At 40.9% G+C, this 72,089-nt stretch overlaps 3 protein-coding genes across 3 annotated transcripts; all 3 read left to right on the top strand.

The window, feature by feature from the left end:
- The first annotated feature begins 17,703 nt into the window (after positions 1–17,703).
- LOC138357291 (ubiquitin conjugation factor E4 A-like) lies at positions 17,704–18,243 on the top strand. The gene has a single exon (XM_069313973.1). It carries the CDS (start codon positions 17,704–17,706, stop codon positions 18,241–18,243), a length of 540 nt encoding a protein of 179 aa, XP_069170074.1.
- A 4,444-nt stretch (positions 18,244–22,687) lies between these two features.
- Positions 22,688–23,227, top strand: LOC138357290 (ubiquitin conjugation factor E4 A-like). Its single transcript, XM_069313972.1, has one exon. It carries the CDS (start codon positions 22,688–22,690, stop codon positions 23,225–23,227), a length of 540 nt encoding a protein of 179 aa, XP_069170073.1.
- Positions 23,228–46,644: 23,417 nt separating this feature from the next.
- On the top strand, positions 46,645–47,184 carry LOC138357289 (ubiquitin conjugation factor E4 A-like). Its single transcript, XM_069313971.1, has one exon. The coding sequence runs from the start codon at positions 46,645–46,647 to the stop codon at positions 47,182–47,184; it is 540 nt and encodes a 179-aa protein (XP_069170072.1).
- Positions 47,185–72,089: the final 24,905 nt, after the last annotated feature.

The raw sequence follows: 72,089 nt of genomic DNA, 5'->3' as shown, positions 1-72,089 counted from the left end.
ACCATTATCAATAGCAGATACTAATATGTCAATATCAATTGCTTATACTGGAGAGCTGTAGATGGATGGGATCTTCATGGTCGCTTGCAATTTATGGCCCGCAGGATGCAGTTTTGTGCAAAGCAACGCTTTATATCTGAACAGAGGAATCTCGGTTGCTCTGTTCATTATTTCATGGGGTGGCCGTGGACATATAAAACAAATACCTTTGCTTTGCAGATATTTGTTGAAATTGAATATTTATTGATGCAGTTTGAACTGCAGAAAGCCTATTGCCCAATACGAGGCACCTCCTATTTATAACCACCCAATCCCACTCATATACATTTCCAATCCATGTTTGAAACAATCGAGGGACCCCACCTCAACCAAGTTAAGCTGTAATTTTAGATGAAGAGTCCCAAAAACGTGACAAATATTTTGACCTACATATCACACACAAGAAATCGTCGTCCCTTCACTTTCTAGTGTGTGGTCTGGTGGTCGTGTTGGTCGATTGGTTAAGGGATCCTGTACTCAAGCAGAGTGCTCTTAGCAGTAAGGGTTCGAGTCACTTCTGGGGTGAGTTTTCAGTTGCATATAGTCCTGGGACCATTCAAATTAAAGTCACCCATGACATAAATACTGTTAGATCTAGATGCTCTAGATATTTCATCTCATAGATGCTTTGCTTCCATTCTGTCTAAATTTGGTGGCCTATGTATAACTCCTAATATACTAATATTTGCTTTTTCGTTTAATTCTATCCAAATAGTTTCTGTGTTTGGCTCAGAATTGATTCCCTCTTTGAGACTACATTTCAAATTGTCCCTAACGTATATCGCTACTCCTCCTCCTCGTCTAATATATCTATCTGTGTGAAATAGTTTAAATCCATTTATTTGATATTCAGCTAATTGTTCTCAATTTTCTACATTCATCCACGTTTCGGTAAGCGCGATAATATCTATTTTTTTCCGTGCCGAAAAGAGCATTTAATTTCTTTATTTTATTTCTTAGACTTCTACAGTTAGTGTAATATACCCTAAGTGAGTTAAAAAAATAGAAGCTCATGGTATTTGTGGAACCAATTACCACGTAACTTGGTGCAGGTGGGGTCCCTTGATTGTTTCAAGCATGGGTTGGACATGTATATGAGTGGGATTGGGTGGTTATAAAGAGGAGCTGCCACGTATGGGCCAATGGTCCTTCTGCAGTTGCCTTTGTTCTTATGTTCTTATGTATTGGGGGTGCTATATTAAGTTGGAATAGGGCATAGCTATTCCAAAGGAAACAGAGAGTTAGTATAAATGGGGTTAAGTCAGATTGGGATAATGTCGTTAGTTGAGTACCTCAGGGCTCTGTCCTGGGACCTCTGTTGTTTATATTATATATAAATGATTTAGATTCAGGTTTGAGTAGCAACATCTGCAAATTTGCAGATGATACCAAAATCGGTAGGGAAATCAACACCAAAGAAGACTCACTATCACTTCAAGTTGCTCTAGATAGGGTTTTGAAATGGACAAAGGATTGGCAGATGCAGTTTAATGCTGATAAATGTAAAGTTCTGAGGTAAGGTAATGATGATAGGGTTACAAGATACGAGCTAGATGGTGTTGAGATTGCGAAGTCGAATTGTGAAAGGGATCTGGGAGTTATGATTAGTAAGAATTTAAAACAAAAGGATCAATGAATAAATGTTCGTAATAAGGAAAATCGGACACTTGGATTTATTAATCGCAGCGTTAGTAACAAGACACCTGGTGTGGTTCTCAAGCTATATCTTGCTCTAGTTAGGCCCCATTTAGATTATGCAGTTCAGTTTTGGTCGCCATATTATAGAATGGATATAAATTCACTTGAACGTGTCCAGCGTAGTATGACTAAGTTAATTCCCCAAATTAGAAATCTTTCATATGAAGAAAGATTAACAAAGCTTAAGTTGCATTCACTGGAAAGGCAAAGAGTTAGGGGTGATATGATAGAGGTTTACAAGTGGGTGAGTGGACATAACAAAGGGGATATTAATAGGGTATTAAAAGTATCAACACAAGACAGAACACGAAACAATGGGTATAAATTGGATAAGTTTAGATTTAGAAATACTGGTTCAGTAACAGGGTTGTTGATTTTTGGAACAAATTACCGCGTAACGTGCTGTAGGTGGGGTCCCTCGATTGTTTCAAGCGCGGGTTGGACAAGTATATGAGTGGGATTGGGTGGTTATAAATAGGAGCTGCCTCGTATGGGCCAATAGGCCTTCTGCAGTTGCCTTTGTTCTTATGTTCTTAAGTTCGCACCCCTATACGCAGGTGTCTTTAGTAGCAAAGCTAACTACACACAGTGACACCACATAAATATTTAACTGTCACTCTAAAAGATTAAATTGCTTTAATCGAAATTGAACCATCGTCAAGCTGGTGTCCGTGCACCTCACTCAGGCCCTCACCTCTCCACTACCCTCTACAACTATATATTACCTCATAGTTGTCTTGATCAGTACGGGAGACATCTCCCGTCACGCAGTGTGCAGTCGCACCTCCACAGATCTCTAGTATCATCTATTGATACTGAAAATGGCTCAAAAGGGCCACCACTTATGGGCTATTCATGCCCAAGCCACCTTTTTGGTGGCCTAATCTTCTCTCTCTCTCTCTCTCTCTCTCTCTCTTGATCAGTTATTCACCCTTGTGGTTGGGCATTAGAACATTTCTTTATTACTTGTCGGTTCTGAGACAATGGATACTATCAAATATTCTCCCATGGATCGCGATATTTCTTTTCCAAAACTCCCAAAATTTCTCATATCTATGGTTTGGAACTTCCCTTCATTAAATGATCCATACGAAATTCTAAGAACATAAGAGCAGTAAAATTGTCAGGGGAAAATCTTCATAATTTTATTACGAATGAGAGAGGTTTAGTGAGTTTATTTGAGAGTAAAATCCAGCTTGGAGTTTTATGGATCTTAACTCTCTCCACGCATACGACGATGTTGGTTAGGATAACAGGACAATGGGAGGACGTTATCTGGGAAATTATTAATCTAGCAAATACCTGGGCGACAAACAACAACTTAAATTTTGCCTCACTCGAGTCTACTGCCTTGAAATCCTGGGTACTCGCCATGTTCTGCGACGATGAAGCCTGCCCCAACCCACACCTGTGGCTGGAACTGCTGCATTTGATCGGGATGTGGCCAGAGACGTACCTTCAGGATGCCGCCTCGGGTATGCAGGCAGCTGCAGGGTTGGTCAACACTATTCACTACATAACTCTGGACCATCTGATGTCCGGTTACTTACATGCGAGTCTCTTTAATCCTCTCAAGAGTGTGTTAGATAGCCTTAATAAATGGGGACACCTAGATGGTGTCGCTGCTGCAGCTGTGGATTAGGTAAGGAAACTTATGATTGGAACAGAGGCATACTTTTTCAACCATCTGGTCCACCTTTTAAAGCAAATGGTGGAGGCTACTCTAGCGGAATATCGAGCTGGAATAAACAAAATGTGCTCCTGTATTGAAGGGAATTTATGCACGTTCAACGAAATTTTGCATATCTATAAGATGTTGGTTGACACAACTCCCACAGCCTATGGGGTTCCCGGACATGCTCAAGTCGCTGCAGAGTTCCTGGTTACTCTCACAGACTCTGCAGTTACAGTGTGCTCTGCATTACAGCTCAAGGATAGTAAACGTTCCAAGTATTCCAAAGAACTCGTCGCTGATTTAGGTGATATTTACCAAAAAATATCTGTAGATATTTATAGGAATAGGATAGATATGTAGGAAAGATTTATATATGTTTTCCAGATTCTAAAACGTGACCATGCACAGCAGTTCTCTCACCTTAGTAAACAGACAACAGATTTCTGCTTTTTCCATTATTTGTCAGTATCGCGTCAGGAATCCTTGGAAGCAGTCCCTGAGGAGTTTGTAGACAGCGTGACGCAGGTGGTGATGGAGGCGCCGGTGTTGCTGCTGTCGTCCAAGATGGTGATAGACGAGTCGATGCTGGTCCGCTTACTGCTGGAGTCAGCCTCCGACCCCTTCACGTGCCACCCTCTTGTCCACGGCTCCTTCAGTCGTCTTCCCCACCTCCAGGCTGACATTCTGGCCTGGAAAAACACTCGCAGGGCTCTGCCACAATGAGTGTACATTTACGTCAACCACAATATGATAATTTATGGCAACAATGACACTTGCAATTTCGGCAACAGAGATAGCTGCAGGAAATTTGATTAAGACCAAACCACACGGATGGAGAAGCGCCTCCAACTTTGCCGCTTCTGCATCGTGTGAGTTAAGGTTTCGTCATCATTATTTTTTTTTTTTGAGATATATACAAGAGTTGTTACATTCTTGTACAGCCACTAGTACGCGTAGCGTTTCGGGCAAGTCCTCAATCCTATGGTCCCTGGAATACGATCCCCTGCCGCGAAGAATCGTTTTTTCATCCAAGTACACATTTTACTGTTGCGTTAAACAGAGGTTACAGTTAAGAATTTACGCCCAGTAAATCCTCCCCGGCCAGGATACGAACCCATGACATAGCGCTCGCGGAACGCCAGGCGAGTGTCTTACCACTACACCACGGAGACTGCAAATGATTATATGTTATATACTCACGCATTTTTTATGCTGTAAATGTAATGACTTTAATCAATAAAACATGAAATGGACAACCCACAGATTACCTTATTTAACCTATTTAACACAAACTTATGAATATTCAAGTGAAGAAATGTGACAAAGTATGTGTGAGAAGTATGATTTGATTTATGAAACTTGTGTCGTTGAATTGCTTCAAATGCAGGATAGACATAATTTCTTCTTAAAAAGATGTAATTCGGAATTCCTACTTTATTGTCCTAAACCAAAGCATTGTTCTGCATGTTGTTACAAAACTGTTAGAACTCAGGTCCCTGATTGATTGGTAGAGATTAACCCACACAAAAGGTGGCAAGGGAATTAATAACCCGTTTGGGTAGGTACGCCCTCTGAAGCCACTACCATTATCAATAGCAGATACTAATATGTCAATATCAATTGCTTATACTGGAGAGCTGTAGATGGATGGGATCTTCATGGTCGCTTGCAATTTATGGCCCGCAGGATGCAGTTTTGTGCAAAGCAACGCTTTATATCTGAACAGAGGAATCTCGGTTGCTCTGTTCATTATTTCATGGGGTGGCCGTGGACATATAAAACAAATACCTTTGCTTTGCAGATATTTGTTGAAATTGAATATTTATTGATGCAGTTTGAACTGCAGAAAGCCTATTGCCCAATACGAGGCACCTCCTATTTATAACCACCCAATCCCACTCATATACATTTCCAATCCATGTTTGAAACAATCGAGGGACCCCACCTCAACCAAGTTAAGCTGTAATTTTAGATGAAGAGTCCCAAAAACGTGACCAAAAACAAAATATTTTGACCTACATATCACACACAAGAAATCGTCGTCCCTTCACTTTCTAGTGTGTGGTCTGGTGGTCGTGTTGGTCGATTGGTTAAGGGATCCTGTACTCAAGCAGAGTGCTCTTAGCAGTAAGGGTTCGAGTCACTTTTGGGGTGTGAGTTTTCAGTTGCATATAGTCCTGGGACCATTCAAATTAAAGTCACCCATGACATAAATACTGTTAGATCTAGATGCTCTAGATATTTCATCTCATAGATGCTTTGCTTCCATTCTGTCTAAATTTGGTGGCCTATGTATAACTCCTAATATACTAATATTTGCTTTTTCGTTTAATTCTATCCAAATAGTTTCTGTGTTTGGCTCAGAATTGATTACCTCTTTGAGACTACATTTCAAATTGTCCCTAACGTATATCGCTACTCCCCCTCCTCGTCTAATACATCTATCTGTGTGAAATTGTTTAAATCCATTTATTTGATATTCAGATAATTGTTCTCAATTTTCTACATTCATCCACGTTTCGGTAAGCGCGATAATATCTATTTTTTTCTGTGCCGAAAAGAGCATTTTATTTCTTTATTTTATTTCTTAGACTTCTACAGTTAGTGTAATATACCCTAAGTGAGTTAAAAAAATAGAAGCTCATGGTATTTGTGGAACCAATTACCACGTAACTTGGTGGAGGTGGGGTCCCTTGATTGTTTCAAGCATGGGTTGGACATGTATATGGGTGGGATTGGGTGGTTATAAAGAGGAGCTGCCACGTATGGGCCAATGGTCCTTCTGCAGTTGCCTTTGTTCTTATGTTCTTATGTATTGGGGGTGCTATATTAAGTTGGATTAGGGCATGGCTATTCCAAAGGAAACAGAGAGTTAGTATAAATGGGGTTAAGTCAGATTGGGATAATGTCGTTAGTTGAGTACCTCAGGGCTCTGTCCTGGGACCTCTGTTGTTTATATTATATATAAATGATTTAGATTCAGGTTTGAGTAGCAACATCTGCAAATTTGCAGATGATACCAAAATCGGTAGGGAAATCAACACCAAAGAAGACTCACTATCACTTCAAGTTGCTCTAGATAGGGTTTTGAAATGGACAAAGGATTGGCAGATGCAGTTTAATGCTGATAAATGTAAAGTTCTGAGGTAAGGTAATGATGATAGGGTTACAAGATACGAGCTAGATGGTGTTGAGATTGCGAAGTCGAATTGTGAAAGGGATCTGGGAGTTATGATTAGTAAGAATTTAAAACAAAAGGATCAATGAATAAATGTTCGTAATAAGGAAAATCGGACACTTGGATTTATTAATCGCAGCGTTAGTAACAAGACACCTGGTGTGGTTCTCAAGCTATATCTTGCTCTAGTAAGGCCCCATTTAGATTATGCAGTTCAGTTTTGGTCGCCATATTATAGAATGGATATAAATTCACTTGAACGTGTCCAGCGTAGTATGACTAAGTTAATTCCCCAAATTAGAAATCTTTCATATGAAGAAAGATTAACAAAGCTTAAGTTGCATTCACTGGAAAGGCGAAGAGTTAGGGGTGACATGATAGAGGTTTACAAGTGGGTGAATGGACATAACAAAGGGGATATTAATAGGGTATTAAAAGTATCAACACAAGACAGAACACGAAACAATGGGTATAAATTGGATAAGTTTAGATTTTGGAAAGACTTGGGTAAATACTGGTTCAGTAACAGGGTTGTTGATTTTTGGAACCAATTACCGCGTAACGTGCTGTAGGTGGTCAGGTGAAGTCACAGTGAGAGGTTGTGTTAACCGGAGCTCCTGAGTGTTGTTATATTATCATAGCAATATGGAAGTTGTAGTGAAGGACCTGGTGACTCTAGTGGGAGCCCTGAGGACAGAGTTGGACTCTCTGCGGGAGGAGGTGCGTCAGCTTAAAAAACAACGAGAAGTAACGAAGGAGGAGACCAGCAGTAAAGGGACCTCGTCTTGGAGAGTTGCGAAAGACAGGGGCCTTAAGAAGACTTTGATAAAGCCGCCTTCAAACGCCATAGCAACTTCAAATTTTGGTCGCCATATTATAGAATGGATATAAATTCACTTGAACGTGTCCAGCGTAGTATGACTAAGTTAATTCCCCAAATTAGAAATCTTTCATATGAAGAAAGATTAACAAAGCTTAAGTTGCATTCACTGGAAAGGCGAAGAGTTAGGGGTGACATGATAGAGGTTTACAAGTGGGTGAATGGACATAACAAAGGGGATATTAATAGGGTATTAAAAGTATCAACACAAGACAGAACACGAAACAATGGGTATAAATTGGATAAGTTTAGATTTTGGAAAGACTTGGGTAAATACTGGTTCAGTAACAGGGTTGTTGATTTTTGGAACCAATTACCGCGTAACGTGCTGTAGGTGGTCAGGTGAAGTCACAGTGAGAGGTTGTGTTAACCGGAGCTCCTGAGTGTTGTTATATTATCATAGCAATATGGAAGTTGTAGTGAAGGACCTGGTGACTCTAGTGGGAGCCCTGAGGACAGAGTTGGACTCTCTGCGGGAGGAGGTGCGTCAGCTTAAAAAACAACGAGAAGTAACGAAGGAGGAGACCAGCAGTAAAGGGACCTCGTCTTGGAGAGTTGCGAAAGACAGGGGCCTTAAGAAGACTTTGATAAAGCCGCCTTCAAACGCCATAGCAACTTCAAATTCATTTGACGTTTTGGAGGACGAGTGCTGTGGAGAGACTGTGGATCGCGCAAAAGGGAAAGCAACGAAGAGAAAGGAAGCGCAGGCCCCTCAGAAAGTAAAGGAAGTACCTAAGCAAACATTAGTTGTGGGAGATTCCCAGATAAGGTATTTGGATAGAACGTTTTGTGCTAGAGATAGGGGGAACAGGTTAAGGGTTTGCTATCCCGGAGCTGGCATTGGTGATATTATAAACAACATGAATGATATTATGGCTGGTAATGGGAACAATCCCATTATTTGCATTAGCGTGGGAGGAAATGATGTTGGTCGAGTCAGGAGTGAGGAACTGATTCAGAGGTATAAAACAGCCATAGAGTTAGTTAGGAGCAAGGGAGGAATCCCGATCATATGTGGCATTCTTCCAAGAAAGGGAGTGGGAAATGAATGGATATCGAGGGCACTTGGTGTCAATTGCCGACTGGAAAGATATTGCAAATCAAATGCAATATCTTTCATAGACAACTGGGAACACTTCTATGGAAGAAATGAAATGTATGCTCGTGATGGGGTGCATCTATCGAGAGCTGGGGTTGTTGCTGTTGCGAACTCGCTAGAAGAAGTGGTTAGAGGTGTTTGCTTGGGTTTAAACTGTTAGTAGATAGAGGTATGGGAATTGATTTGGAGGAAGGAGGTAATAAAAGTATGTGTTTGTGGGAGAAAGGAATTGGCAAAACGATCAGGGAAAGAGAAGGTCCGCAAAATAACAATTCACTTAGGGTATATTACACTAACAGTAGAAGTCTAAGAAATAAAATTAACGAATTAAATGCTCTTGTCTGCACAGAAAAAATAGATATTATTGCACTTACCGAAACGTGGATGAATGTAGAAAATAGAGAACTATTAGCTGAATATCAAATATATGGATTTAAACTATTTCACACAGATAGATATATTAGACGAGGAGGTGGAGTAGCCATATATGTTAGGGACAATTTGAAATGTAGTCTCAAAGAGGGAATCAAAACAGAGCCACACACAGAAACTATTTGGATTGAATTAAACGAAAAAGCTAATAATATTATAATAGGAGTAATATATAGGCCACCAAATTTAGACAGAATGGAAGCAAAGCATCTATGGGATGAAATATCTAGAGCATCTAGATCTAACAGTATTTATGTCATGGGTGACTTTAATTTTAGCGGAATAAACTGGTTGAACAAAACAGGGAATAGTGAAGCAGAAGATTTTCTAGAATTAATTGACGATTGCTTTCTTACGCAACACATTAAGGAACCAACATGGGAAAATAATATTTTAGATTTAGTGTTAACTAACAGGGAAACGCAAATTAATGACATCGAAATAGGGAGTGAGCTAGGGAGCAGTGATCACAAAGAAATCAGATTTAGCATAGAATGGAATAGACCAGGAGAAAATTCTGTTAAAGTGCCAGATTTTCGAAAAGCTGATTTTAATAGCCTAAGAAATTTTTTGGGTCAAATTGATTGGAAAGGCTTGGGTATGGGGTGTGGGCCGGTCTTGGAGCGAGACATGAACCCAGCGATAGGTGACTTAAATGGGGATTTCGATGTGGATTCAATATATAACTTATTTAAGAATATTCTAAACAAAGCACAGGAACGTAGTATACCATACAAATTGAATAGATCGTATACTAATGACCCAAAGTGGATAACAAAGAATTTGAAGAACCTTATAGGTAAAAAGAGAGCTTGGTACAAAAGGATTAAAAATGGGGAGGTCACTTTAGAACAGGAATTCGTACAACTGGTTAGAAATGTTAAAAAAGAGATAAGGAAAGCAAAAAGAAACTATGAAGTTCGCATAGCAGGGCAAGCAAAGACAAATCCTAAAGGGTTTTTTCAGTTATATCGTACTAAGACTAGGGAAAGGATAGGTCCATTAAAAACTGAGACAGGTCAAATAACAGATAGTGATGAAGAGATGAGTAGTATTTTTAATAAATATTTTGTATCTGTATTTACTAAAGAGGAACTTAACAATATGCCTTCAGCCGAACAAGTCTATGTGGGTGGGGACGAGGACAGGTTGACGAGTTTAGCAGTTACCAGGGAGGATGTTCTTAAACAAATAGTAAAACTCAAACCAAACAAATCCCCAGGGCCGGATGAAGTGTTTGCTAGGGTGCTTAAAGAATGCAAAGAGGAGCTTTGTGACCCACTGTCAACCATATTTAATAAATCAATAGAGTCAGGCAGAGTGCCAGAGTTTTGGAAAGTTGCTAATGTGATACCAGTTTTTAAGAAAGGAGATAGATCACTTGCGTCTAACTATCGACCAATTAGCCTAACGTCTATTGTGGGAAAGTTACTCGAATCTATAATAGCAAATAAAATTCGTCTTCATCTTGAAAAACATAAATTAATAATTGAGTCGCAACATGGTTTTATAAATGGCCGTTCATGTTTAACAAATTTGTTATCTTTTTATTCTAGCATTGTTGAGGCAGTTGATAGTGGTAAGGATTGCGATGTTGTATACCTTGACTTTAGCAAAGCTTTTGATACAGTGCCACATGAAAGACTGATTAAAAAAAATAGAGTCTCATGGTATTGGGGGTGCTATATTAAGCTGGATTAGGGCATGGGTATACCAAAGGAAACAGAGAGTTAGTATAAATGGAATCAAGTCAGAGTGGGAAAATGTTGTAAGTGGAGTGCCTCAAGGCTCTGTCCTGGGACCTCTGTTGTTTATAATATATATAAATGATTTAGATTCAGGTTTGAGTAGCAACATTTGCAAATTTGCCGATGATACGAAAATCGGTAGGGAAATTAATTCGGAGGAGGACTCACTATCACTTCAAGTTGATCTAGATAGGGTTTTGAAATGGTCAAAGGATTGGCAGATGCAGTTTAATGCTGATAAATGTTAAGTTCTGAGGTTAGGTAATGATGATAGAGTTACAAGATACGAGCTAGATGGTGTTGTGATTGCGAAGTCGGATTGCGAAAGGGATCTGGGAGTTTTGATTAGTAAGAATTTAAAACAAAAGGATCAATGCATAAATGTTCGTAATAAGGCAAATCGGACACTTGGATTTATTAATCGCAGCGTTAGTAACAAGACACCTGGTGTGGTTCTCAAGCTATATCTTGCTCTAGTTAGGCCCCATTTAGATTATGCAGTTCAGTTTTGGTCGCCATATTATAGAATGGATATAAATTCACTTGAACGTGTCCAGCGTAGGATGACTAAGTTAATTCCCCAAATTAGAAATCTTTCATATGAAGAAAGATTAACAAAGCTTAAGTTGCATTCACTGGAAAGGCGAAGAGTTAGGGGTGACATGATAGAGGTTTACAAGTGGATGAATGGACATAACCGGGGGGATATTAATAGGGTATTAAAAGTATCAACACAGGACAGAACACGAAACAATGGATATAAATTGGATAAGTTTAGATTTAGGAAAGACTTGGGTAAATACTGGTTCAGTAACAGGGTTGTTGATTTGTGGAACCAATTGCCGCGTAACATTGTGGAGGTGGGGTCCCTCGATTGTTTCAAGCACGGGTTGGACAAGTATATGAGTGGGATTGGGTGGTTATAGAATAGGAGCTGCCTCGTATGGGCCAATAGGCCTTCTGCAGTTACTTTTGTTCTTATGTTCTTATGTTCTTATGTTTTGTGACCCACTGTCAACCATATTTAATAAATCAATAGAGTCAGGCAGAGTGCCAGAATTTTGGAAAGTTGCTAATGTGATACCAGTTTTTAAGAAAGGAGATAGATCACTTGCGTCTAACTATCGACCAATTAGCCTAACGTCTATTGTGGGAAAGTTACTCGAATCTATAATAGCAAATAAAATTCGTCTTCATCTTGAAAAACATAAATTAATAATTGAGTCGCAACATGGTTTTATAAATGGCCGTTCATGTTTAACAAATTTGTTATCTTTTTATTCTAGCATTGTTGAGGCAGTTGATAGTGGTAAGGATTGCGATGTTGTATACCTTGACTTTAGCAAAGCTTTTGATACAGTGCCACATGAAAGACTGAAAAAAAAAAATAGAGTCTCATGGTATTGGGGGTGCTATATTAAGCTGGATTAGGGCATGGCTATACCAAAGGAAACAGAGAGTTAGTATAAATGGAATCAAGTCAGAGTGGGAAAATGTTGTAAGTGGAGTGCCTCAAGGCTCTGTCCTGGGACCTCTGTTGTTTATAATATATATAAATGATTTAGATTCAGGTTTGAGTAGCAACATTTGCAAATTTGCCGATGATACGAAAATCGGTAGGGAAATTAATTCGGAGGAGGACTCACTATCACTTCAAGTTGATCTAGATAGGGTTTTGAAATGGTCAAAGGATTGGCAGATGCAGTTTAATGCTGATAAATGTTAAGTTCTGAGGTTAGGTAATGATGATAGAGTTACAAGATACGAGCTAGATGGTGTTGTGATTGCGAAGTCGGATTGCGAAAGGGATCTGGGAGTTATGATTAGTCAGAATTTAAAACAAAAGGATCAATGCATAAATGTTCGTAATAAGGCAAATCGGACACTTGGATTTATTAATCGCAGCGTTAGTAACAAGACACCTGGTGTGGTTCTCAAGCTATATCTTGCTCTAGTTAGGCCCCATTTAGATTATGCAGTTCAGTTTTGGTCGCCATATTATAGAATGGATATAAATTCACTTGAACGTGTCCAGCGTAGGATGACTAAGTTAATTCCCCAAATTAGAAATCTTTCATATGAAGAAAGATTAACAAAGCTTAAGTTGCATTCACTGGAAAGGCGAAGAGTTAGGGGTGACATGATAGAGGTTTACAAGTGGATGAATGGACATAACCGGGGAGATATTAATAGGGTATTAAAAGTATCAACACAGGACAGAACACGAAACAATGGATATAAATTGGATAAGTTTAGATTTAGGAAAGACTTGGGTAAATACTGGTTCAGTAACAGGGTTGTTGATTTGTGGAACCAATTGCCGCGTAACATTGTGGAGGTGGGGTCCCTCGATTGTTTCAAGCACGGGTTGGACAAGTATATGAGTGGGATTGGGTGGTTATAGAATAGGAGCTGCCTCGTATGGGCCAATATTATAATAGGAGTAATATATAGGCCACCAAATTTAGACAGAATGGAAGCAAAGCATCTATGGGATGAAATATCTAGAGCATCTAGATCTAACAGTATTTATGTCATGGGTGACTTTAATTTTAGCGGAATAAACTGGTTGAACAAAACAGGGAATAGTGAAGCAGAAGATTTTCTAGAATTAATTGACGATTGCTTTCTTACGCAACACATTAAGGAACCAACACGGGAAAATAATATTTTAGATTTAGTGTTAACTAACAGGGAAACGCAAATTAATGACATCGAAATAGGGAGTGAGCTAGGGAGCAGTGATCACAAAGAAATCAGATTTAGCATAGAATGGAATAGACCAGTAGGAGAAAATTCTGTTAAAGTGCCAGATTTTCGAAAAGCTGATTTTAATAGCCTAAGAAATTTTTTGGGTCAAATTGATTGGAAAGGCTTGGGTATGGGGTGTGGGCCGGTCTTGGAGCGAGACATGAACCCAGCGATAGGTGACTTAAATGGGGATTTCGATGTGGATTCAATATATAACTTATTTAAGAATATTCTAAACAAAGCACAGGAACGTAGTATACCATACAAATTGAATAGATCGTATACTAATGACCCAAAGTGGATAACAAAGAATTTGAAGAACCTTATAGGTAAAAAGAGAGCTTGGTACAAAAGGATTAAAAATGGGGAGGTCACTTTAGAACAGGAATTCGTACAACTGGTTAGAAATGTTAAAAAAGAGATAAGGAAAGCAAAAAGAAACTATGAAGTTCGCATAGCAGGGCAAGCAAAGACAAATCCTAAAGGGTTTTTTCAGTTATATCGTACTAAGACTAGGGAAAGGATAGGTCCATTAAAAACTGAGACAGGTCAAATAACAGATAGTGATGAAGAGATGAGTAGTATTTTTAATAAATATTTTGTATCTGTATTTACTAAAGAGGAACTTAACAATATGCCTTCAGCCGAACAAGTCTATGTGGGTGGGGACGAGGACAGGTTGACGAGTTTAGCAGTTACCAGGGAGGATGTTCTTAAACAAATAGTAAAACTCAAACCAAACAAATCCCCAGGGCCGGATGAAGTGTTTGCTAGGGTGCTTAAAGAATGCAAAGAGGAGCTTTGTGACCCACTGTCAACCATATTTAATAAATCAATAGAGTCAGGCAGAGTGCCAGAGTTTTGGAAAGTTGCTAATGTGATACCAGTTTTTAAGAAAGGAGATAGATCACTTGCGTCTAACTATCGACCAATTAGCCTAACGTCTATTGTGGGAAAGTTACTCGAATCTATAATAGCAAATAAAATTCGTCTTCATCTTGAAAAACATAAATTAATAATTGAGTCGCAACATGGTTTTATAAATGGCCGTTCATGTTTAACAAATTTGTTATCTTTTTATTCTAGCATTGTTGAGGCAGTTGATAGTGGTAAGGATTGCGATGTTGTATACCTTGACTTTAGCAAAGCTTTTGATACAGTGCCACATGAAAGACTGATTAAAAAAATAGAGTCTCATGGTATTGGGGGTGCTATATTAAGCTGGATTAGGGCATGGCTATACCAAAGGAAACAGAGAGTTAGTATAAATGGAATCAAGTCAGAGTGGGAAAATGTTGTAAGTGGAGTGCCTCAAGGCTCTGTCCTGGGACCTCTGTTGTTTATAATATATATAAATGATTTAGATTCAGGTTTGAGTAGCAACATTTGCAAATTTGCCGATGATACGAAAATCGGTAGGGAAATTAATTCGGAGGAGGACTCACTATCACTTCAAGTTGATCTAGATAGGGTTTTGAAATGGTCAAAGGATTGGCAGATGCACTTTAATGCTGATAAATGTAAAGTTCTGAGGTTAGGTAATGATGATAGAGTTACAAGATACGAGCTAGATGGTGTTGTGATTGCGAAGTCGGATTGCGAAAGGGATCTGGGAGTTATGATTAGTAAGAATTTAAAACAAAAGGATCAATGCATAAATGTTCGTAATAAGGCAAATCGGACACTTGGATTTATTAATCGCAGCGTTAGTAACAAGACACCTGGTGTGGTTCTCAAGCTATATCTTGCTCTAGTTAGGCCCCATTTAGATTATGCAGTTCAGTTTTGGTCGCCATATTATAGAATGGATATAAATTCACTTGAACGTGTCCAGCGTAGGATGACTAAGTTAATTCCCCAAATTAGAAATCTTTCATATGAAGAAAGATTAACAAAGCTTAAGTTGCATTCACTGGAAAGGCGAAGAGTTAGGGGTGACATGATAGAGGTTTACAAGTGGATGAATGGACATAACCGGGGGGATATTAATAGGGTATTAAAAGTATCAACACAGGACAGAACACGAAACAATGGATATAAATTGGATAAGTTTAGATTTAGGAAAGACTTGGGTAAATACTGGTTCAGTAACAGGGTTGTTGATTTGTGGAACCAATTGCCGCGTAACATTGTGGAGGTGGGGTCCCTCGATTGTTTCAAGCACGGGTTGGACAAGTATATGAGTGGGATTGGGTGGTTATAGAATAGGAGCTGCCTCGTATGGGCCAATAGGCCTTCTGCAGTTACCTTTGTTCTTATGTTCTTATGTTCTTATGTAAAACAAAAGGATCAATGAATAAATGTTCGTAATAAGGAAAATCGGACACTTGGATTTATTAATCGCAGCGTTAGTAACAAGACACCTGGTGTGGTTCTCAAGCTATATCTTGCTCTAGTTAGGCCCCATTTAGATTATGCAGTTCAGTTTTGGTCGCCATATTATAGAATGGATATAAATTCACTTGAACGTGTCCAGCGTAGTATGACTAAGTTAATTCCCCAAATTAGAAATCTTTCATATGAAGAAAGATTAACAAAGCTTAAGTTGCATTCACTGGAAAGGCGAAGAGTTAGGGGTGACATGATAGAGGTTTACAAGTGGGTGAATGGACATAACAAAAGGGATATTAATAGGGTATTAAAAGTATCAACACAAGACAGAACACGAAACAATGGGTATAAATTGGATAAGTTTAGATTTAGGAAAGACTTGGGTAAATACTGGTTCAGTAACAGGGTTGTTGATTTTTGGAACCAATTACCGCGTAACGTGCTGTAGGTGGGGTCCCTCGATTGTTTCAAGCGCGGGTTGGACAAGTATATGAGTGGGATTGGGTGGTTATAAATAGGAGCTGCCTCGTATGGGCCAATAGGCCTTCTGCAGTTGCCTTTGTTCTTATGTTCTTAAGTTCGCACCCCTATACGCAGGTGTCTTTAGTAGCAAAGCTAACTACACACAGTGACACCACATGAATATTTAACTGTCACTCAACTGTCAACTTAACTGTCTTTAAAAGATTAAATTGCTTTAACCGAAATTGAACCATCGTCAAGCTGGTGTCCGTGCACCTCACTCAGGCCCTCACCTCTCCTCTACCCTCTACAACTATATATTACCTCATAGTTGTCTTGATCAGTACGGGAGACATCTCCCGTCACGCAGTGTGCAGTCGCACCTCCACAGATCTCCAGTATCATCTATTGATACTGAAAATGGCTCAAAAGGGCCACCACTTATGGGCTATTCATGCCCAAGCCACCTTTTTGGTGGCTTAATCTTCTCTCTCTCTCTCTCTCTCTCTCTCTTGATCAGTTATTCACCCTTGTGGTTGGGCATTAGAACATTTCTTTATTACTTGTCGGTTCTGAGACAATGGATACTATCAAATATTCTCCCATGGATCGCGATATTTCTTTTCCAAAACTCCCACAATTTCTCATATCTATGGTTTGGAACTTCCCTTCATTAAATGATCCATACGAAATTCTAAGAACATAAGAGCAGTAAAATTGTCAGGGGAAAATCTTCATAATTTTATTACGAATGAGAGAGGTTTAGTGAGTTTATTTGAGAGTAAAATCCAGCTTTGAGTTTTATGGATCTTAACTCTCTCCACGCATACGACGATGTTGATTAGGATAACAGGACAATGGGAGGACGTTATCTGGGAAATTATTAATCTAGCAAATACCTGGGCGACAAACAACAACTTAAATTTTGCCTCACTCGAGTCTACTGCCTTGAAATCCTGGGTACTCGCCATGTTCTGCGACGATGAAGCCTGCCCCAACCCGCACCTGTGGCTGGAACTGCTGCATTTGATCGGGATGTGGCCAGAGACGTACCTTCAGGATGCCGCCTCGGGTATGCAGGCAGCTGCAGGGTTGGTCAACACTATTCACTACATAACTCTGGACCATCTGATGTCCGGTTACTTACATGCGAGTCTCTTTAATCCTCTCAAGAGTGTGTTAGATAGCCTTAATAAATGGGGACACCTAGATGGTGTCGCTGCTGCAGCTGTGGATTAGGTAAGGAAACTTAAGATTGGAACAGAGGCATACTTTTTCAACCATCTGGTCCACCTTTTAAAGCAAATGGTGGAGACTACTCTAGCGGAATATCGAGCTGGAATAAACAAAATGTGCTCCTGTATTGAAGGGAATTTATGCACGTTCAACGAAATTTTGCATATCTATAAGATGTTGGTTGACACAACTCCCACAGCCTATGGGGTTCCCGGACATTCTCAAGTCGCTGCAGAGTTCCTGGTTACTCTCACAGACTCTGCATTACAGCTCAAGGATAGTAAACGTTCCAAGTATTCCAAAGAACTCGTCGCTGATTTAGGTGATATTTACCAAAAAATATCTGTAGAGGAAAGATTTATATATGTTTTCCAGATTCTAAAACGTGACCATGCACAGCAGTTCTCTCACCTTAGTAAACAGACAACAGATTTCTGCTTTTTCCATTATTTGTCAGTATCGCGTCAGGAATCCTTGGAAGCAGTCCCTGAGGAGTTTGTAGACAGCGTGACGCAGGTGGTGATGGAGGCGCCGGTGTTGCTGCTGTCGTCCAAGATGGTGATAGACGAGTCGATGCTGGTCCGCTTACTGCTGGAGTCAGCCTCCGACCCCTTCACGTGCCACCCTCTTGTCCACGGCTCCTTCAGTCGTCTGCCCCACCTCCAGGCTGACATTCTGGCCTGGAAAAACACTCGCAGGGCTCTGCCACAATGAGTGTACATTTACGTCAACCACAATATGATAATTTATGGCAACAATGACACGCAATTTCGGCAACAGAGATAGCTGCAGGAAATTTGATTAAGACCAAACCACACGGATGGAGAAGCGCCTCCAACTTTGCCGCTTCTGCATCGTGTGAGTTAAGGTTTCGTCATCATTATTTTTTTTTTTGAGATATATACAAGAGTTGTTACATTCTTGTACAGCCACTAGTACGCGTAGCGTTTCGGGCAAGTCCTTAATCCTATGGTCCCTGGAATACGATCCCCTGCCGCGAAGAATCGTTTTTTCATCCAAGTACACATTTTACTGTTGCGTTAAACAGAGGCTACAGTTAAGAATTTGCGCCCAGTAAATCCTCCCCGGCCAGGATACGAACCCATGACATAGCGCTCGCGGAACGCCAGGCGAGTGTCTTACCACTACACCACGGAGACTGCAAATGATTATATGTTATATACTCACGCATTTTTTATACTGTAAATGTAATGACTTTAATCAATAAAACATGAAATGGACAACCCACAGATTACCTTATTTAACATATTTAACACAAACTTATGAATATTCAAGTGAAGAAATGTGAAAAAGTATGTGTGAGAAGTATGATTTGATTTATGAAACTTGTGTCGTTGAATTGCTTCAAATGCAGGATAGACATAATTTCTTCTTAAAAAGATGTAATTCGGAATTCCTACTTTATTGTCCTAAACCAAAGCATTGTTCTGCATGTTGTTACAAAACTGTTAGAACTCAGATTCCTGATTGATTGGTAGAGATTAACCCACACAAAAGGTGGCAAGGGAATTAATAACCCGTTTGGGTAGGTACGCTCTCTGAAGCCATTACCATTATCAATAGCAGATACTAATATGTCAATATCAATTGCTTATACTGGAGAGCTGTAGATGGATGGGATCTTCATGGTCGCTTGCAATTTATGGCCCGCAGGATGCAGTTTTGTGCAAAGCAACGCTTTATATCTGAACAGAGGAATCTCGGTTGCTCTGTTCATTATTTCATGGGGTGGCCGTGGACATATAAAACAAATACCTTTTCTTTGCAGATATTTGTTGAAATTGAATATTTATTGATGCAGTTTGAACTGCAGAAAGCCTATTGCCCAATACGAGGCACCTCCTATTTATAACCACCCAATCCCACTCATATACATTTCCAATCCATGTTTGAAACAATCGAGGGACCCCACCTCAACCAAGTTAAGCTGTAATTTTGGATGAAGAGTCCCAAAAACGTGACCAAAAACAAAATATTTTGACCTACATATCACACACAAGAAATCGTCGTCCCTTCACTTTCTAGTGTGTGGTCTGGTGGTCGTGTTGGTCGATTGGTTAAGGGATCCTGTACTCAAGCAGAGTGCTCTTAGCAGTAAGGGTTCGAGTCACTTTTGGGGTGTGAGTTTTCAGTTGCATATAGTCCTGGGACCATTCAAATTAAAGTCACCCATGACATAAATACTGTTAGATCTAGATGCTCTAGATATTTCATCTCATAGATGCTTTGCTTCCATTCTGTCTAAATTTGGTGGCCTATGTATAACTCCTAATATACTAATATTTGCTTTTTCGTTTAATTCTATCCAAATAGTTTCTGTGTTTGGCTCAGAATTGATTCCCTCTTTGAGACTACATTTCAAATTGTCCCTAACGTATATCGCTACTCCCCCTCCTCGTCTAATACATCTATCTGTGTGAAATAGTTTAAATCCATTTATTTGATATTCAGCTAATTGTTCTCAATTTTCTACATTCATCCACGTTTCGGTAAGCGCGATAATATCTATTTTTTTCTGTGCCGAAAAGAGCATTTTATTTCTTTATTTTATTTCTTAGACTTCTACAGTTAGTGTAATATACCCTAAGTGAGTTAAAAAAATAGAAGCTCATGGTATTTGTGGAACCAATTACCACGTAACTTGGTGGAGGTGGGGTCCCTTGATTGTTTCAAGCATGGGTTGGACATGTATATGGGTGGGATTGGGTGGTTATAAAGAGGAGCTGCCACGTATGGGCCAATGGTCCTTCTGCAGTTGCCTTTGTTCTTATGTATTGGGGGTGCTATATTAAGTTGGATTAGGGCATGGCTATTCCAAAGGAAACAGAGAGTTAGTATAAATGGGGTTAAGTCAGATTGGGATAATGTCGTTAGTTGAGTACCTCAGGGCTCTGTCCTGGGACCTCTGTTGTTTATATTATATATAAATGATTTAGATTCAGGTTTGAGTAGCAACATTTGCAAATTTGCAGATGATACCAAAATCGGTAGGGAAATCAACACCAAAGAAGACTCACTATCACTTCAAGTTGCTCTAGATAGGGTTTTGAAATGGACAAAGGATTGGCAGATGCAGTTTAATGCTGATAAATGTAAAGTTCTGAGGTAAGGTAATGATGATAGGGTTACAAGATACGAGCTAGATGGTGTTGAGATTGCGAAGTCGAATTGTGAAAGGGATCTGGGAGTTATGATTAGTAAGAATTTAAAACAAAAGGATCAATGAATAAATGTTCGTAATAAGGAAAATCGGACACTTGGATTTATTAATCGCAGCGTTAGTAACAAGACACCTGGTGTGGTTCTCAAGCTATATCTTGCTCTAGTTAGGCCCCATTTAGATTATGCAGTTCAGTTTTGGTCGCCATATTATAGAATGGATATAAATTCACTTGAACGTGTCCAGCGTAGTATGACTAAGTTAATTCCCCAAATTAGAAATCTTTCATATGAAGAAAGATTAACAAAGCTTAAGTTGCATTCACTGGAAAGGCGAAGAGTTAGGGGTGACATGATAGAGGTTTACAAGTGGGTGAATGGACATAACAAAAGGGATATTAATAGGGTATTAAAAGTATCAACACAAGACAGAACACGAAACAATGGGTATAAATTGGATAAGTTTAGATTTAGGAAAGACTTGGGTAAATACTGGTTCAGTAACAGGGTTGTTGATTTTTGGAACCAATTACCGCGTAACGTGCTGTAGGTGGGGTCCCTCGATTGTTTCAAGCGCGGGTTGGACAAGTATATGAGTGGGATTGGGTGGTTATAAATAGGAGCTGCCTCGTATGGGCCAATAGGCCTTCTGCAGTTGCCTTTGTTCTTATGTTCTTAAGTTCGCACCCCTATACGCAGGTGTCTTTAGTAGCAAAGCTAACTACACACAGTGACACCACATGAATATTTAACTGTCACTCAACTGTCAACTTAACTGTCTTTAAAAGATTAAATTGCTTTAACCGAAATTGAACCATCGTCAAGCTGGTGTCCGTGCACCTCACTCAGGCCCTCACCTCTCCTCTACCCTCTACAACTATATATTACCTCATAGTTGTCTTGATCAGTACGGGAGACATCTCCCGTCACGCAGTGTGCAGTCGCACCTCCACAGATCTCCAGTATCATCTATTGATACTGAAAATGGCTCAAAAGGGCCACCACTTATGGGCTATTCATGCCCAAGCCACCTTTTTGGTGGCTTAATCTTCTCTCTCTCTCTCTCTCTCTCTCTCTCTCTTGATCAGTTATTCACCCTTGTGGTTGGGCATTAGAACATTTCTTTATTACTTGTCGGTTCTGAGACAATGGATACTATCAAATATTCTCCCATGGATCGCGATATTTCTTTTCCAAAACTCCCACAATTTCTCATATCTATGGTTTGAAACTTCCCTTCATTAAATGATCCATACGAAATTCTAAGAACATAAGAGCAGTAAAATTATCAGGGGAAAATCTTCATAATTTTATTACGAATGAGAGAGGTTTAGTGAGTTTATTTGAGAGTAAAATCCAGCTTTGAGTTTTATGGATCTTAACTCTCTCCACGCATACGACGATGTTGGTTAGGATAACAGGACAATGGGAGGACGTTATCTGGGAAATTATTAATCTAGCAAATACCTGGGCGACAAACAACAACTTAAATTTTGCCTCACTCGAGTCTACTGCCTTGAAATCCTGGGTACTCGCCATGTTCTGCGACGATGAAGCCTGCCCCAACCCGCACCTGTGGCTGGAACTGCTGCATTTGATCGGGATGTGGCCAGAGACGTACCTTCAGGATGCCGCCTCGGGTATGCAGGCAGCTGCAGGGTTGGTCAACACTATTCACTACATAACTCTGGACCATCTGATGTCCGGTTACTTACATGCGAGTCTCTTTAATCCTCTCAAGAGTGTGTTAGATAGCCTTAATAAATGGGGACACCTAGATGGTGTCGCTGCTGCAGCTGTGGATTAGGTAAGGAAACTTAAGATTGGAACAGAGGCATACTTTTTCAACCATCTGGTCCACCTTTTAAAGCAAATGGTGGAGACTACTCTAGCGGAATATCGAGCTGGAATAAACAAAATGTGCTCCTGTATTGAAGGGAATTTATGCACGTTCAACGAAATTTTGCATATCTATAAGATGTTGGTTGACACAACTCCCACAGCCTATGGGGTTCCCGGACATTCTCAAGTCGCTGCAGAGTTCCTGGTTACTCTCACAGACTCTGCATTACAGCTCAAGGATAGTAAACGTTCCAAGTATTCCAAAGAACTCGTCGCTGATTTAGGTGATATTTACCAAAAAATATCTGTAGAGGAAAGATTTATATATGTTTTCCAGATTCTAAAACGTGACCATGCACAGCAGTTCTCTCACCTTAGTAAACAGACAACAGATTTCTGCTTTTTCCATTATTTGTCAGTATCGCGTCAGGAATCCTTGGAAGCAGTCCCTGAGGAGTTTGTAGACAGCGTGACGCAGGTGGTGATGGAGGCGCCGGTGTTGCTGCTGTCGTCCAAGATGGTGATAGACGAGTCGATGCTGGTCCGCTTACTGCTGGAGTCAGCCTCCGACCCCTTCACGTGCCACCCTCTTGTCCACGGCTCCTTCAGTCGTCTGCCCCACCTCCAGGCTGACATTCTGGCCTGGAAAAACACTCGCAGGGCTCTGCCACAATGAGTGTACATTTACGTAAACCACAATATGATAATTTATGGCAACAATGACACGCAATTTCGGCAACAGAGATAGCTGCAGGAAATTTGATTAAGACCAAACCACACGGATGGAGAAGCGCCTCCAACTTTGCCGCTTCTGCATCGTGTGAGTTAAGGTTTCGTCATCATTATTTTTTTTTTTTTGAGATATATACAAGAGTTGTTACATTCTTGTACAGCCACTAGTACGCGTAGCGTTTCGGGCAAGTCCTTAATCCTATGGTCCCTGGAATACGATCCCCTGCCGCGAAGAATCGTTTTTTCATCCAAGTACACATTTTACTGTTGCGTTAAACAGAGGCTACAGTTAAGAATTTGCGCCCAGTAAATCCTCCCCGGCCAGGATACGAACCCATGACATAGCGCTCGCGGAACGCCAGGCGAGTGTCTTACCACTACACCACGGAGACTGCAAATGATTATATGTTATATACTCACGCATTTTTTATACTGTAAATGTAATGACTTTAATCAATAAAACATGAAATGGACAACCCACAGATTACCTTATTTAACATATTTAACACAAACTTATGAATATTCAAGTGAAGAAATGTGAAAAAGTATGTGTGAGAAGTATGATTTGATTTATGAAACTTGTGTCGTTGAATTGCTTCAAATGCAGGATAGACATAATTTCTTCTTAAAAAGATGTAATTCGGAATTCCTACTTTATTGTCCTAAACCAAAGCATTGTTCTGCATGTTGTTACAAAACTGTTAGAACTCAGATTCCTGATTGATTGGTAGAGATTAACCCACACAAAAGGTGGCAAGGGAATTAATAACCCGTTTGGGTAGGTACGCTCTCTGAAGCCATTACCATTATCAATAGCAGATACTAATATGTCAATATCAATTGCTTATACTGGAGAGCTGTAGATGGATGGGATCTTCATGGTCGCTTGCAATTTATGGCCCGCAGGATGCAGTTTTGTGCAAAGCAACGCTTTATATCTGAACAGAGGAATCTCGGTTGCTCTGTTCATTATTTCATGGGGTGGCCGTGGACATATAAAACAAATACCTTTTCTTTGCAGATATTTGTTGAAATTGAATATTTATTGATGCAGTTTGAACTGCAGAAAGCCTATTGCCCAATACGAGGCACCTCCTATTTATAACCACCCAATCCCACTCATATACATTTCCAATCCATGTTTGAAACAATCGAGGGACCCCACCTCAACCAAGTTAAGCTGTAATTTTGGATGAAGAGTCCCAAAAACGTGACCAAAAACAAAATATTTTGACCTACATATCACACACAAGAAATCGTCGTCCCTTCACTTTCTAGTGTGTGGTCTGGTGGTCGTGTTGGTCGATTGGTTAAGGGATCCTGTACTCAAGCAGAGTGCTCTTAGCAGTAAGGGTTCGAGTCACTTTTGGGGTGTGAGTTTTCAGTTGCATATAGTCCTGGGACCATTCAAATTAAAGTCACCCATGACATAAATACTGTTAGATCTAGATGCTCTAGATATTTCATCTCATAGATGCTTTGCTTCCATTCTGTCTAAATTTGGTGGCCTATGTATAACTCCTAATATACTAATATTTGCTTTTTCGTTTAATTCTATCCAAATAGTTTCTGTGTTTGGCTCAGAATTGATTCCCTCTTTGAGACTACATTTCAAATTGTCCCTAACGTATATCGCTACTCCCCCTCCTCGTCTAATACATCTATCTGTGTGAAATAGTTTAAATCCATTTATTTGATATTCAGCTAATTGTTCTCAATTTTCTACATTCATCCACGTTTCGGTAAGCGCGATAATATCTATTTTTTTCTGTGCCGAAAAGAGCATTTTATTTCTTTATTTTATTTCTTAGACTTCTACAGTTAGTGTAATATACCCTAAGTGAGTTAAAAAAATAGAAGCTCATGGTATTTGTGGAACCAATTACCACGTAACTTGGTGGAGGTGGGGTCCCTTGATTGTTTCAAGCATGGGTTGGACATGTATATGGGTGGGATTGGGTGGTTATAAAGAGGAGCTGCCACGTATGGGCCAATGGTCCTTCTGCAGTTGCCTTTGTTCTTATGTTCTTATGTATTGGGGGTGCTATATTAAGTTGGATTAGGGCATGGCTATTCCAAAGGAAACAGAGAGTTAGTATAAATGGGGTTAAGTCAGATTGGGATAATGTCGTTAGTTGAGTACCTCAGGGCTCTGTCCTGGGACCTCTGTTGTTTATATTATATATAAATGATTTAGATTCAGGTTTGAGTAGCAACATTTGCAAATTTGCAGATGATACCAAAATCGGTAGGGAAATCAACACCAAAGAAGACTCACTATCACTTCAAGTTGCTCTAGATAGGGTTTTGAAATGGACAAAGGATTGGCAGATGCAGTTTAATGCTGATAAATGTAAAGTTCTGAGGTAAGGTAATGATGATAGGGTTACAAGATACGAGCTAGATGGTGTTGAGATTGCGAAGTCGAATTGTGAAAGGGATCTGGGAGTTATGATTAGTAAGAATTTAAAACAAAAGGATCAATGAATAAATGTTCGTAATAAGGAAAATCGGACACTTGGATTTATTAATCGCAGCGTTAGTAACAAGACACCTGGTGTGGTTCTCAAGCTATATCTTGCTCTAGTTAGGCCCCATTTAGATTATGCAGTTCAGTTTTGGTCGCCATATTATAGAATGGATATAAATTCACTTGAACGTGTCCAGCGTAGTATGACTAAGTTAATTCCCCAAATTAGAAATCTTTCATATGAAGAAAGATTAACAAAGCTTAAGTTGCATTCACTGGAAAGGCGAAGAGTTAGGGGTGACATGATAGAGGTTTACAAGTGGGTGAATGGACATAACAAAAGGGATATTAATAGGGTATTAAAAGTATCAACACAAGACAGAACACGAAACAATGGGTATAAATTGGATAAGTTTAGATTTAGGAAAGACTTGGGTAAATACTGGTTCAGTAACAGGGTTGTTGATTTTTGGAACCAATTACCGCGTAACGTGCTGTAGGTGGGGTCCCTCGATTGTTTCAAGCGCGGGTTGGACAAGTATATGAGTGGGATTGGGTGGTTATAAATAGGAGCTGCCTCGTATGGGCCAATAGGCCTTCTGCAGTTGCCTTTGTTCTAATGTTCTTAAGTTCGCACCCCTATACGCAGGTGTCTTTAGTAGCAAAGCTAACTACACACAGTGACACCACATGAATATTTAACTGTCACTCAACTGTCAACTTAACTGTCTTTAAAAGATTAAATTGCTTTAACCGAAATTGAACCATCGTCAAGCTGGTGTCCGTGCACCTCACTCAGGCCCTCACCTCTCCTCTACCCTCTACAACTATATATTACCTCATAGTTGTCTTGATCAGTACGGGAGACATCTCCCGTCACGCAGTGTGCAGTCGCACCTCCACAGATCTCCAGTATCATCTATTGATACTGAAAATGGCTCAAAAGGGCCACCACTTATGGGCTATTCATGCCCAAGCCACCTTTTTGGTGGCTTAATCTTCTCTCTCTCTCTCTCTCTCTCTTGATCAGTTATTCACCCTTGTGGTTGGGCATTAGAACATTTCTTTATTACTTGTCGGTTCTGAGACAATGGATACTATCAAATATTCTCCCATGGATCGCGATATTTCTTTTCCAAAACTCCCACAATTTCTCATATCTATGGTTTGGAACTTCCCTTCATTAAATGATCCATACGAAATTCTAAGAACATAAGAGCAGTAAAATTGTCAGGGGAAAATCTTCATAATTTTATTACGAATGAGAGAGGTTTAGTGAGTTTATTTGAGAGTAAAATCCAGCTTTGAGTTTTATGGATCTTAACTCTCTCCACGCATACGACGATGTTGGTTAGGATAACAGGACAATGGGAGGACGTTATCTGGGAAATTATTAATCTAGCAAATACCTGGGCGACAAACAACAACTTAAATTTTGCCTCACTCGAGTCTACTGCCTTGAAATCCTGGGTACTCGCCATGTTCTGCGACGATGAAGCCTGCCCCAACCCGCACCTGTGGCTGGAACTGCTGCATTTGATCGGGATGTGGCCAGAGACGTACCTTCAGGATGCCGCCTCGGGTATGCAGGCAGCTGCAGGGTTGGTCAACACTATTCACTACATAACTCTGGACCATCTGATGTCCGGTTACTTACATGCGAGTCTCTTTAATCCTCTCAAGAGTGTGTTAGATAGCCTTAATAAATGGGGACACCTAGATGGTGTCGCTGCTGCAGCTGTGGATTAGGTAAGGAAACTTAAGATTGGAACAGAGGCATACTTTTTCAACCATCTGGTCCACCTTTTAAAGCAAATGGTGGAGACTACTCTAGCGGAATATCGAGCTGGAATAAACAAAATGTGCTCCTGTATTGAAGGGAATTTATGCACGTTCAACGAAATTTTGCATATCTATAAGATGTTGGTTGACACAACTCCCACAGCCTATGGGGTTCCCGGACATTCTCAAGTCGCTGCAGAGTTCCTGGTTACTCTCACAGACTCTGCATTACAGCTCAAGGATAGTAAACGTTCCAAGTATTCCAAAGAACTCGTCGCTGATTTAGGTGATATTTACCAAAAAATATCTGTAGAGGAAAGATTTATATATGTTTTCCAGATTCTAAAACGTGACCATGCACAGCAGTTCTCTCACCTTAGTAAACAGACAACAGATTTCTGCTTTTTCCATTATTTGTCAGTATCGCGTCAGGAATCCTTGGAAGCAGTCCCTTGTAACAAACTAGGCTGTTGTAAGAATTATCCAGAGTGGTTTATCGACAAAAGAGAATGGGAAGCTGAGCCGCATGGTGACCTGACCCCCAGGGGAATTCGCGGTGGAAATAACCAACGCTTTGTTCATAGCTGCGTAAAATGAATCATCCTATAGTATTCAGTAATTTAGAGAAAATTAGCCTTTATTCATTTTGCATTAAAATTGTATTGTATAATAGTACTGGATACAATATCAAGAGTATTCTAATTATTGAGTTTAAGTCACCATCAGTGACGTCACGAATCAGATCTAACTTTTGAGGCGGAGTGACCGGCGGTCATAGGTCATCAGGGGTTGACAGGTCTACTATTTCTCAAAGTTTTAATAACCATTTTTGTGATCGGGAACAGCTCTGCCGTTAGATGTTTGTAATTTAATTCAGTAAAATAATTCAACCAGTCTGGATCAATTAAGTACAACAGAGTTTAATTGTTATAACTTAAACCTTGCTAGTAACTGGGTAGAACTTTGACTAGGCGGAAGGATACAATGTTCTGTCTGGGGGAGACCAGACAAGGAAAAGATCAGTGTGGTCACGGAAGCAGCTGGGATAAGAGGTCAACATCTTACCTCTCCCCAAGAACAGCCCCAACACCTAGAGCTGTGGTCGCCCAAGGTATAGTTGCTATTGTTAAGTATAGAAATAGTCTCATTTGCCACTCAGGTCAAGTAGGGAGTGTTAAAGTGATAGGGAGTGAACATATTTAGATTTTGTTTTAGTTTTCTTTTAATAAATTAAATTTGTTATTAATTTGCATTTTATTGTTTCCATGTGTTTTATGTGTATACTTGTCCTGGTCACGTGGTCCACACGAGGCAGAGTTGCATTGGGCGCCGATTCTAACATCGAATCGGAATTATCATTACCGTGTAATTTATTCCACACTCAAGGTCATCGTTTATAGTGGGGATCAAGCCCCTAGGTTGATTAATTAGCGTGATCGATCCAGACCTCGATCATTGCTCTTGTATTACTGGTCTGGTGGTGGCAGCAGAGGTGACTCTAGGGTTTTGTTCAGAGCTTAGGTCACGTCATACTGGGTGTAGAATCCTAAGTCGGTCAATCGTCTTAGGACCACGTGGCGTGGAGTTGGCTTTGGTAAAAGTTTTGGAGTCCCTGGGTTTAGAAATAAAAGTAAGAATACGGGTAGAGGGAGTAGAAAGAAGGAAGTAAAGAGAGAGGAACCCGAACCCGTGTTACAATGGTGGCAGCGGTGGGACAATGGTGCACAGCGGTGGTTTCAACAATTTTGTTTGAAATTGTTGAAAGGCTCACGCGTCTAGCCGTTCGAACACGTGCGCGGATGCTAAGGAGACAGCCGTGGGCCAGGATTAGCAGTGCGCCCCACAAGTGCGTTTGAGTGGGGATTGGCGAATCTTGGGTCATGCGGGCTGATATGATTAAGGTTAGTTAGTAAGATTAGACTGTTAAAATAGATTTATTGAAAAGGAGACCGCTCCGAGTTGATTGGACTGGGTACCATACTCGACCCATTGCAATTAATTCAGAGGTGTTGGGAGCCACCATACTCTCAACAGCAGTTCCTTGAGGGCTGTCGGGGGCGGATATATCTGTGGGACGCCAGTAGATAGTCCGAGGGCGTTATTAGACGACCCAAAACGCTAAGGAAAAACGTAATCCGTGAAGGGCGTTGCGGCCTCCGAGGGACGGACTAGTAAACTACCTAGCAGCGATTCAACAACTAAGTGATCGCACACTTAGTGGAGGTTGAGTCGTCCCTAGTCATAATTGTTGCTGAAAGCTGCGTGTCGCTCTGTTGGAACCTAGATGGTGTGGCCTCTAGGCTAGGTGTGGTACGGCGAGCCGGTAGGAACAATTATAAGTTTAAGTCGAGTGCATTTTTGAATTAAGTATACTTAAATTTATAAAGTAATTTCCGTTTATTTGCGTTGTTCTAGATTAATTTTTTCCCCTAAATTCAATCCCCGGTTAAAATTTTTCCCAAGTGTTTAGCGTTTTCTTGCATATTAGGCTAAGTGCGTACGTTAAGTTTTGTTATTCCCTGTTCTATTAGTCTAAGTCAGAGGCGTTGTTGCTAGAGTGTAGTTAATCCTCTGGACTTAGGGCTATATGTCGGTCACGATAGATAAGTGAAGGAGTTTAAGGGATAATAAGTTGCGTGTAAATGCTTAATAGAGTCCGTGGTATATTTCTAAGTATTTTGGGATAAGTTTTCGGCTAAGTCGATGTCGGAAACTCGTTAACTAATTAATTTGTATTCGTGGGTCACGTGTATGATCTGGGCGTCATTAGGATTCTCCAGTCGATGCGAGTGATATTTTCTAGTTTTTACCAGTAAGACGGTAGAATTGTGTTTGTAGACTTGGAATTCTGTTTTCAGTAGAAACGTAGGTGGAAAATTTTCTAAGTCCAGCTTGGGCTAGAATCTGACTTTTTGGCGGAAATTCTAATTTTTCATGTTTCGTGTATATTCTGGGGCCAGTATTACTCTCTAGTGCGCGCAAGGGACGTAATTCTGTTCGTAAAGCATTAAACAGTGATAATTACATTTTTGCCGAATTTAGTTATTTTTCGAGAAAATCGTGTCGTAATTTTGTCAGAGTCCATTTGAGGTGAAAATCTCTGATTTTGACGAAAATTCGAATTAGTGAGTGTTGAAACCGCCCGATGTGTCAGTATTGTTCTGTATACAACGTCAGTATTAAATAATAACGTATTTATATCTGGGAACGAGAAACCCAAATTTTTGTGAATTAAACGAGTTTTGTGATATTTGGGGTGATAGAATTTTTTTTCCCTCGGAGTCAGAAAAATTGGCAGAGTCCAGCAATTGAGTAAAAACGCAGTTTTTGATAAAAATTCAATTTTTAGTAAGCATTTATAGGTCCTGGGTGTCTATATTAATCGCTAGAGCGGTTTATTAACGTAAAACTAGTTATTTTTCTTCAGAACAAAAATTTTGATTTTTCAGCGTTTAAGCGAAAAAGCGCGGGACTTAGTTTTTTTTCAGCGCAGCTGGTCCCGCTCCATCAGTCATCAGGGGCCACGCTGCTCACTTCAAGCGCGTTTAGTATTCAAGTACAGTAAATATTCTTTATTAATCCATCACGAGTGCTACGCGTTAGTTGCGTTATCATTTAAATTGTTTTATATAAATTAGATTCTTTAATCTTTTTAACGTAAAGGACTTAGGTTTCAGCAATAGAACTGCGGGATATTTCACGGTCAGACACGAGTGCGGGGCAGACACTCATTCATTGGATTCACTTCAGCGATTCTCTCGATAAATCGGTGTATTTCCTATTTTGGGAATTTAGTAGTTTTCTCTTAGAATAGAGTTGTGATTTTTTTTTTGTGTAAGATCACGGTTGTAGTGAGTCCGGGTCGAGGGTGTACTAAAGGGTAGTTTAGAAGAGACGTGGCACACCAGGAATCACAGGAAATGTTTAACCCAGATAATGGCCAGTCAGTAGGGACCAGTGGGAATGGGAGTGTAGAGGATAGAACCTCTTCCGACACCACTGGGGACCGCTCAGGTAGCTCAACTGGCACCACAGGTGGGGCCAGTGGGACTGAAGCGACGAGTTCACGGGTTCTGCATGGGACTGGGCAGTCGAGGGTATCTTTCCATCCCTGGAGAGATACTATTATTGACATGAGTGGGGAGTCTTGCGAGGAGTCGTCCCATGAGTGGGGAGAGCCGTCTTGGGTTCCCCCACAAATAACATCGACGCCATGCCAGCAGGGTAGACAGGGGGCCTCAGTTAGTATGGCAGGACGTCCCACTTCGCTCGGTAGAGAACAGCAACCCGTTCAACGGGAACATGAACAACCACACCAACAGCAGGAACTACCCAACATAACACCAATACCACAGCACCCACAACACCTAGGTACACCTCATCCGTCACTACAACAAAACCTACCCCATCCTCAATTCCCATACCTACCCCATCCTCAATTCCCATACCAACCCTTCCCCCAACCCCAGGCCACTCCATACCCATTCCAACCCCAGGCCACCCCATACCCATACCCATACCCATTCCAACCCCAGGCCACCCCATACCCATTCCAACCCCAGGCCACCCCATACCCATACCCATACCCATTCCAACCCCAGGCCACCCCATACCCATTCCAACCCCAGGCCACCCCATACCCACCCCAACCTCAATCCACACCCCAACCCGAGGCCACCCACACCATACCTCAGCCTCAACCCCAACCTCAATCCACACCCCAACCCGAGGCCACCCACACCATACCTCAGCCTCAACCCCAACCTCAATCCACACCCCAACCCGAGGCCACCCACACCATACCTCAGCCTCAACCCCAACCTCAATCCACACCCCAACCCGAGGCCACCCACACCATACCTCAGGCCAAACCCCAACCTCAACCCAGTCCCCAACCCCGGGACCCACCCACTGCCAGTAGCTCCGCGTCACACACAGAGGGACTTGTGAGTCTGATTCCCAAGTTGACTCTGCCGACACTCAGAGGTAGGGAGTTGTCGCTCATTAAGGTGGAACGCAACCGCCAGGTGGAAGACTGGCTTTGTGAAATTGGTTCGATGCTGGAAGCTGTCCCGGGGGATAGATCGAAAATTGCTCTCGCTATGGGGGCTTGCGTGCACGTAGCCGGTCCACTGGCGGGATTTACAGAGTTTCAGCACCTGACATCTTGGCCTCAGTTTGTCCAAGCGATTAGGGGCAGATTCAAAGACAGGGTTTCGGAGGATGAGGCTTACTTTTATCTCGAGTCACTTAAGAGGGATGACCGAAGCACTGTCAAGGATTTCGGGTCAATATTAAAGAGAAGGGTTGACGACCTCACTAAGGAACCGGGGTTCGATTCGAGTCAGGCAGAGCAATTCGCTAAAGAGTTGTTCTGCAAAACGTTACCTTCCGATATGGGGCCATTGTTCCTTGCGGGGAGAGCGGGTGTGAGTTATGAAGACCTAGTCCAACAGGCCGCCACAGCCCTAGACAGGCAGACGCGCGCAGGGACATCGGGCACTCAGTTGTCGCCATACGTAGAGGCGGTAAGTAAAGGCGAGGGAGCCAAGCCGAGTCACTGTGGCGCGGGTTCATCAAGCAGGAGGCAGCCCTCAGCGGCAAGTTCGAGCCACCCTGCGCGGGGTAACAACAGGGATCCGCGTAGGTGTTACTCCTGTGGGATGCGTGGTCACATACAGAGGGACTGTAAAGTCACTATTACGAGAGCATGAAAGCAGTCTCCTAGTGATGGTAGGCCTACTTTTGAGGTGAAAGTGGAAGGTGAGAGATTGACAGCTTTTGTTGATACAGGAAGCCAGGCAACGGTAATTAAAAAGTCAGCCTTCAGCAATTTTAAGTATGCACGTCTTCAACGTTGCGCAAAGACATTAACAGCAGTCAATGGGAAAAAGATTGAGATCGTAGGTCAAGGTACAGTTAATTTTGAGATTGATGGGGAATTGCAGCCTCACACATGTACGATCGTAGAGAACCTTGATTTTCCTGGTCACATCTTAATGGGAACTGATTTTCTGTCGCGATTTGATTATTCCTTGTCTGCTCAAAAAGGGGCTAGGAACTGCAGGTTGCAGTTGGGACAGACTTCCTACCCAGTGGAGATGATCGACCATCCTCCAGTTGTAGCTTCAATTAAGAGGAAGCTGAAATATAATGCGCACTATCCAAAATTGATTTTTAAGTCTCTTCCAGACACAGTTAAGAGGTCATGCGCATTGCATGCATTGACTAAACAGAGTTGCCCACCACATTCTGTTAAATTTATTAAAGTAGCCGTGGGACGTCACATACAACCAGGTACCACCCTTCAGGTGGCTGGGAGATGTGATAGTTTATTAATTCCTCATCACTTAGTTGTAGTGCTCGATAAAGGTGCACTCATTCCAGTTGTCAATCTTTCACATAAGACTTTTCGCTTCAGGGCAGGTGATAGGGTATCTCAGGGAACCATGGTGGAGGACACAGAAATCTTTCACCATGAGTCAGCTGAGACGCCAGCCGTCACTGCACAATGTAGTGCACTAAATATGTTGAACACTAAAACACCATCCAAAGTACAATACCAGACGAGAAATGTTGCACAGAATGTAGAGGAAGTGGAAAAATTAATTTCAGCACTTGATTTGCAACATGTTGCACAGGCAGATAGGAAGGCACTGAGAGGAGTTTTACGAAAATTCCCGAAATTGTTTGCGACAGAGGATGACCAGATTGGTCTCCTTGATAAGATCGAGCACACCATTCCAACTGGTGACCATTTGCCGGTGTACACAAGACAGTGGAGGTTGCCGGAACAGGCAAAGAACATTATCAGGGAGGAGTGCCAGAAAATGTTGAGACAGGGCGTGATAGAGCCTAGTACGTCACCGTGGCTCTCTCCTGTTGTGCTAGTTCGGAAACCGGACGGTAGTTATCGTTTCTGTGTTGACTACCGGAAGGTGAACGAACTAACTAAGGGTGATGTGTATCCGTTGCCCCGAATACAGGAGATCATAGATCAATTTGGTGCTGCTAAGTATTTCTCAACTCTTGACGCAAAATCGGCGTATTGGGCGATTCCGGTGGCAGAACAGGATAGGGAAAAAACAGCATTCTCGGATGGTAGGCACACTTATCAATTCCGTAGGATGCCGTTTGGTTTGAAGACAGCACCTTCGTCGTTTCAGAGGGCCATCAACTTTATCCTTAGTCCGGTACTGGGTAGGCATTCTTTAGCGTACCTGGATGATGTTGTGATATATTCCAGGACGTTTGAGGAACACCTACAGGACTTGACTGAGACTTTGAAATTGTTAGATCAGGCAGGTTTCAGGCTGAATGTTCAGAAGTGCACCTTGGCGGCTCAGAAATTCAAATTTCTGGGGTTCCAGGTGTGCCCAGACGGTATCCGACCTGACCCAGATTCTTGCCGCGCCATTGCTGACATGCCTATTCCAAGGACAGCAAAGGACGTGCGTAGGTTTTTGGGGGCGGCCGGATATTTTCGTCGTCACATTGAAGGTTTCGCTGGCATTTCAGCACCCCTGACTGATCTGACAAAGAAAAATGCGAAGTTTGTGTGGAAATCAGAACATGACGAGGCCTATCGCAAACTGAAAGACCAACTAATCACGACACCGGTATTGGCTATTCCTGATTTTGATAAAGAGTGGGAAGTGCACACTGACGCCAGCGGTATAGCTATTGGCGGGTGCTTAATTCAGCGAGACGCAGATAATTTACCCCATCCAGTAGCCTATTTCAGTAGGAAGGTCAAAGGACCTGAAGTTCGTTATTCAGCTACGGATCGGGAGGCACTGGCAGTAGTAGAATCAGTTAGGTATTTCGAGCCTTACCTATTTCAGCGGCATTTTGTAATCTACACAGACCATCGAGCGTTAACACACATATTTAAGAAGCGAACAAAATGCCCACGAATGTCACGCTGGTCTCACGAACTTTCGGCCCACTCATTCCAGATCTTGTACAAGCCTGGTCCAGCACATGTTGTGCCAGATACGCTAAGTAGAAATATAGCGGCAGTTCAAATTAATGAAAACATTGAAACCATTCCATCAGATAAAATGAGAGAATACCAGATGAGCGAGCCTAGATGGAAAGAGATTATTGAGTATTTAGAGGGAGGAAAATACCCCAAAAAGAAAAAGAATTTACCTATACATGATTTTGAAATGAAACAGGGCGTCCTGTATTATGTTAATAGCCAGAATGATAGGGCAGTATTTCAGCTAGTTATTCCGGACGCGTTGCGGTCATCAGCGTTAAAGCTTGCGCATGCTTCAAAAATTGCAGGGCATCCGGGGATCTTTAAAACGCACTTAAAAGCAAAGTCTCTATTTTATTTTCCAGGATTACTTTCTGAGGTAATCAATTTCGTGAAGTCGTGCCCTCGTTGCCAGAGGAGGAAAGGTACCCTTAAGGTACAAGCCCCACTTCAGGAATTTCCTGAAATTCGTGAACCGTTAGATCGTGTGGGGGCCGATCTGATTGATTTACACCACAGTCATTCAGGAAATAGATATGTGTTGGTGCTAGTTGACCATCTGTCTAGATACACTACACTAGTTGCATTACCTCAGAAGGATTCTCGTACGGTTGCAGATGCATTCTTGCGTAGGTTCGTTACTGTATTCGGACCTCCTAAAGTTTTAGTCTCTGACCGGGGTCAAGAATTCAATGGGAATATATTTAGAGAAGTTTGTAAGATTTTAGAGACAACTTCGGCTTTTACAACGGCCTACCACCCACAAGCAAACGGAATGACGGAACGGACTAATCGTTCAGTCAAGGATATGCTTGCAATCCTTGCTGAACATGATGCAAACACCTGGGATGAACACCTACCCTATGTTCAGTTCGCCTTGAATACTGCCATCCACCAATCAATTAACACCCAACCACTTCATTTGTTTACTGGTAATTCATGCAATTTCCCCTCAGGTCTGCTTAACAGACATAATGTTGCATACGGGGAGGACTATCCTTCAGAGGTCCTTGGAAAAATGAGAAATGCATGGAATATTGCAGCTGAAGCGTCCAAGAAGGCACGGACTCGGTATGCTCATTTTTATGACAAGAAAGTGCGCCCTCTTGAGTTGAAGGAAGGAAGCCTCGTATTGAGAGTGAATGAGGCTGCGCCCGCCAATCAGAGCAGGAAACTAGCTCCGAGGTGGCGAGGACCCTATAGAGTAATTAAAAGGGCGGGGCCGGTTAATCTTGTTATAAAAGGAGTGTTCGAGGACCAGGTGGAAAGGACAATTCACGTGAATAAATTGAAACATTATCATGCTAGATAGGAATTAGAACTGCCTTCAGCGGGTCTAGTTCCTGACTCAGCAGTGCTGACTCATGGCTTCACCGACGAGTCAGAAGATGAGGATGACCCTCTGTCATCGCTCATCAGTAGTCAGGTGCAGTCTCGCCACCCTATGGTGACGAGATCTCGCGCTGTACAGTAAAGTAACTTCCTTGGTTAGTATAATTTAGTATTCATTAGATTTTCCTGTAAAGGCAATGAGATGTACTATGTCTATACTTAACTCAGGTAGCAACTTTTACCGTGCTCTGGGGTTCCACCTCCACCAAACCCAGAGTATATCTATGCTTCCGCTGTGTTGTGTCTGTCTGTTCCCAGGTCTGATTGGTACACCGACCCAGTTGTTCCAGCCACACGTGAACCCTTGTCTGTAAAGACCGAGGGGGGAGGCACGTTACACAAAGCCCTCCCCCCACTAGACCCAGTAACCCATACATCAGTTACTTTGGGGATGAGTGACTGTCCAAGAGTCACCCGGCCGACGCCTCACGTCACTAACGAGGTTGTCAGGGCCAGCGAGCTGTCCACATTATAGCAGTCACCGGAGGTGCCATACAACGCCGGGGTAGCTGTCTCGAGATCACCACTACCCACCTGCTGCGTCATCAAGACTGCAGTCATTCCAGCAGTGTTGGAGGAGAGGTCAAGAAATGGAAAGCACGTAGCAGTACTCAAGAATTTCGCCGGAAGATTAATGATTACGTCATCTGAAGTAACAAGAAAGCAGAAGTAAGGCGGTCACAGGTGGAAGGCACGGTTTCCCTACAGAGTACCGGGACTCGCCAATAGAAGGTCGCAAAATTGTCTCCTTTGGCCTAAAGTCGGCGGTACGAGGGTATGCACAGTTGGTGTTTACGGCCTAGTAACCTGGTGACATCAAGAAACGCCTGAGATGACGTGAGCAATGATGGAAGACGAGATTCACCTGTTCTGCAAACAAGCAACCCGCCTCTACGACCTTCTAACATCACTCCTGCTAGGAGACACCGTTGGTACATCCAGTTCTGCTCTGCTGTGGTCATCTGCGACGTCAAGTTTAACATCAAGACTGCCGTGTGAACTGTGATTGATACGAAGGCGTGTGGACTGTCGAGAGCAAGATTAATGGCCGAAGTAACAGTATTCTACAGCTGTCACTTGGCACTCCGCTCTACTACACTCTGTCGTCATTCAGGAGTACTGGATGGGAGTACAAGAGGACCAGGTATTGATGTCTACACATGGGAAGAAGCAAGATCGACATCGTCATCGTCAGCGACTACATTCAGCATCCAGCAGCATCGATTTTTTTTTCTCGTTTACTCAATATGAACAATTGATACAAACAACAAAGTGGCTCTGAACATCTGTGTAAAGAACATCTGGACACTTTTGTTTAAATGTTGAAAAACAGAGTTAGAATCAATTCTTTATAAATGTTGAAAAACAGATTTAAAATAATTCTGGTATAATATATGAAAATTTAACTATAAATTGGTCAGTAATCAAAATCGAAGCCCCTGTGTAATTGTCTCAGCCCAGAACAAACGGTTATGGAAAATTATGTTGTGCTATTTTTTGCAGAATGTTTGAACACAGGAGAGGCGGACCAATATAAACATTGACACTTCTAGTGAGTGAGAACACTTGGCTGTACAGTCAGCTGAAACCTGTGATATAGTATAGGATTTTTTTTATATTTTTTTAGATAGATGTAATAAACGTTAGGTGTGTTCCTTAACATGTCAAGGTTGACATTGATGGGGAGTGGTTAGTACACGGATGTGAGCTTGATAGTTCCGTAGTACGCTCCCGGATGACTGAAAGTTCAGTCTGAAGATATACTTTAATGTTTGTTTGAGCACGGTGTGGCCGGCTCTAGAGGACACATGGACTTGGCTAGTGAAGAGCCAAGAGAGTTTAATAGCTAGTTTTTGATGGTAGAGTAGGGACATGTTATTTAGCTATGTCAGTAAGGGTAGGATGTATGTTTCCTGATATTGGAGGATTGCTGTCAGTTGACAGCTGAGAAATTTATGAAATATGAACATGTTCATTATGATGTTGGACTATTATTTGTCAAATTTTATTAGTTAGGTTAGCTTTTGTTTGTGGCATGAGTTGAATTGTGGGTTTGGATACTAAACCTCGTGAATTTTAACAAATTAACAAGGTTTACTAAGTGCTTGTGCGGGGGGGTTGTAACAAACTAGGCTGTTGTAAGAATTATCCAGAGTGGTTTATCGACAAAAGAGAATGGGAAGCTGAGCCGCATGGTGACCTGACCCCCAGGGGAATTCGCGGTGGAAATAACCAACGCTTTGTTCATAGCTGCGTAAAATGAATCATCCTATAGTATTCAGTAATTTAGAGAAAATTAGCCTTTATTCATTTTGCATTAAAATTGTATTGTATAATAGTACTGGATACAATATCAAGAGTATTCTAATTATTGAGTTTAAGTCACCATCAGTGACGTCACGAATCAGATCTAACTTTTGAGGCGGAGTGACCGGCGGTCATAGGTCATCAGGGGTTGACAGGTCTACTATTTCTCAAAGTTTTAATAACCATTTTTGTGATCGGGAACAGCTCTGCCGTTAGATGTTTGTAATTTAATTCAGTAAAATAATTCAACCAGTCTGGATCAATTAAGTACAACAGAGTTTAATTGTTATAACTTAAACCTTGCTAGTAACTGGGTAGAACTTTGACTAGGCGGAAGGATACAATGTTCTGTCTGGGGGAGACCAGACAAGGAAAAGATCAGTGTGGTCACGGAAGCAGCTGGGATAAGAGGTCAACATCTTACCTCTCCCCAAGAACAGCCCCAACACCTAGAGCTGTGGTCGCCCAAGGTATAGTTGCTATTGTTAAGAACATAAGAACATAAGAACATAAGAACAAAGGTAACTGCAGAAGGCCTATTGGCCCATACGAGGCAGCTCCTATTCTATAACCACCCAATCCCACTCATATACTTGTCCAACCCGTGCTTGAAACAATCGAGGGACCCCACCTCCACAATGTTACGCGGCAATTGGTTCCACAAATCAACAACCCTGTTACTGAACCAGTATTTACCCAAGTCTTTCCTAAATCTAAACTTATCCAATTTATATCCATTGTTTCGTGTTCTGTCCTGTGTTGATACTTTTAATACCCTATTAATATCCCCCCGGTTATGTCCATTCATCCACTTGTAAACCTCTATCATGTCACCCCTAACTCTTCGCCTTTCCAGTGAATGCAACTTAAGCTTTGTTAATCTTTCTTCATATGAAAGATTTCTAATTTGGGGAATTAACTTAGTCATCCTACGCTGGACACGTTCAAGTGAATTTATATCCATTCTATAATATGGCGACCAAAACTGAACTGCATAATCTAAATGGGGCCTAACTAGAGCAAGATATAGCTTGAGAACCACACCAGGTGTCTTGTTACTAACGCTGCGATTAATAAATCCAAGTGTCCGATTTGCCTTATTACGAACATTTATGCATTGATCCTTTTGTTTTAAATTCTTACTAATCATAACTCCCAGATCCCTTTCGCAATCCGACTTCGCAATCACAACACCATCTAGCTCGTATCTTGTAACTCTATCATCATTACCTAACCTCAGAACTTTACATTTATCAGCATTAAACTGCATCTGCCAATCCTTTGACCATTTCAAAACCCTATCTAGATCAACTTGAAGTGATAGTGAGTCCTCCTCCGAATTAATTTCCCTACCGATTTTCGTATCATCGGCAAATTTGCAAATGTTGCTACTCAAACCTGAATCTAAATCATTTATATATATTATAAACAACAGAGGTCCCAGGACAGAGCCTTGAGGCACTCCACTTACAACATTTTCCCACTCTGACTTGATTCCATTTATACTAACTCTCTGTTTCCTTTGGTATAGCCATGCCCTAATCCAGCTTAATAAAGCACCCCCAATACCATGAGACTCTATTTTTTTAATCAGTCTTTCATGTGGCACTGTATCAAAAGCTTTGCTAAAGTCAAGGTATACAACATCGCAATTCTTACCACTATCAACTGCCTCAACAATGCTAGAATAAAAAGATAACAAATTTGTTAAACATGAACGGCCATTTATAAAACCATGTTGCGACTCAATTATTAATTTATGTTTTTCAAGATGAAGACGAATTTTATTTGCTATTATAGATTCGAGTAACTTTCCCACAATAGACGTTAGGCTAATTGGTCGATAGTTAGACGCAAGTGATCTATCTCCTTTCTTAAAAACTGGTATCACATTAGCAACTTTCCAAAACTCTGGCACTCTGCCTGACTCTATTGATTTATTAAATATGGTTGACAGTGGGTCACAAAGCTCCTCTTTGCATTCTTTAAGCACCCTAGCAAACACTTCATCCGGCCCTGGGGATTTGTTTGGTTTGAGTTTTACTATTTGTTTAAGAACATCCTCCCTGGTAACTGCTAAACTCGTCAACCTGTCCTCGTCCCCACCCACATAGACTTGTTCGGCTGAAGGCATATTGTTAAGTTCCTCTTTAGTAAATACAGATACAAAAGTATAGAAATAAGTATAGAAATAGTCTCATTTGCCACTCAGGTCAAGTAGGGAGTGTTAAAGTGATAGGGAGTGAACATATTTAGATTTTGTTTTAGTTTTCTTTTAATAAATTAAATTTGTTATTAATTTGCATTTTATTGTTTCCATGTGTTTTATGTGTATACTTGTCCTGGTCACGTGGTCCACACGAGGCAGAGTTGCATTGGGCGCCGATTCTAACATCGAATCGGAATTATCATTACCGTGTAATTTATTCCACACTCAAGGTCATCGTTTATAGTGGGGATCAAACCCCTAGGTTGATTAATTAGCGTGATCGATCCAGACCTCGATCATTGCTCTTGTATTACTGGTCTGGTGGTGGCAGCAGAGGTGACTCTAGGGTTTTGTTCAGAGCTTAGGTCACGTCATACTGGGTGTAGAATCCTAAGTCGGTCAATCGTCTTAGGACCACGTGGCGTGGAGTTGGCTTTGGTAAAAGTTTTGGAGTCCCTGGGTTTAGAAATAAAAGTAAGAATACGGGTAGAGGGAGTAGAAAGAAGGAAGTAAAGAGAGAGGAACCCGAACCCGTGTTACACCCTGAGGAGTTTGTAGACAGCGTGACGCAGGTGGTGATGGAGGCGCCGGTGTTGCTGCTGTCGTCCAAGATGGTGATAGACGAGTCGATGCTGGTCCGCTTACTGCTGGAGTCAGCCTCCGACCCCTTCACGTGCCACCCTCTTGTCCACGGCTCCTTCAGTCGTCTGCCCCACCCCCAGGCTGACATTCTGGCCTGGAAAAACACTCGCAGGGCTCTGCCACAATGAGTGTACATTTACGTAAACCACAATATGATAATTTATGGCAACAATGACACGCAATTTCGGCAACAGAGATAGCTGCAGGAAATTTGATTAAGACCAAACCACACGGATGGAGAAGCGCCTCCAACTTTGCCGCTTCTGCATCGTGTGAGTTAAGGTTTCGTCATCATTATTTTTTTTTTTTTGAGATATATACAAGAGTTGTTACATTCTTGTACAGCCACTAGTACGCGTAGCGTTTCGGGCAAGTCCTTAATCCTATGGTCCCTGGAATACGATCCCCTGCCGCGAAGAATCGTTTTTTCATCCAAGTACACATTTTACTGTTGCGTTAAACAGAGGCTACAGTTAAGAATTTGCGCCCAGTAAATCCTCCCCGGCCAGGATACGAACCCATGACATAGCGCTCGCGGAACGCCAGGCGAGTGTCTTACCACTACACCACGGAGACTGCAAATGATTATATGTTATATACTCACGCATTTTTTATACTGTAAATGTAATGACTTTAATCAATAAAACATGAAATGGACAACCCACAGATTACCTTATTTAACATATTTAACACAAACTTATGAATATTCAAGTGAAGAAATGTGAAAAAGTATGTGTGAGAAGTATGATTTGATTTATGAAACTTGTGTCGTTGAATTGCTTCAAATGCAGGATAGACATAATTTCTTCTTAAAAAGATGTAATTCGGAATTCCTACTTTATTGTCCTAAACCAAAGCATTGTTCTGCATGTTGTTACAAAACTGTTAGAACTCAGATTCCTGATTGATTGGTAGAGATTAACCCACACAAAAGGTGGCAAGGGAATTAATAACCCGTTTGGGTAGGTACGCTCTCTGAAGCCATTACCATTATCAATAGCAGATACTAATATGTCAATATCAATTGCTTATACTGGAGAGCTGTAGATGGATGGGATCTTCATGGTCGCTTGCAATTTATGGCCCGCAGGATGCAGTTTTGTGCAAAGCAACGCTTTATATCTGAACAGAGGAATCTCGGTTGCTCTGTTCATTATTTCATGGGGTGGCCGTGGACATATAAAACAAATACCTTTTCTTTGCAGATATTTGTTGAAATTGAATATTTATTGATGCAGTTTGAACTGCAGAAAGCCTATTGCCCAATACGAGGCACCTCCTATTTATAACCACCCAATCCCACTCATATACATTTCCAATCCATGTTTGAAACAATCGAGGGACCCCACCTCAACCAAGTTAAGCTGTAATTTTGGATGAAGAGTCCCAAAAACGTGACCAAAAACAAAATATTTTGACCTACATATCACACACAAGAAATCGTCGTCCCTTCACTTTCTAGTGTGTGGTCTGGTGGTCGTGTTGGTCGATTGGTTAAGGGATCCTGTACTCAAGCAGAGTGCTCTTAGCAGTAAGGGTTCGAGTCACTTTTGGGGTGTGAGTTTTCAGTTGCATATAGTCCTGGGACCATTCAAATTAAAGTCACCCATGACATAAATACTGTTAGATCTAGATGCTCTAGATATTTCATCTCATAGATGCTTTGCTTCCATTCTGTCTAAATTTGGTGGCCTATGTATAACTCCTAATATACTAATATTTGCTTTTTCGTTTAATTCTATCCAAATAGTTTCTGTGTTTGGCTCAGAATTGATTCCCTCTTTGAGACTACATTTCAAATTGTCCCTAACGTATATCGCTACTCCCCCTCCTCGTCTAATACATCTATCTGTGTGAAATAGTTTAAATCCATTTATTTGATATTCAGCTAATTGTTCTCAATTTTCTACATTCATCCACGTTTCGGTAAGCGCGATAATATCTATTTTTTTCTGTGCCGAAAAGAGCATTTAATTTCTTTATATTATTTCTTAGACTTCTACAGTTAGTGTAATATACCCTAAGTGAGTTAAAAAAATAGAAGCTCATGGTATTTGTGGAACCAATTACCACGTAACTTGGTGGAGGTGGGGTCCCTTGATTGTTTCAAGCATGGGTTGGACATGTATATGAGTGGGATTGGGTGGTTATAAAGAGGAGCTGCCACGTATGGGCCAATGGTCCTTCTGCAGTTGCCTTTGTTCTTATGTTCTTATGTATTGGGGGTGCTATATTAAGTTGGAATAGGGCATGGCTATTCCAAAGGAAACAGAGAGTTAGTATAAATGGGGTTAAGTCAGATTGGGATAATGTCGTTAGTTGAGTACCTCAGGGCTCTGTCCTGGGACCTCTGTTGTTTATATTATATATAAATGATTTAGATTCAGGTTTGAGTAGCAACATCTGCAAATTTGCAGATGATACCAAAATCGGTAGGGAAATCAACACCAAAGAAGACTCACTATCACTTCAAGTTGCTCTAGATAGGGTTTTGAAGTGGACAAAGGATTGGCAGATGCAGTTTAATGCTGATAAATGTAAAGTTCTGAGGTAAGGTAATGATGATAGGGTTACAAGATACGAGCTAGATGGTGTTGAGATTGCGAAGTCGAATTGTGAAAGGGATCTGGGAGTTATGATTAGTAAGAATTTAAAACAAAAGGATCAATGAATAAATGTTCGTAATAAGGAAAATCGGACACTTGGATTTATTAATCGCAGCGTTAGTAACAAGACACCTGGTGTGGTTCTCAAGCTATATCTTGCTCTAGTTAGGCCCCATTTAGATTATGCAGTTCAGTTTTGGTCGCCATATTATAGAATGGATATAAATTCACTTGAACGTGTCCAACGTAGTATGACTAAGTTAATTCCCCAAATTAGAAATCTTTCATATGAAGAAAGATTAACAAAGCTTAAGTTGCATTCACTGGAAAGGCGAAGAGTTAGGGGTGACATGATAGAGGTTTACAAGTGGGTGAATGGACATAACAAAGGGGATATTAATAGGGTATTAAAAGTATCAACACAAGACAGAACACGAAACAATGGGTATAAATTGGATAAGTTTAGATTTAGGAAAGACTTGGGTAAATACTGGTTCAGTAACAGGGTTGTTGATTTTTGGAACCAATTACCGCGTAACGTGCTGTAGGTGGGGTCCCTCGATTGTTTCAAGCGCGGGTTGGACAAGTATATGAGTGGGATTGGGTGGTTATAAATAGGAGCTGCCTCGTATGGGCCAATAGGCCTTCTGCAGTTGCCTTTGTTCTTATGTTCGCACCCCTATACGCAGGTGTCTTTAGTAGCAAAGCTAACTACACACAGTGATACCACATGAATATTTAACTGTCACTCTAAAAGATTAAATTGCTTTAACCGAAATTGAACCATCGTCAAGCTGGTGTCCGTGCACCTCACTGAGGCCCTCACCTCTCCTCTACCCTCTACAACTATATATTACCTCAGTTGTCTTGATCAGTACGGGAGACATCTCCCGTCACGCAGTGTGCAGTCGCACCTCCACAGATCTCCAGTATCATCTATTGATACTGAAAATGGCTCAAAAGGGCCACCACTTATGGGCTATTCATGCCCAAGCCACCTTTTGGGTGGCTTAATCTTCTCTCTCTCTCTCTCTCTCTCTCTCTCTCTCTCTCTCTCTCTCTCTCTCTCTCTTGATCAGTTATTCACCCTTGTGGTTGGGCATTAGAACATTTCTTTATTACTTGTCGGTTCTGAGACAATGGATACTATCAAATATTCTCCCATGGATCGCGATATTTCTTTTCCAAAACTCCCACAATTTCTCATATCTATGGTTTGGAACTTCCCTTCATTAAATGATCCATACGAAATTCTAAGAACATAAGAGCAGTAAAATTGTCAGGGGAAAATCTTCATAATTTTATTACAAATGAGAGAGGTTTAGTGAGTTTATTTGAGAGTAAAATCCAGCTTTGAGTTTTATGGATCTTAACTCTCTCCACGCATACGACGATGTTGGTTAGGATAACAGGACAATGGGAGGACGTTATCTGGGAAATTATTAATCTAGCAAATACCTGGGCGACAAACAACAACTTAAATTTTGCCTCACTCGAGTCTACTGCCTTGAAATCCTGGGTACTCGCCATGTTCTGCGACGATGAAGCCTGCCCCAACCCGCACCTGTGGCTGGAACTGCTGCATTTGATCGGGATGTGGCCAGAGACGTACCTTCAGGATGCCGCCTCGAGTATGCAGGCAGCTGCAGGGTTGGTCAACACTATTCACTACATAACTCTGGACCATCTGATGTCCGGTTACTTACATGCGAGTCTCTTTAATCCTCTCAAGAGTGTGTTAGATAGCCTTAATAAATGGGGACACCTAGATGGTGTCGCTGCTGCAGCTGTGGATTAGGTAAGGAAACTTAAGATTGGAACAGAGGCATACTTTTTCAACCATCTGGTCCACCTTTTAAAGCAAATGGTGGAGGCTACTCTAGCGGAATATCGAGCTGGAATAAACAAAATGTGCTCCTGTATTGAAGGGAATTTATGCACGTTCAACGAAATTTTGCATATCTATAAGATGTTGGTTGACACAACTCCCACAGCCTATGGGGTTCCCGGACATTCTCAAGTCGCTGCAGAGTTCCTGGTTACTCTCACAGACTCTGCATTACAGCTCAAGGATAGTAAACGTTCCAAGTATTCCAAAGAACTCGTCGCTGATTTAGGTGATATTTACCAAAAAATATCTGTAGAGGAAAGATTTATATATGTTTTCCAGATTCTAAAACGTGACCATGCACAGCAGTTCTCTCACCTTAGTAAACAGACAACAGATTTCTGCTTTTTCCATTATTTGTCAGTATCGCGTCAGGAATCCTTGGAAGCAGTCCCTGAGGAGTTTGTAGACAGCGTGACGCAGGTGGTGATGGAGGCGCCGGTGTTGCTGCTGTCGTCCAAGATGGTGATAGACGAGTCGATGCTGGTCCGCTTACTGCTGGAGTCAGCCTCCGACCCCTTCACGTGCCACCCTCTTGTCCACGGCTCCTTCAGTCGTCTGCCCCACCTCCAGGCTGACATTCTGGCCTGGAAAAACACTCGCAGGGCTCTGCCACAATGAGTGTACATTTACGTAAACCACAATATGATAATTTATGGCAACAATGACACGCAATTTCGGCAACAGAGATAGCTGCAGGAAATTTGATTAAGACCAAACCACACGGATGGAGAAGCGCCTCCAACTTTGCCGCTTCTGCATCGTGTGAGTTAAGGTTTCGTCATCATTATTTTTTTTTTTTTGAGATATATACAAGAGTTGTTACATTCTTGTACAGCCACTAGTACGCGTAGCGTTTCGGGCAAGTCCTTAATCCTATGGTCCCTGGAATACGATCCCCTGCCGCGAAGAATCGTTTTTTCATCCAAGTACACATTTTACTGTTGCGTTAAACAGAGGCTACAGTTAAGAATTTGCGCCCAGTAAATCCTCCCCGGCCAGGATACGAACCCATGACATAGCGCTCGCGGAACGCCAGGCGAGTGTCTTACCACTACACCACGGAGACTGCAAATGATTATATGTTATATACTCACGCATTTTTTATACTGTAAATGTAATGACTTTAATCAATAAAACATGAAATGGACAACCCACAGATTACCTTATTTAACATATTTAACACAAACTTATGAATATTCAAGTGAAGAAATGTGAAAAAGTATGTGTGAGAAGTATGATTTGATTTATGAAACTTGTGTCGTTGAATTGCTTCAAATGCAGGATAGACATAATTTCTTCTTAAAAAGATGTAATTCGGAATTCCTACTTTATTGTCCTAAACCAAAGCATTGTTCTGCATGTTGTTACAAAACTGTTAGAACTCAGATTCCTGATTGATTGGTAGAGATTAACCCACACAAAAGGTGGCAAGGGAATTAATAACCCGTTTGGGTAGGTACGCTCTCTGAAGCCATTACCATTATCAATAGCAGATACTAATATGTCAATATCAATTGCTTATACTGGAGAGCTGTAGATGGATGGGATCTTCATGGTCGCTTGCAATTTATGGCCCGCAGGATGCAGTTTTGTGCAAAGCAACGCTTTATATCTGAACAGAGGAATCTCGGTTGCTCTGTTCATTATTTCATGGGGTGGCCGTGGACATATAAAACAAATACCTTTTCTTTGCAGATATTTGTTGAAATTGAATATTTATTGATGCAGTTTGAACTGCAGAAAGCCTATTGCCCAATACGAGGCACCTCCTATTTATAACCACCCAATCCCACTCATATACATTTCCAATCCATGTTTGAAACAATCGAGGGACCCCACCTCAACCAATTTAAGCTGTAATTTTGGATGAAGAGTCCCAAAAACGTGACCAAAAACAAAATATTTTGACCTACATATCACACACAAGAAATCGTCGTCCCTTCACTTTCTAGTGTGTGGTCTGGTGGTCGTGTTGGTCGATTGGTTAAGGGATCCTGTACTCAAGCAGAGTGCTCTTAGCAGTAAGGGTTCGAGTCACTTTTGGGGTGTGAGTTTTCAGTTGCATATAGTCCTGGGACCATTCAAATTAAAGTCACCCATGACATAAATACTGTTAGATCTAGATGCTCTAGATATTTCATCTCATAGATGCTTTGCTTCCATTCTGTCTAAATTTGGTGGCCTATGTATAACTCCTAATATACTAATATTTGCTTTTTCGTTTAATTCTATCCAAATAGTTTCTGTGTTTGGCTCAGAATTGATTCCCTCTTTGAGACTACATTTCAAATTGTCCCTAACGTATATCGCTACTCCCCCTCCTCGTCTAATACATCTATCTGTGTGAAATAGTTTAAATCCATTTATTTGATATTCAGCTAATTGTTCTCAATTTTCTACATTCATCCACGTTTCGGTAAGCGCGATAATATCTATTTTTTTCTGTGCCGAAAAGAGCATTTAATTTCTTTATTTTATTTCTTAGACTTCTACAGTTAGTGTAATATACCCTAAGTGAGTTAAAAAAATAGAAGCTCATGGTATTTGTGGAACCAATTACCACGTAACTTGGTGGAGGTGGGGTCCCTTGATTGTTTCAAGCATGGGTTGGACATGTATATGAGTGGGATTGGGTGGTTATAAAGAGGAGCTGCCACGTATGGGCCAATAGTCCTTCTGCAGTTGCCTTTGTTCTTATGTTCTTATGTATTGGGGGTGCTATATTAAGTTGGAATAGGGCATGGCTATTCCAAAGGAAACAGAGAGTTAGTATAAATGGGGTTAAGTCAGATTGGGATAATGTCGTTAGTTGAGTACCTCAGGGCTCAGTCCTGGGACCTCTGTTGTTTATATTATATATAAATGATTTAGATTCAGGTTTGAGTAGCAACATCTGCAAATTTGCAGATGATACCAAAATCGGTAGGGAAATCAACACCAAAGAAGACTCACTATCACTTCAAGTTGCTCTAGATAGGGTTTTGAAGTGGACAAAGGATTGGCAGATGCAGTTTAATGCTGATAAATGTAAAGTTCTGAGGTAAGGTAATGATGATAGGGTTACAAGATACGAGCTAGATGGTGTTGAGATTGCGAAGTCGAATTGTGAAAGGGATCTGGGAGTTATGATTAGTAAGAATTTAAAACAAAAGGATCAATGAATAAATGTTCGTAATAAGGAAAATCGGACACTTGGATTTATTAATCGCAGCGTTAGTAACAAGACACCTGGTGTGGTTCTCAAGCTATATCTTGCTCTAGTTAGGCCCCATTTAGATTATGCAGTTCAGTTTTGGTCGCCATATTATAGAATGGATATAAATTCACTTGAACGTGTCCAACGTAGTATGACTAAGTTAATTCCCCAAATTAGAAATCTTTCATATGAAGAAAGATTAACAAAGCTTAAGTTGCATTCACTGGAAAGGCGAAGAGTTAGGGGTGACATGATAGAGGTTTACAAGTGGGTGAATGGACATAACAAAGGGGATATTAATAGGGTATTAAAAGTATCAACACAAGACAGAACACGAAACAATGGGTATAAATTGGATAAGTTTAGATTTAGGAAAGACTTGGGTAAATACTGGTTCAGTAACAGGGTTGTTGATTTTTGGAACCAATTACCGCGTAACGTGCTGTAGGTGGGGTCCCTCGATTGTTTCAAGCGCGGGTTGGACAAGTATATGAGTGGGATTGGGTGGTTATAAATAGGAGCTGCCTCGTATGGGCCAATAGGCCTTCTGCAGTTGCCTTTGTTCTTATGTTCTTAAGTTCGCACCCCTATACGCAGGTGTCTTTAGTAGCAAAGCTAACTACACACAGTGATACCACATGAATATTTAACTGTCACTCTAAAAGATTAAATTGCTTTAACCGAAATTGAACCATCGTCAAGCTGGTGTCCGTGCACCTCACTCAGGCCCTCACCTCTCCTCTACCCTCTACAACTATATATTACCTCAGTTGTCTTGATCAGTACGGGAGACATCTCCCGTCACGCAGTGTGCAGTCGCACCTCCACAGATCTCCAGTATCATCTATTGATACTGAAAATGGCTCAAAAGGGCCACCACTTATGGGCTATTCATGCCCAAGCCACCTTTTGGGTGGCTTAATCTTCTCTCTCTCTCTCTCTCTCTCTCTCTCTCTCTCTCTTGATCAGTTATTCACCCTTGTGGTTGGGCATTAGAACATTTCTTTATTACTTGTCGGTTCTGAGACAATGGATACTATCAAATATTCTCCCATGGATCGCGATATTTCTTTTCCAAAACTCCCACAATTTCTCATATCTATGGTTTGGAACTTCCCTTCATTAAATGATCCATACGAAATTCTAAGAACATAAGAGCAGTAAAATTGTCAGGGGAAAATCTTCATAATTTTATTACAAATGAGAGAGGTTTAGTGAGTTTATTTGAGAGTAAAATCCAGCTTTGAGTTTTATGGATCTTAACTCTCTCCACGCATACGACGATGTTGGTTAGGATAACAGGACAATGGGAGGACGTTATCTGGGAAATTATTAATCTAGCAAATACCTGGGCGACAAACAACAACTTAAATTTTGCCTCACTCGAGTCTACTGCCTTGAAATCCTGGGTACTCGCCATGTTCTGCGACGATGAAGCCTGCCCCAACCCGCACCTGTGGCTGGAACTGCTGCATTTGATCGGGATGTGGCCAGAGACGTACCTTCAGGATGCCGCCTCGGGTATGCAGGCAGCTGCAGGGTTGGTCAACACTATTCACTACATAACTCTGGACCATCTGATGTCCGGTTACTTACATGCGAGTCTCTTTAATCCTCTCAAGAGTGTGTTAGATAGCCTTAATAAATGGGGACACCTAGATGGTGTCGCTGCTGCAGCTGTGGATTAGGTAAGGAAACTTAAGATTGGAACAGAGGCATACTTTTTCAACCATCTGGTCCACCTTTTAAAGCAAATGGTGGAGGCTACTCTAGCGGAATATCGAGCTGGAATAAACAAAATGTGCTCCTGTATTGAAGGGAATTTATGCACGTTCAACGAAATTTTGCATATCTATAAGATGTTGGTTGACACAACTCCCACAGCCTATGGGGTTCCCGGACATGCTCAAGTCGCTGCAGAGTTCCTGGTTACTCTCACAGACTCTGCAGTTACAGTGCTCTGCATTACAGCTCAAGGATAGTAAACGTTCCAAGTATTCCAAAGAACTCGTCGCTGATTTAGGTGATATTTACCAAAAAATATCTGTAGAGGAAAGATTTATATATGTTTTCCAGATTCTAAAACGTGACCATGCACAGCAGTTCTCTCACCTTAGTAAACAGACAACAGATTTCTGCTTTTTCCATTATTTGTCAGTATCGCGTCAGGAATCCTTGGAAGCAGTCCCTGAGGAGTTTGTAGACAGCGTGACGCAGGTGGTGATGGAGGCGCCGGTGTTGCTGCTGTCGTCCAAGATGGTGATAGACGAGTCGATGCTGGTCCGCTTACTGCTGGAGTCAGCCTCCGACCCCTTCACGTGCCACCCTCTTGTCCACGGCTCCTTCAGTCGTCTGCCCCACCTCCAGGCTGACATTCTGGCCTGGAAAAACACTCGCAGGGCTCTGCCACAATGAGTGTACATTTACGTCAACCACAATATGATAATTTATGGCAACAATGACACGCAATTTCGGCAACAGAGATAGCTGCAGGAAATTTGATTAAGACCAAACCACACGGATGGAGAAGCGCCTCCAACTTAGCAGCTTCTGCATCGTGTGAGTTAAGGTTTCGTCATCATTATTTTTTTTTTTTTTGAGATATATACAAGATATATACAAGAGTTGTTACATTCTTGTGCAGCCACTAGTACGCGTAGCGTTTCGGGCAAGTCCTTAATCCTATGGTCCCTGGAATACGATCCCCTGCCGCGAAGAATCGTTTTTTCATCCAAGTACACATTTTACTGTTGCGTTAAACAGAGGCTACAGTTAAGAATTTGCGCCCAGTAAATCCTCCCCGGCCAGGATACGAACCCATGACATAGCGCTCGCGGAACGCCAGGCGAGTGTCTTACCACTACACCACGGAGACTGCAAATGATTATATGTTATATACTCACGCATTTTTTATACTGTAAATGTAATGACTTTAATCAATAAAACATGAAATGGACAACCCACAGATTACCTTATTTAACCTATTTAACACAAACTTATGAATATTCAAGTGAAGAAATGTGAAAAAGTATGTGTGAGAAGTATGATTTGATTTATGAAACTTGTGTCGTTGAATTGCTTCAAATGCAGGATAGACATAATTTCTTCTTAAAAAGATGTAATTCGGAATTCCTACTTTATTGTCCTAAACCAAAGCATTGTTCTGCATGTTGTTACAAAACTGTTAGAACTCAGATCCCTGATTGATTGGTAGAGATTAACCCACACAATAGGTGGCAAGGGAATTAATAACCCGTTTGGGTAGGTACGCTCTCTGAAGCCATTACCATTATCAATAGCAGATACTAATATGTCAATATCAATTGCTTATACTGGAGAGCTGTAGATGGATGGGATCTTCATGGTCGCTTGCAATTTATGGCCCGCAGGATGCAGTTTTGTGCAAAGCAACGCTTTATATCTGAACAGAGGAATCTCGGTTGCTCTGTTCATTATTTCATGGGGTGGCCGTGGACATATAAAACAAATACCTTTGCTTTGCAGATATTTGTTGAAATTGAATATTTATTGATGCAGTTTGAACTGCAGAAAGCCTATTGCCCAATACGAGGCACCTCCTATTTATAACCACCCAATCCCACTCATATACATTTCCAATCCATGTTTGAAACAATCGAGGGACCCCACTTCAACCAAGTTAAGCTGTAATTTTAGATGAAGAGTCCCAAAAACGTGACCAAAAACAAAATATTTTGACCTACATATCACACACAAGAAATCGTCGTCCCTTCACTTTCTAGTGTGTGGTCTGGTGGTCGTGTTGGTCGATTGGTTAAGGGATCCTGTACTCAAGCAGAGTGCTCTTAGCAGTAAGGGTTCGAGTCACTTTTGGGGTGTGAGTTTTCAGTTGCATATAGTCCTGGGACCATTCAAATTAAAGTCACCCATGACATAAATACTGTTAGATCTAGATGCTCTAGATATTTCATCTCATAGATGCTTTGCTTCCATTCTGTCTAAATTTGGTGGCCTATGTATAACTCCTAATATACTAATATTTGCTTTTTCGTTTAATTCTATCCAAATAGTTTCTGTGTTTGGCTCAGAATTGATTACCTCTTTGAGACTACATTTCAAATTGTCCCTAACGTATGTCGCTACTCCCCCTCCTCGTCTAATACATCTATCTGTGTGAAATAGTTTAAATCCATTTATTTGATATTCAGCTAATTGTTCTCAATTTTCTACATTCATCCACGTTTCGGTAAGCGCGATAATATCTATTTTTTTCTGTGCCGAAAAGAGCATTTTATTTCTTAGACTTCTACAGTTAGTGTAATATACCCTAAGTGAGTTAAAAAAATAGAACATAAGAACAAAGGTAACTGCAGAAGGCCTATTGGCCCATACGAGGCAGCTCCTATTCTATAACCACCCAATCCCACTCATATACTTGTCCAACCCGTGCTTGAAACAATCGAGGGACCCCACCTCCACAATGTTACGCGGCAATTGGTTCCACAAATCAACAACCCTGTTACTGAACCAGTATTTACCCAAGTCTTTCCTAAATCTAAACTTATCCAATTTATACCCATTGTTTCGTGTTCTGTCCTGTAATGATACTTTTAATACCCTACCAATATCCCCCCGGTTATGTCCATTCATCCATTTGTAAACCTCTATCATGTCACCCCTAACTCTTCGCCTTTCCAGTGAATGCAACTTAAGCTTTGTTAATCTTTCTTCATATGAAAGATTTCTAATTTGGGGAATTAACTTAGTCATCCTACGCTGGACACGTTCAAGTGAATTTATATCCATTCTATAATATGGCGACCAAAACTGAACTGCATAATCTAAATGGGGCCTAACTAGAGCAAGATATAGCTTGAGAACCACACCAGGTGTCTTGTTACTAACGCTGCGATTAATAAATCCAAGTGTCCGATTTGCCTTATTACGAACATTTATGCATTGATCCTTTTGTTTTAAATTCTTACTAATCATAACTCCCAGATCCCTTTCGCAATCCGACTTCGCAATCACAACACCATCTAGCTCGTATCTTGTAACTCTATCATCATTACCTAACCTCAGAACTTTACATTTATCAGCATTAAACTGCATCTGCCAATCCTTTGACCATTTCAAAACCCTATCTAGATCAACTTGAAGTGATAGTGAGTCCTCCTCCGAATTAATTTCCCTACCGGATCTACCGGATTTTCGTATCATCGGCAAATTTGCAAATGTTGCTACTCAAACCTGAATCTAAATCATTTATATATATTATAAACAACAGAGGTCCCAGGACAGAGCCTTGAGGCACTCCACTTACAACATTTTCCCACTCTGATTTGATTCCATTTATACTAACTCTCTGTTTCCTTTGGTATAGCCATGCCCTAATCCAGCTTAATATAGCACCCCCAATACCATGAGACTCTATCTTTTTAATCAGTCTTTCATGTGGCACTGTATCAAAAGCTTTGCTAAAGTCAAGGTATACAACATCGCAATCCTTACCACTATCAACTGCCTCAACAATGCTAGAATAAAAAGATAACAAATTTGTTAAACATGAACGGCCATTTATAAAACCATGTTGCGACTCAATTATTAATTTATGTTTTTCAAGATGAAGACGAATTTTATTTGCTATTATAGATTCGAGTAACTTTCCCACAATAGACGTTAGGCTAATTGGTCGATAGTTAGACGCAAGTGATCTATCTCCTTTCTTAAAAACTGGTATCACATTAGCAACTTTCCAAAACTCTGGCACTCTGCCTGACTCTATTGATTTATTAAATATGGTTGACAGTGGGTCACAAAGCTCCTCTTTGCATTCTTTAAGCACCCTGGCAAACACTTCATCCGGCCCTGGGGATTTGTTTGGTTTGAGTTTTACTATTTGTTTAAGAACATCCTCCCTGGTAACTGCTAAACTCGTCAACCTGTCCTCGTCCCCACCCACATAGACTTGTTCGGCTGAAGGCATATTGTTAAGTTCCTCTTTAGTAAATACAGATACAAAATATTTATTAAAAATACTACTCATCTCTTCATCACTATCTGTTATTTGACCTGTCTCAGTTTTTAATGGACCTATCCTTTCCCTAGTCTTAGTATGATATAACTGAAAAAACCCTTTAGGATTTGTCTTTGCTTGCCCTGCTATGCGAACTTCATAGTTTCTTTTTGCTTTCCTTATCTCTTTTTTAACATTTCTAACCAGTTGTACGAATTCCTGTTCTAAAGTGACCTCCCCATTTTTAATTCTTTTGTACCAAGCTCTCTTTTTACCTATAAGGTTTTTCAAATTCTTTGTTATCCACTTTGGGTCATTAGTATTCGATCTATTCAATTTGTATGGTATACTACGTTCCTGTGCTTTGTTTAGAATATTCTTAAATAAGTTATATATTGAATCCACATCGAAATCCCCATTTAAGTCACCTATCACTGGGTTCATGTCTCGCTCCAAGACCGGCCCACACCCCATACCCAAGACTTTCCAATCAATTTGACCCAAAAAATTTCTTAGGCTATTAAAATCAGCTTTTCGAAAATCTGGCACTTTAACAGAATTTTCTCCTACTGGTCTATTCCATTCTATGCTAAATCTGATTTCTTTGTGATCACTGCTCCCTAGCTCACTCCCTATTTCGATGTCATTAATTTGCGTTTCCCTGTTAGTTAACACTAAATCTAAAATATTATTTTCCCGTGTTGGTTCCTTAATGTGTTGCGTAAGAAAGCAATCGTCAATTAATTCTAGAAAATCTTCTGCTTCACTATTCCCTGTTTTGTTCAACCAGTTTATTCCGCTAAAATTAAAGTCGCCCATGACATAAATACTGTTAGATCTAGATGCTCTAGATATTTCATCCCATAGATGCTTTGCTTCCATTCTGTCTAAATTTGGTGGCCTATATATTACTCCTATTATAATATTATTAGCTTTTTCGTTTAATTCAATCCAAATAGTTTCTGTGTGTGGCTCTGTTTTGATTCCCTCTTTGAGACTACATTTCAAATTGTCCCTAACATATATGGCTACTCCACCTCCTCGTCTAATATATCTATCTGTGTGAAATAGTTTAAATCCATATATTTGATATTCAGCTAATAGTTCTCTATTTTCTACATTCATCCACGTTTCGGTAAGTGCAATAATATCTATTTTTTCTGTGCAGACAAGAGCATTTAATTCGTTAATTTTATTTCTTAGACTTCTACTGTTAGTGTAATATACCCTAAGTGAATTGTTATTTTGCGGACCTTCTCTTTCCCTGATCGTTTTGCCAATTCCTTTCTCCCACAAACACATACTTTTATTACCTCCTTCCTCCAAATCAATTCCCATACCTCTATCTACTAACAGTTTAAACCCAAACAAACACCTCTAACCACTTCTTCTAACGAGTTCGCAACAGCAACAACCCCAGCTCTCGATAGATGCACCCCATCACGAGCATACATTTAATTTCTTCCATAGAAGTGTTCCCAGTTGTCTATGAAAGATATTGCATTTGATTTGCAATATCTTTCCAGCCGGCAATTGACACCAAGTGCCCTCGATATCCATTCATTTCCCACTCCCTTTCTTGGAAGAATGCCACATATGATCGGGATTCCTCCCTTGCTCCTAACTAACTCTATGGCTGTTTTATACCTCTGAATCAGTTCCTCACTCCTAACTCGACCAACATCATTTCCTCCCACGCTAATGCAAATAATGGGATTGTTCCCATTACCAGCCATAATATCATTCATGTTGTTTATAATATCACCAATGCCAGCTCCGGGATAGCAAACCCTTAACCTGTTCCCCCTATCTCTAGCACAAAACGTTCTATCCAAATACCTTATCTGGGAATCTCCCACAACTAATGTTTGCTTAGGTACTTCCTTTACTTTCTGAGGGGCCTGCGCTTCCTTTCTCTTCGTTGCTTTCCCTTTTGCGCGATCCACAGCACTCGTCCTCCAAAACGTCAAATGAATTTGAAGTTGCTATGGCGTTTGAAGGCGGCTTTATCAAAGTCTTCTTAAGGCCCCTGTCTTTCGCAACTCTCCAAGACGAGGTCCCTTTACTGCTGGTCTCCTCCTTCGTTACTTCTCGTTGTTTTTTAAGCTGACGCACCTCCTCCCGCAGAGAGTCCAACTCTGTCCTCAGGGCTCCCACTAGAGTCACCAGGTCCTTCACTACAACTTCCATATTGCTATGATAATATAACAACACTCAGGAGCTCCGGTTAACACAACCTCTCACTGTGACTTCACCTGACCGACTGGTATTTGTGGTATTTGAAGCTCATGGTATTTGTGGAACCAATTACCACGTAACTTGGTGGAGGTGGGGTCCCTTGATTGTTTCAAGCATGGGTTGGACATGTATATGGGTGGGATTGGGTGGTTATAAAGAGGAGCTGCCACGTATGGGCCAATGGTCCTTCTGCAGTTGCCTTTGTTCTTATGTTCTTATGTATTGGGGGTGCTATATTAAGTTGGATTAGGGCATGGCTATTCCAAAGGAAACAGAGAGTTAGTATAAATGGGGTTAAGTCAGATTGGGATAATGTCGTTAGTTGAGTACCTCAGGGCTCTGTCCTGGGACCTCTGTTGTTTATATTATACATAAATGATTTAGATTCAGGTTTGAGTAGCAACATCTGCAAATTTGCAGATGATACCAAAATCGGTAGGGAAATCAACACCAAAGAAGACTCACTATCACTTCAAGTTGCTCTAGATAGGGTTTTGAAATGGACAAAGGATTGGCAGATGCAGTTTAATGCTGATAAATGTAAAGTTCTGAGGTAAGGTAATGATGATAGGGTTACAAGATACGAGCTAGATGGTGTTGAGATTGCGAAGTCGAATTGTGAAAGGGATCTGGGAGTTATGATTAGTAAGAATTTAAAACAAAAGGATCAATGAATAAATGTTCGTAATAAGGAAAATCGGACACTTGGATTTATTAATCGCAGCGTTAGTAACAAGACACCTGGTGTGGTTCTCAAGCTATATCTTGCTCTAGTTAGGCCCCATTTAGATTATGCAGTTCAGTTTTGGTCGCCATATTATAGAATGGATATAAATTCACTTGAACGTGTCCAGCGTAGTATGACTAAGTTAATTCCCCAAATTAGAAATCTTTCATATGAAGAAAGATTAACAAAGCTTAAGTTGCATTCACTGGAAAGGCGAAGAGTTAGGGGTGACATGATAGAGGTTTACAAGTGGGTGAATGGACATAACAAAGGGGATATTAATAGGGTATTAAAAGTATCAACACAAGACAGAACACGAAACAATGGGTATAAATTGGATAAGTTTAGATTTAGGAAAGACTTGGGTAAATACTGGTTCAGTAACAGGGTTGTTGATTTTTGGAACCAATTACCGCGTAACGTGCTGTAGGTGGGGTCCCTCGATTGTTTCAAGCGCGGGTTGGACAAGTATATGAGTGGGATTGGGTGGTTATAAATAGGAGCTGCCTCGTATGGGCCAATAGGCCTTCTGCAGTTGCCTTTGTTCTTATGTTCTTAAGTTCGCACCCCTATACGCAGGTGTCTTTAGTAGCAAAGCTAACTACACACAGTGACACCACATGAATATTTAACTGTCACTCTAAAAGATTAAATTGCTTTAATCGAAATTGAACCATCGTCAAGCTGGTGTCCGTGCACCTCACTCAGGCCCTCACCTCTCCTCTACCCTCTACAACTATATATTACCTCATAGTTGTCTTGATCAGTACGGGAGACATCTCCCGTCACGCAGTGTGCAGTCGCACCTCCACAGATCTCTAGTATCATCTATTGATACTGAAAATGGCTCAAAAGGGCCACCACTTATGGGCTATTCATGCCCAAGCCACCTTTTTGGTGGCTTAATCTTCTCTCTCTCTCTCTCTCTCTCTCTCTCTCTCTCTCTCTCTCTCTCTCTCTCTTGATCAGTTATTCACCCTTGTGGTTGGGCATTAGAACATTTCTTTATTACTTGTCGGTTCTGAGACAATGGATACTATCAAATATTCTCCCATGGATCGCGATATTTCTTTTCCAAAAATCCCACAATTTCTCATATCTATGGTTTGGAACTTCCCTTCATTAAATGATCCATACGAAATTCTAAGAACATAAGAGCAGTAAAATTGTCAGGGGAAAATCTTCATAATTTTATTACGAATGAGAGAGGTTTAGTGAGTTTATTTGAGAGTAAAATCCAGCTTGGAGTTTTATGGATCTTAACTCTCTCCACGCATATGACGATGTTGGTTAGGATAACAGGACAATGGGAGGACGTTATCTGGGAAATTATTAATCTAGCAAATACCTGGGCGACAAACAACAACTTAAATTTTGCCTCACTCGAGTCTACTGCCTTGAAATCCTTGGTACTCGCCATGTTCTGCGACCATGAAGCCTGTCCCAACCCGCACCTGCGGCTGGAACTGCTGCATTTGATCGGGATGTTTCCTGAAACGTACCTTCAGGATGCCGCCTCGGGTATGCAGGCAGCTGCAGGGTTGGTCAACACTAGCCACTACATAACTCTGGACCATCTGATGTCCGGTTACTTACATGCGAGTCTCTTTGATCCTCTCAAGAGTGTGTTAGATAGCCTTAAAAATGGGGACACCTAGATGGTGTCGCTGCTGCAGCTGTGGATCAGGTAAGGAAACTTAAGATTGGAACAGAGGCATACTTTTTCAACTATCTGGTCCACCTTTTAAAGCAAATGGTGGAGGCTACTCTAGCGGAATATCGAGCTGGAATAAACAGAATGTGCTCCTGTATTGAAGGGAATTTATGCACGTTCAACGAAATTTTGCATATCAATAAGATGTTGGTTGACACAACTCCCACAGCCTATGGGGTTCCCGGACTTGCTCAAGTCGCTGCAGTTCCTGGTTTCTCTCACAGACTCTGCAGTTACAGTGTGCTCAGCATTACAGCTCTAGGATAGTAAACGTTCCAAGTATTCCAAAGAACTCGTCGCTGATTTAGGTGAAATTTACCAAAAAATATCTGTAGAGGAAAGATTTACATATGTTTTCCAGATTCTAAAACGTGACCATGCACAGCAGTTCTCTCACCTTAGTAAACAGACAACAGATTTCTGCTTTTTCCATTATTTGTCAGTATCGCGTCAGGAATCCTCGGAAGCAGTCCCTGAGGAGTTTGTAGACAGCGTGACGCAGGTGGTGATGGAGGCGCCGGTGTTGCTGCTGTCGTCCAAGATGGTGATAGACGAGTCGACGCTGGTCCGCCTACTGCTGGAGTCGGCCTCCGACCTCTTCACGCGCCACCCTCTTGTCCACGGCTCCTTCAGTCGTCTGCCCCACCTCCAGGCTGACATTCTGGCCTGGAAAAACACTCGCAGGGCTCTGCCACAATGAGTGTACATTTACGACAACCACAATATGATAATTTATGGCAACAATGACACTTGCTATTTCGGCAACAGAGATAGCTGCAAGAAATTTAATTAAGACCAAACCACACGGATGGAGAAGCGCCTCCAACATTGCCGCTTCTGCATCGTGTGAGTTAAGGTTTCGTCATCATTATATGTTATATACTCACGCATTTTTTTATACTGTAAATTTAATGACTTTAATCAATCAATAAAACATGAAATGGACAACCCACAGATTACCTTATTTAACATATTTAACACAAACTTATGAATATTCAAGTGAAGAAATGTGCAAAATGGAGAAGTATGATTGTTGATTTATGAATCTTGTGTCGTTGAATTGCTTCAAACGCAGGATAGACATAATTTCTTCCCTAATAGATGTAATTTGGAATTCCTACTTAATTGACCTAAACCAAAGCATTGTTCTGCATGTTGTTACAAAACTGTTAGAACTCAGATCCCTGATTGATTGGTAGAGATTAACCCACACAAAAGGTGGCACGGGAATTAATAACCCGTTTGGGTAGGTAGGCTCTCTGAAGCCATTACCATTATCAATAGCTGATACTAATGTCAATATCAATTGCTTATACTGGAGAGCTGTAGATGGATGGGATCTTCATGGTCGCTTGCAATTTATGGCCCGCAGGATGCAGTTTTGTGCAAAGCAACGCTTTTTATCTGAACAGAGGAATCTCGGTTGCTCTGTTCATTATTTCATGGGGTGGCCGTGGACATATAAAACAAATACCTTTGTTTGCAGATATTTGTTGAAATTGAATATTTATTGATGCAGTTTGAACTGCAGAAAGCCTATTGCCCAATACGAGGCACCTCCTATTTTTAACCACCCAATCCCACTCATATACATTTCCAATCCATGTTTGAAAACAATCGAGGGTAACCTCAACCAAGTTACGCGGTAATTTTAGATGAAGAGTCCCAAAAACGTGACAGAAATAGTAGAAGTTTATTTCTTAGACTTCTACTGTTAGTGTAATATACCCTAAGTGAATTGATATTTTGAGGCCCTTCATTTTCCCTTGATCATTTTGCCAATTTCTTTCTCCCTCAAACACACTTTATTACCTCCTTCCTCCAAATCAATTCCCATTCCACTATCTACAAACAGTTTAAACCCAAACAAACACCTCTATCCACTGGTTCCAACGAGTTCCCAACAGCAACAACCCCAGCCCTCGATAGAGGGTCCTTCGATGTTTCAAGCGTGGGTTGGGACAAGTATATGAGTGGGATTGGGTGGTTATAAAGAGCAGCTGCCTCGTATAGGCCAATAGCGCTGCCTCGTATGGGCCAATAGCCGCTGCCTCGTATGGGCCACTAGCAGCTGCCCACCTCAACCAAGGTTAAGCTGGTGATTTTAGATGAAGAGTCCCAAAAACGTGACAGAAATATTTTGACCTACATATCACACACAAGAAATCGTCGTCCCTTCACTTTCTAGTGTGAGGTCTGGTGGTCGATTGGTTAAGGGATCCTGTACTCAAGCAGAGTGCTCCTAGCAGTAAGGGTTCGAGTCACTTCTGGGGTGTGAGTTTTCAGTTGCATATAGTCCTGGGACCATTCAAATTAAAGTCACCAATGACATAAATACTGTTAGGTCTAGATGCTCTAGATATTTCATCCCATAGATGCTTTGCTTCCATTCTGTCTAAATTTGGTGGCCTATGTATAACTCCTAATATACTAATATTTGCTTTTTCGTTTAATTCTATCCAAATAGTTTCTGTGTGTGGCTCAGAATTGATTCCCTCTTTGAGACTACATTTCAAATTGTCCCTAACGTATATCGCTACTCTCCCCTCCTCGTTTAATACATCAATCTGTGTGAAATAGTTTAAATCCATTAATTTGATATTCACCTAAATGTTCTCTATTTCTACATTCATCCACGTTTCGGTAAGCGCGATAATATCTATTTTTTTCTGTGCAGAAAAGAGCATTTAATTTATTTACTTTATTTCTTAGACTTCTACTGTTAGTGTAATATACCCTAAGTGAGTTAAAAAAATAGAAGCTCATGGTATTTGTGGAACCAATTACCACGTAACTTGGTGGAGGTGGGGTCCCTCGATTGTTTCAAGCATGGGTTGGACATGTATATGAGTGGGATTGGGTGGTTATAAATAGGAGCTGCCTCGTATGGGCCAACGGGCCTTCTGCAGTTGCCTTTGTTCTTATGTATTGGGGGTGCTATATTAAGTTGGATTAGGGCATGGCTATTCCAAAGGAAACAGAGACTTAGTATAAACGGGGTTAAGTCAAATTGGGATAATGTCGTTAGTTGAGTACCTCAGGGCTCTGTCCTGGGACCTCTGTTGTTTATATTATATATAAATGATTTAGATTCAGGTTTGAGTAGCAACATCTGCAAATTTGCAGATGATACCAAAATCGGTAGGGAAATCAAACACCAAAGAAGACTCGCTATCACTTCAAGTTGATCTAAATAGGGTTTTAGAATGGTCAAAAGATTGGCAGATGCAGTTTAATGCTGATAAATGTAGAGTTTTGAGGCTAGGTAATGATGATAGACTTACAAGATACGAGCACGATGGTGTTGAGATTGCGAAAGGGATCTGGGAGTTTTGATTAATAAGAATTTAAAACTAAATGATCAATGCATGAATGTTCGTAATAAGGCGAATAGGACACTGGATTTATTAATCAAAGCATTAGTAACTAGACACCTGGTGTGGTTTTTCAGCTATATCTTGCTCTAGTTAGGCTCCATTTAGATTATGCAGTTCAGTTTTGATCGCCGTACTATAGAATGGATATAAATTCACTTGAACGTGTCCAGCGTAGGTTGACTAAGTTAATTCCTCAAATTAGAAATCTTTCATATGCAGAAAGATTAACAAAGCTTAAATTGCATTCATTGGAAAGGTGAAGAGTTAGGGGGTGACATGATAGAGGTTTACAAGTGGGTGAATGGACATAACAAAGGGGATATTAATAGGGTATTAAAAGTATCAACACAAGACAGAACACGAAACAATGGGTATAAATTGGATAAGTTTAGATTTAGGAAAGACTTGGGTAAATACTGGTTCAGTAACAGGGTTGTTGATTTGTGGAACCAATTACCGCGTAAACGTGCTGTAGGTGGGGTCCCTCGATTGTTTCAAGCGCTGGTTGGACAAGTATATGAGTGGGATTGGGTGGTTATAAATAGGAGCTGCCTCGTATGGCCAATAGGCCTTCTGCAGTTGCCTTTGTTCTTATGTTCTTAAGTTTGCACCCCTATACGCAGGTGTCTTTAGTAGCAAAGCTAACTACGCACAGTGACACCACATGAATATTTAACTGTAACTCTAAAAGATTAAATTGCTTTAACCGAAATTGAACCATCGTCAAGCTGGTGTCCGTGCACCTCACTCAGGCCCTCACCTCTCCTCTACCCTCTACAACTATATATTACCTCATAGTTGTCTTGATCAGTACGGGAGACATCTCCCGTCACGCAGTGTGCAGTCGCACCTCCACAGATCTCCAGTATCATCTATTGATACTGAAAATGGCTCAAAAGGGCCACCACTTATGGGCTATTCATGCCCAAGCTACCTTTTGGGTGGCTTAATCTTCTCTCTCTCTCTTGATCAGTTATTCACCCTTTTGGTTGGGCATTAGAACATTTCTTTATTAATTGTCGGTTCTGAGACAAAGGATACTATCAAATATTCTCCCATGGATCGCGATATTTCTTTTCCAAAACTCCCACAATTTCTCATATCTATGGTTTGGAACTTCCCTTCATAAATGATCCATACGAAATTCTAAGAACATAAGAGCAGTAAAATTGTCAGGGGAAAATCTTCATAATTTTATTACGAATGAGAGAGGTTTAGTGAGTTTATTTGACAGTAAATCCAGCTTGGAGTTTTATGGATCTTAACTCTCTCCACGCATATGACGATGTTGGTTAGGATAACAGGACAATGGGAGGACGTTATCTGGGAAATTATTAATCTAGCAAATACCTGGGCGACAAACAACAACTTAAATTTTGCCTCACTCGAGTCTACTGCCTTGAAATCCTTGGTACTCGCCATGTTCTGCGACCATGAAGCCTGTCCCAACCCGCACCTGCGGCTGGAACTGCTGCATTTGATCGGATGTGGGCCAGAAACGTACCTTCAGGATGCCGCCTCGGGTATGCAGGCAGCTGCAGGGTTGGTCAACACTAGCCACTACATAACTCTGGACCATCTGATGTCCGGTTACTTACATGCGAGTCTCTTTGATCCTCTCAAGAGTGTGTTAGATAGCCTTAAAAATGGGGACACCTAGATGGTGTCGCTGCTGCAGCTGTGGATCAGGTAAGGAAACTTAAGATTGGAACAGAGGCATACTTTTTCAACTATCTGGTCCACCTTTTAAAGCAAATGGTGGAGGCTACTCTAGCGGAATATCGAGCTGGAATAAACAGAATGTGCTCCTGTATTGAAGGGAATTTATGCACGTTCAACGAAATTTTGCATATCAATAAGATGTTGGTTGACACAACTCCCACAGCCTATGGGGTTCCCGGACTTGCTCAAGTCGCTGCAGTTCCTGGTTTCTCTCACAGACTCTGCAGTTACAGTGTGCTCAGCATTACAGCTCTAGGATAGTAAACGTTCCAAGTATTCCAAAGAACTCGTCGCTGATTAGGTGATATTTACCAAAAAATATCTGTAGAGGAAAGATTTACATATGTTTTCCAGATTCTAAAACGTGACCATGCACAGCAGTTCTCTCACCTTAGTAAACAGACAACAGATTTCTGCTTTTTCCATTATTTGTCAGTATCGCGTCAGGAATCCTCGGAAGCAGTCCCTGAGGAGTTTGTAGACAGCGTGACGCAGGTGGTGATGGAGGCGCCGGTGTTGCTGCTGTCGTCCAAGATGGTGATAGACGAGTCGACGCTGGTCCGCCTACTGCTGGAGTCGGCCTCCGACCTCTTCACGCGCCACCCTCTTGTCCACGGCTCCTTCAGTCGTCTGCCCCACCTCCAGGCTGACATTCTGGCCTGGAAAAACACTCGCAGGGCTCTGCCACAATGAGTGTACATTTACGACAACCACAATATGATAATTTATGGCAACAATGACACTTGCTATTTCGGCAACAGAGATAGCTGCAAGAAATTTGATTAAGACCAAACCACACGGATGGAGAAGCGCCTCCAACATTGCCGCTTCTGCATCGTGTGAGTTAAGGTTTCGTCATCATTATTTTTTTTTTTTTGAGATATATACAAGAGTTGTTACATTCTTGTACAGCCACTAGTACGCGTAGCGTTTCGGGCAAGTCCTTAATCCTATGGTCCCTGGAATACGATCCCCTGCCGCGAAGAATCGTTTTTTCATCCAAGTACACATTTTACTGTTGCGTTAAACAGAGGCTACAGTTAAGAATTTGCGCCCAGTAAATCCTCCCCGGCCAGGATACGAACCCATGACATAGCGCTCGCGGAACGCCAGGCGAGTGTCTTACCACTACACCACGGAGACTGCAAATGATTATATGTTATATACTCACGCATTTTTTATACTGTAAATGTAATGACTTTAATCAATAAAACATGAAATGGACAACCCACAGATTACCTTATTTAACCTATTTAACACAAACTTATGAATATTCAAGTGAAGAAATGTGAAAAAGTATGTGTGAGAAGTATGATTTGATTTATGAAACTTGTGTCGTTGAATTGCTTCAAATGCAGGATAGACATAATTTCTTCTTAAAAAGATGTAATTCGGAATTCCTACTTTATTGTCCTAAACCAAAGCATTGTTCTGCATGTTGTTACAAAACTGTTAGAACTCAGATCCTGATTGATTGGTAGAGATTAACCCACACAAAAGGTGGCAAGGGAATTAATAACCCGTTTGGGTAGGTACGCTCTCTGAAGCCATTACCATTATCAATAGCAGATACTAATATGTCAATATCAATTGCTTATACTGGAGAGCTGTAGATGGATGGGATCTTCATGGTCGCTTGCAATTTATGGCCCGCAGGATGCAGTTTTGTGCAAAGCAACGCTTTATATCTGAACAGAGGAATCTCGGTTGCTCTGTTCATTATTTCATGGGGTGGCCGTGGACATATAAAACAAATACCTTTTCTTTGCAGATATTTGTTGAAATTGAATATTTATTGATGCAGTTTGAACTGCAGAAAGCCTATTGCCCAATACGAGGCACCTCCTATTTATAACCACCCAATCCCACTCATATACATTTCCAATCCATGTTTGAAACAATCGAGGGACCCCACCTCAACCAAGTTAAGCTGTAATTTTGGATGAAGAGTCCCAAAAACGTGACCAAAAACAAAATATTTTGACCTACATATCACACACAAGAAATCGTCGTCCCTTCACTTTCTAGTGTGTGGTCTGGTGGTCGTGTTGGTCGATTGGTTAAGGGATCCTGTACTCAAGCAGAGTGCTCTTAGCAGTAAGGGTTCGAGTCACTTTTGGGGTGTGAGTTTTCAGTTGCATATAGTCCTGGGACCATTCAAATTAAAGTCACCCATGACATAAATACTGTTAGATCTAGATGCTCTAGATATTTCATCTCATAGATGCTTTGCTTCCATTCTGTCTAAATTTGGTGGCCTATGTATAACTCCTAATATACTAATATTTGCTTTTTCGTTTAATTCTATCCAAATAGTTTCTGTGTTTGGCTCAGAATTGATTCCCTCTTTGAGACTACATTTCAAATTGTCCCTAACGTATATCGCTACTCCCCCTCCTCGTCTAATACATCTATCTGTGTGAAATAGTTTAAATCCATTTATTTGATATTCAGCTAATTGTTCTCAATTTTCTACATTCATCCACGTTTCGGTAAGCGCGATAATATCTATTTTTTTCTGTGCCGAAAAGAGCATTTTATTTCTTTATTTTATTTCTTAGACTTCTACAGTTAGTGTAATATACCCTAAGTGAGTTAAAAAAATAGAACATAAGAACAAAGGTAACTGCAGAAGGCCTATTGGCCCATACGAGGCAGCTCCTATTCTATAACCACCCAATCCCACTCATATACTTGTCCAACCCGTGCTTGAAACAATCGAGGGACCCCACCTCCACAATGTTACGCGGCAATTGGTTCCACAAATCAACAACCCTGTTACTGAACCAGTATTTACCCAAGTCTTTCCTAAATCTAAACTTATCCAATTTATACCCATTGTTTCGTGTTCTGTCCTGTGTTGATACTTTTAATACCCTACCAATATCCCCCGGTTATGTCCATTCATCCATTTGTAAACCTCTATCATGTCACCCCTAACTCTTCGCCTTTCCAGTGAATGCAACTTAAGCTTTGTTAATCTTTCTTCATATGAAAGATTTCTAATTTGGGGAATTAACTTAGTCATCCTACGCTGGACACGTTCAAGTGAATTTATATCCATTCTATAATATGGCGACCAAAACTGAACTGCATAATCTAAATGGGGCCTAACTAGAGCAAGATATAGCTTGAGAACCACACCAGGTGTCTTGTTACTAACGCTGCGATTAATAAATCCAAGTGTCCGATTTGCCTTATGACGAACATTTATGCATTGATCCTTTTGTTTTAAATTCTTACTAATCATAACTCCCAGATCCCTTTCGCAATCCGACTTCGCAATCACAACACCATCTAGCTCGTATCTTGTAACTCTATCATCATTACCTAACCTCAGAATTTTACATTTATCAGCATTAAACTGCATCTGCCAATCCTTTGACCATTTCAAAACCCTATCTAGATCAACTTGAAGTGATAGTGAGTCCTCCTCCGAATTAATTTCCCTACCGATTTTCGTATCATCGGCAAATTTGCAAATGTTGCTACTCAAACCTGAATCTAAATCATTTATATATATTATAAACAACAGAGGTCCCAGGACAGAGCCTTGAGGCACTCCACTTACAACATTTTCCCACTCTGACTTGATTCCATTTATACTAACTCTCTGTTTCCTTTGGTATAGCCATGCCCTAATCCAGCTTTATATAGCACCCCCAATACCATGAGACTCTATCTTTTTAATCAGTCTTTCATGTGGCACTGTATCAAAAGCTTTGCTAAAGTCAAGGTATACAACATCGCAATCCTTACCACTATCAACTGCCTCAACAATGCTAGAATAAAAAGATAACAAATTTGTTAAACATGAACGGCCATTTATAAAACCATGTTGCGACTCAATTATTAATTTATGTTTTTCAAGATGAAGACGAATTTTATTTGCTCTATAGATTCGAGTAACTTTCCCACAATAGACGTTAGGCTAATTGGTCGATAGTTAGACGCAAGTGATCTATCTCCTTTCTTAAAAACTGGTATCACATTAGCAACTTTCCAAAACTCTGGCACTCTGCCTGACTCTATTGATTTTTAAATATGGTTGACAGTGGGTCACAAAGCTCCTCTTTGCATTCTTTAAGCACCCTGGCAAACACTTCATCCGGCCCTGGGATTTGTTTGGTTTGAGTTTTACTATTTGTTTAAGAACATCCTCCCTGGTATCTGCTAAACTCGTCAACCTGTCCTCGTCCCCACCCACATAGACTTGTTCGGCTGAAGGCATATTGTTAAGTTCCTCTTTAGTAAATACAGATACAAAATATTTATTAAAAATACTACTCATCTCTTCATCACTATCTGTTATTTGACCTGTCTCAGTTTTTAATGGACCTATCCTTTCCCTAGTCTTAGTATGATATAACTGAAAAAACCCTTTAGGATTTGTCTTTGCTTGCCCTGCTATGCGAACTTCATAGTTTCTTTTTGCTTTCCTTATCTCTTTTTTAACATTTCTAACCAGTTGTACGAATTCCTGTTCTAAAGTGACCTCCCCATTTTTAATTCTTTTGTACCAAGCTCTCTTTTTACCTATAAGGTTTTTCAAATTCTTTGTTATCCACTTTGGGTCATTAGTATTCGATCTATTCAATTTGTATGGTATACTACGTTCCTGTGCTTTGTTTAGAATATTCTTAAATAAGTTATATATTGAATCCACATCGAAATCCCCATTTAAGTCACTATCACTGGGTTCATGTCTCGCTCCAAGACCGGCCCACACCCCATACCCAAGACTTTCCAATCAATTTGACCCAAAAAATTTCTTAGGCTATTAAAATCAGCTTTCGAAAATCTGGCACTTTAACAGAATTTTCTCCTACTGGTCTATTCCATTCTATGCTAAATCTGATTTCTTTGTGATCACTGCTCCCTAGCTCACTCCCTATTTCGATGTCATTAATTTGCGTTTCCCTGTTAGTTAACACTAAATCTAAAATATTATTTTCCCGTGTTGGTTCCTTAATGTGTTGCGTAAGAAAGCAATCGTCAATTAATTCTAGAAAATCTTCTGCTTCACTATTCCTGTTTTGTTCAACCAGTTTATTCCGCTAAAATTAAAGTCCCCATGACATAAATACTGTTAGATCTAGATGCTCTAGATATTTCATCCCATAGATGCTTTGCTTCCATTCTGTCTAAATTTGGTGGCCTATATATTACTCCTATTATAATATTATTAGCTTTTTCGTTTAATTCAATCCAAATAGTTTCTGTGTGTGGCTCTGTTTTGATTCCCTCTTTGAGACTACATTTCAAATTGTCCCTAACATATATGGCTACTCCACCTCCTCGTCTAATATAATCTATCTGTGTGAAATAGTTTAAATCCATATATTTGATATTCAGCTAATAGTTCTCTATTTTCTACATTCATCCACGTTTCGGTAAGTGCAATAATATCTATTTTTTCTGTGCAGACAAGAGCATTTAATTCGTTAATTTTATTTCTTAGACTTCTACTGTTAGTGTAATATACCCTAAGTGAATTGTTATTTTGCGGACCTTCTCTTTCCCTGATCGTTTTGCCAATTCCTTTCTCCCACAAACACATACTTTTATTAACTCCTTCCTCCAAATCAATTCCCATACCTCTATCTACTAACAGTTAAAACCCAAACAAACACCTCTAACCACTTCTTCTAACGAGTTCGCAACAGCAAAACCCCAGCTCTCGATAGATGCACCCCATCACGAGCATACATTTATATTTCTTCCATAGAAGTTTCCCAGTTGTCTATGAAAGATATTGCATTTGATTTGCAATATCTTTCCAGCCGGCAATTGACACCAAGTGCCCTCGATATCCCATTCATTTCCCATCCCTTTCTTGAAGAATGCCACATATGATCGGGATTCCTCCCTTGCTCCTAACTAACTCTATGGTGTTTTATACCTCTGAATCAGTCCTCACTCCTAACTCGACCAACAATCATTTCCTCCCACGCTAATGCAAATAATGGGATTGTTCCCATTACCAGCCATAATATCATTCATGTGTTGTTTATAATATCACCAATGCCAGCTCCGGGATAGCAAACCCTTAACTGTTCCCCCTATCTCTAGCACAAACGTTCTATCCAAATACCTTATCTGGGAATCTCCCACAACTAATGTTTGCTTAGTACTTCCTTTACTTTCTGAGGGGCCTGCGCTTCCTTTCTCTTCGTGCTTTCCCTTTTGCGCGATAGTCTCACAGCACTCGTCCTCCAAAACGTCAAATGAATGAAGTTGCTATGGCGTTTGAAGGCGGCTTTATCAAAGTCTTCTTAAGGCCCCTGTCTTTCGCAACTCTCAAGACGATGGGTCCCTTTACTGCTGGTCTCCTCCTTCGTTACTTCTCGTTGTTTTTTAAGCTGACCACCTTCCCGCAGAGAGTCCAACTCTGTCCTCAGGGCTCCCACTAGAGTCACCAGGTCCTTCACTACAACTTCCATATTGCTATGATAATATAACAACACTCAGGAGCTCCGGTTAACACAACCTCTCACTGTGACTTCACCTGACCGACTGGTATTTGTGGTATTTGAAGCCATGGTATTTGTGGA

Source organism: Procambarus clarkii, chromosome 77, assembly GCF_040958095.1.
Source record: "Procambarus clarkii isolate CNS0578487 chromosome 77, FALCON_Pclarkii_2.0, whole genome shotgun sequence".
NCBI lineage: Eukaryota > Metazoa > Arthropoda > Malacostraca > Decapoda > Cambaridae > Procambarus > Procambarus clarkii.
This window is presented reverse-complemented; position numbering and strand designations above follow the sequence as displayed.

Bases quoted from the DNA above. Each gene is read 5' to 3' on its own strand.
- LOC138357291 (XM_069313973.1), top strand. From the start codon at position 17,704: ATGTTGGTTGACACAACTCCCACAGCCTATGGGGTTCCCGGACATTCT.
- LOC138357290 (XM_069313972.1), top strand. From the start codon at position 22,688: ATGTTGGTTGACACAACTCCCACAGCCTATGGGGTTCCCGGACATTCT.
- LOC138357289 (XM_069313971.1), top strand. From the start codon at position 46,645: ATGTTGGTTGACACAACTCCCACAGCCTATGGGGTTCCCGGACATTCT.